The 72,089-nt window shown below is 38.2% G+C and overlaps 4 protein-coding genes and 1 non-coding gene across 7 annotated transcripts; 3 read left to right on the top strand and 2 right to left on the bottom strand.

Moving 5' to 3' along the window:
• The first annotated feature begins 13,734 nt into the window (after window positions 1-13,734).
• Window positions 13,735-13,851, top strand: LOC122028446. Its single transcript, XR_006124818.1, has one exon. It is a non-coding gene; the product is annotated as a U5 spliceosomal RNA (small nuclear RNA).
• Window positions 13,852-16,405: 2,554 nt separating this feature from the next.
• Window positions 16,406-17,876, bottom strand: LOC122027828 (expansin-A4-like). The gene is made up of 3 exons (XM_042586842.1): window positions 17,709-17,876; window positions 17,310-17,622; window positions 16,406-17,226 (listed from the first exon to the last, which is right to left on the bottom strand). Exons 1-3 carry the CDS (start codon window positions 17,833-17,835, stop codon window positions 16,923-16,925), a joined length of 744 nt encoding a protein of 247 aa, XP_042442776.1. The 5' UTR covers window positions 17,836-17,876; the 3' UTR covers window positions 16,406-16,922.
• Window positions 17,877-19,660: 1,784 nt separating this feature from the next.
• Window positions 19,661-20,458, top strand: LOC122027370. Its single transcript, XM_042586316.1, has 2 exons — window positions 19,661-19,903; window positions 19,981-20,458. Exons 1-2 carry the CDS (start codon window positions 19,815-19,817, stop codon window positions 20,405-20,407), a joined length of 516 nt encoding a protein of 171 aa, XP_042442250.1. The 5' UTR covers window positions 19,661-19,814; the 3' UTR covers window positions 20,408-20,458.
• A 1,094-nt stretch (window positions 20,459-21,552) lies between these two features.
• LOC122027514 (protein ACTIVITY OF BC1 COMPLEX KINASE 3, chloroplastic-like) lies at window positions 21,553-24,754 on the bottom strand. 3 transcript variants are annotated; one of them, XM_042586507.1, is made up of 7 exons: window positions 24,338-24,754; window positions 24,032-24,259; window positions 23,604-23,939; window positions 22,956-23,511; window positions 22,561-22,747; window positions 22,103-22,475; window positions 21,553-21,965 (listed from the first exon to the last, which is right to left on the bottom strand). In XM_042586507.1, the coding sequence occupies exons 1-7, from the start codon at window positions 24,680-24,682 to the stop codon at window positions 21,846-21,848; spliced, it is 2,145 nt and encodes a 714-aa protein (XP_042442441.1). In that variant the 5' UTR covers window positions 24,683-24,754; the 3' UTR covers window positions 21,553-21,845. The 3 variants fall into 3 exon arrangements, with proteins under 3 accessions (XP_042442441.1, XP_042442443.1, XP_042442442.1); XM_042586509.1 differs by having other exon boundaries at window positions 24,032-24,262; window positions 24,338-24,475; XM_042586508.1 differs by having other exon boundaries at window positions 24,032-24,278; window positions 24,338-24,474.
• Window positions 24,755-42,429: 17,675 nt separating this feature from the next.
• Window positions 42,430-70,649, top strand: LOC122026351 (probable inactive serine/threonine-protein kinase scy1). The gene is made up of 21 exons (XM_042585036.1): window positions 42,430-42,669; window positions 43,222-43,320; window positions 43,681-43,832; window positions 44,301-44,373; window positions 45,028-45,150; window positions 48,282-48,390; window positions 53,926-54,005; window positions 54,228-54,309; window positions 55,844-55,983; window positions 56,080-56,190; window positions 56,272-56,388; window positions 56,501-56,590; window positions 57,412-57,465; window positions 57,578-57,652; window positions 57,872-57,947; window positions 58,121-58,220; window positions 65,049-65,118; window positions 65,701-65,774; window positions 66,200-66,309; window positions 68,841-69,062; window positions 70,077-70,649. The coding sequence occupies exons 1-21, from the start codon at window positions 42,544-42,546 to the stop codon at window positions 70,439-70,441; spliced, it is 2,448 nt and encodes an 815-aa protein (XP_042440970.1). The 5' UTR covers window positions 42,430-42,543; the 3' UTR covers window positions 70,442-70,649.
• The last annotated feature ends 1,440 nt before the right edge of the window (window positions 70,650-72,089 follow it).

The raw sequence follows: 72,089 nt of genomic DNA, 5'->3' as shown, positions 1-72,089 counted from the left end.
AAAGTTATGGTGTTAGCACTAGCCGAGGAAGTGGAAGCAATGAATTACTTTGGGCCCGAGATTTAGAAGGAGTAGAAGTGCCTCATGATGATACCTTAGTGATAGAAACTTTTATCTCCTGCTCCAGCTTCCAAGTTCATATTTTGCAATTCTTCGTTGCAATTCTGCAATTTCTGACTCAATTTACCTACTAAACTTCCTTAAAGCCAAGCTGATCATATCAATTCCATAAGATTGCCACATCAAACTGCTTCAACTAAACTTGTCGACTCTCCGTCATCCTACAACGTCATTTTGGGACGACCGGCGCTCGGCGAATTTCGAGCGGTTGTCTCAACCTTCCACCAAAAGATAAAGTTCCCGGTGGAGGACCAAGTAGGAGAAGTGCCTGGAGATCAGCTAGCAGCTCGGCGGTGCTATATAGAGATGATTCGGGCAGAAGCTTGCTCCGCTCGGAAGGCGCCCCGAATCGAGGTACACGTCATAACCGAGAAACCTCCTGCTTTAATTTATGATGAAAAGGAGGAAGTTCAGATCCATCCAACCCGATCGGAGGCCACGACTTTTATCGCCTCGGATCTGGAGGAAGAACAGAAGGAGAAGCTGATCCAATGCCTCCAACGAAATCACGATGTCTTCGTCTGGTCGACACATGAATTGCCCGGAATTTCGCCAAGCATAGCGCAGCATGAGTTACATGTCCGACCGGACGCTCGGCCAACAAAGCAGAGAAAAAGAGATTTCAGTGCCGAGCAGAATGCCATCATCCGGGCGGAAGTAGAAAAACTTCTGAAGGCCGGCCACGTACGCGAGGTGCAGTTCCCGAGCTGGCTGGCCAACGTAGTATTGGTCTCCAAGCCGGGCGGCAAGTGGAGAGTTTGCATCGACTTTCGGGACTTGAACAAAGCATGTCCCAAGGATTTTTATCCTCTGCCCCGGATAGATCAGCTGGTGGACTCTACGGCCGGCTGCGAATTAATCTGCATGCTTGACGCCTACGGAAGATCAAGAAAAAGTAAGCTTCGTGACGGCCGACGGCACTTATTGCTACAACGTGATGCCGTTCGGATTGAAGAATGTCGGGGCCACCTATCAACGCTTGATGAACAAAGTATTCCGGGAGCAGATCGGGCGGAATCTGGAAGTTTATGTAGACGATATTCTTATTAAATCTGTCCGAGCGGTAGATCTCTGCAAGGACATGGAAGAAACCTTCCGAACGCTGCGCAGATATGGAGTCAAGCTGAATCCCCAGAAGTGCCTGTTCGGAGCAAAAGGAGGGCATTTCTTGGGATATATAGTGACCGAGCGGGGAATTGAAGCCAACCCCAGCAAGGTGAAAGCTCTGCAAAACATGCTTCCTCCTAGAAACACAAGGGAGGTACAACGGTTGACCGGTCGGATAACTGCATTGTCCAGATTCATCTCCAAAACCGCCGACCGGAGCCTGCCATTCTTCAAGATCCTGCGCAAGGCTACTAAGTTCCAGTGGGATGAAGAGTGTGACCGAGCATTTGAAGAGTTGAAAACATATCTAAATTCTCTGCCTGTGCTGGCCAAGCCGAGCGGGGGTGAGTCACTTTATATGTATCTATCGTCAACTGAGCATGCTGTAGGCTCAGCACTTGTGAACGGCGAAGAGCAGCCGGTGTATTTTCTGAGCCACATTTTAAAAGACGCTGAGTCTCGTTACACCGGGCTCGAGAAGTTGGCCTTTGCTTTGGTTCTAGCCGCTCGTCGCCTTCGACCGTATTTCTTGGCTCACACCATCATTGTCCGGACGAACAGTCCACTCGGAAGAGTGCTGTTGAATCCAGAAGCGTCCGGACGGCTCATCAAGTGGACGACAGAATTAAGTGAGTTTGACATCCAATATCAGACCCGCTCGGCGATTAAAGCCCAATCCTTGGCTGATTTTGTGACCGAAGTGCAAAGGCCTGAGCCGGAAGCTATGTGGAGAATATATGTGGATGGATCCTCCACTCGGCTCGGAAGTGGGATCGGAATAGTACTACTCTCACCTCAGGAAGAAAGGATGCACCTATCCGTCCGGCTGGATTACAAAGCTACTAACAATGAGGCAGAGTATGAGGCCCTTATAACCGGATTGCAGGCAGCACGGCATGTGGGAGCCGGTCGAGTGACACTTTATTTGGATTCACAATTGGCCGCTCAGCAGCTCTCCGGCACCTTTGAAATCAACTGTGTTCGGCTCAAACTCTACGCTGAGGCCTTTGAAAAACTCAAAGCTGCTTTCCGAGAGGTGCTTATTCAGAAGATTCCCCGAACGGAGAACCAGGCGGCCGATGAGTTAGGCAAGCTCGCGAGCTCGATAACGCCAGTCGCCCTTCAGCAACCAATTGAAAAAATACTGCTGGTAGCGCATGTCGACCGGATGCAAGGCCTCACGTTTCCAAGTGACTGGAGGACACCTATCATAGAATTCCTCCGTTCGGGCACCACACCATCTGAGGAATATGCAGCCCGGCTCCTCAGAAGAAGAGCCGGTCGGTTTACACTCATCGGAGATCAGCTTTACAAGAAAGCTTTTTCGCGTCCTTTGCTGAAATGTGTAAGCTCGGAAGACTCAGCTTACATCCTCCAGGAAGTACATCAAGGATCATGCGGGGGACATCCGGGCGGGCGCTCATTGGCCAAGAAGATCCTCTTGGCCGGATACTTTTGGCCAACCTTACAAACAGATGCCGCTCGGACAGTATCTACATGCCTTTCATGCCAGAAGTATCATAACTTCATCCACCGACCGGCAGAGGAGATGAAGGCATCAACCATCTCATGTCCGTTTGATCAATGGGGAATGGATATTGTGGGTCCATTTCCGATGGCGACCGGGCAGAGGAAATTCTTACTAGTGGCGGTAAACTACTTCTCCAAGTGGGTGGAGGCCGAGCCGCTCGCAAAGATTACTGAACAAATGGTTAAAAAATTCATCTGGCAACACATCATTTGTCGGTTCGGCATCCCCCGCCGACTAGTGTCCGACAACGGGCGGCAGTTCACAGGGAAAATGTTAGAAGAGTGGTGCAGGAGCTACGGCATTGAGCAACATTTCACATCTGTGGCCTATCCTCAGAGCAACGGTCAGGCTGAAGTCGCCAACAGGGAAATTCTCCGTATTCTGCGTGCTCGGCTCGACCATTTGGGGGGAAGCTGGCCAGATGAAGTGCCGAGCGTCTTGTGGGCCATCCGAACGACGCCAAAAGAAGGGACAGGAGTCACACCGTTCCATTTGGTATATGGCGGTGAGGCCGTCATTCCAGTCGAAGTCGGCGTTGATTCAATCCGGATCCAGAGCTACGATGATGACAACGCCGAACGAAGAAACATGGAGCTGGACTTGGTAGAAGAGGAGAGGGCGAAGGCAGCCGTTCGGCTGATGGCATACCGCCAGCGGATGAAGCAAACTTACAACCGGCGCGTCATTCCCAGATCATTCCAGGTCGGCGATCTTGTCTGGAAGAAAGTCAAGCCGGTCGGCGACGTCGGCAAGCTTGAAGCTCCATGGGCCGGTCCCTTCAGAGTCATCTCGGCAGCTAGATAGACCGTGGAGCGCGAACCACCTCCAGCCTTACCGGGCGGGATGAAAGGTGTATCACTGTAAATCACTCGGTGTACTTCATTTTTCGACTGAATGCTTGAAATGCAGAAAGGAAGAGTCAAAAGAGCGAAAATGAGACGTTATCGTGGGTCGAAGGCCCTGTACCGTTCGGACGGCGGTAAATTATCTCAGCAAAAATGCTCGACGAAGCAGACCCTGAGCCGTTCGGCCAGGAATACGTTCTTCACACTGGGTGAAAGGTGCGCTAAATGTAACTGTATATGCTCCTCGGTCGCCTATGCACTTGCGATGCAGGAAGTAGAAGGATGATAGCACAGGGTATCCTCTGCGAAACGGAAGGCCAAGGTCGCTCGACCTGGTAAGGAGTTAGCCCTAAAGCCGTCTAGCCCAGACGTTAAACCGGAGAGCTGCGCCGACCGGCTATAAATATCCGAGCCGACGAGCACCGTCGTTAAAAATCGAGAGCCGCGCCGACCGGCTATAAATATCCGCGCCGACGAGCACCGTCGTTAAAAATCGAGAGTCGCGCCGACCGGCTATAAATATCCACGCCGACGAGCACCGTCGTTAAAAATCGAGAGACGAGCCGACGTCTATAAATAATCCGAGCGGAAAGCCGACGAGCACCGTCGTTAAAAATCGAGAGCCGCGCCGACCGACTATAAATATCCGCGCCGACGAGCACCGTCGTTAAAAATCGAGAGCCGCGCCGACCGGCTATAAATATCCGCGCCGACGAGCACCGTCGTTAAAAATCGAGAGACGGGCCGGCGTCTATAAATAATCCGAGCGGAAAGCCGACGAGCACCGTCGTTAAAAATCGAGAACCGCGCCGACCGGCTATAAATATCCGCGCCGACGAGCACCGTCGTTAAAAATCGAGAGACGGGCCGGCGTCTATAAATAATCCGAGCGGAAAGCCGACGAGCACCGTCGTTAAAAATCGAGAGCCGCGCCGACCGGCTATAAATATCCGCGCCGACGAGCACCGTCGTTAAAAATCGAGACGGGCCGGCTAATCCGAGCGGAAAGCCGACGAGCACCGTCGTTAAAAATCGAGAGTCGCGCCGACCGGCTATAAATATCCGCGCCGACGAGCACCGCCGTTAAAAATCGAGAGCCGCGCCGACCGGCTATAAATATCCGCGCCGACGAGCACCGTCGTTAAAAATCGAAAGCCGCGCAGACCGGCTATAAATATCCGCGCCGACGAGCCCCGTCGTTAAAAATCGAGAGACGGGCCGGCGTCTATAAATAATCCGAGCGGAAAGCCAACGAGCACCGTCGTTAAAAATCGAGAGTCGCGCCGATCGGCTATAAATATACCAAGCGGAAGAACGAATATTGGAGTAAGAAACTGCGGAAACTATAAATATTAAAGCATTCAGGCCCGAAGGGGGGTTGGTCCTTCGACACTCGGCGTTTGTTGACTTCACGCAAGCGGGATACGTGCAGAGCGAGTAGGTCTGCTCACTCGCACTTTATGCAATGAGCCAAGCCGATCGGACGCGTGAGGGAGAAAGCTTAAGAGCACGACTGGCGAAAATTTTACAAGCATTAATGTTAAGCAAACAGAAGAATATTATGGACAATGAGTAGGAAGACAGGAAAAGGGGCATCGTTTCAGTAGAAAAAACATTATGCCGAACGGCACGTACAAAAATTTCACATCCGCCGAGCGGAGGAAGTACAAAAAGTGCTTGAAATAACCCACATCACTCCGGATCCTCAAAATTAAAAAAGGTGTCCGGGATGTCGTCGATCATGGCCGCCAGGTCGGGAGGGGGAATGCTCAGGTCAGCAGGAAGATGCCCCCCCTTCTTGAAGTACGCCGTGGTGACCTGGACCGCCTTGAGGAAGGTTGAGGAGACGTTGCCACCAAACTTTTCACCAAATCGCTCTGAGTGGATGTATTCTTGGCGCGCTACAGCTAGGCGACTCGGCTCTCCCTCCTTATATTTTTTGAGCAACGCCCGGGAAGCAGTTAAGGAATCTTGGAGGGCCTTCAAGTTTGCTTCAGCCTTTGTGCATTCAGCCGAACGGACCTCCCGTTCGGCGTTCAGCTGGGCCTCCAGATCCTTAGATCGCTGATTTAGCGCATGGACATCTACTTTCATTCTGTCCAGGTCAGCGATCGCCTGCCTCTTCCGGCTACCGGCGCGCTTCACATCTTTGTCACGCTTCTTCACCAAGTCCTCTAGCCGAGCTACCTCAGCAGCCAGGTCGGCAGCCTTCTTCTGTTCGGCCTCAAGAGCTTATTTCTCCCGCTCGGCCGTGGGACCTTCCGACACTTGGAGTTTTTCCAGAAGGCCCTCCAACTCGGCTAGCCGATGGCTAGTGGCAATTTGCTCAGCCCAGCGCTGTAAGGGAAATAATAATGTCAGGAATCAAACAATAGCATGACACGGGAATGACGATGGGTTTACCTGAGTGGCCTGCTGCATATTGTTATCGCCGAGCTGCTTGGGCGTCATAAGGGCCACCTGAATCTGGGCGTCCTCGAAGAGTTTGGCGAGCGAACCAGTCAGGGTTATTTCGTGAACGGGGCTCGATGGCCGATCGGCAGACAGTAAATATTCCTCCGATGGGAATCGGAGGGTAGTCTTGATGGTAGGGTGGCCGGACGGCGCTTCTTCAGTCGCGGCCGCCTGATGCGAGGACTCCCCTATGGTGGAAGTTTCGCCCAACCGACGTAAGCGACGGCGAGGTCGGGGAGGAGAGCCAGAAGACTGTGCGACAGGCGAAGCCATAGGGGTCCCGATCCGGGATGGCGTGCGGTCGGGCGAAGTTACGCCGATCGGTGCCTGTGGTTCCCCCTCTTGGGCTGGCGGAAGGCGGGGGTCTCTTCGACGTTTCCGCCGAACCTCCAAAGGTGGATCTCTAACCTGGGGAACGCCCAGCTCGGCGGGAGCCGAGGAAACAGGATCAATTTCCGCCTCAACCTCCGCTGAAGCGGATGAGGCAGCTTCTATTTCAGGAGCGGACTGTGCCCCTCCCTCTCCTGCATCTGCCGGGCGGCTAGGGATTAAACCCCGCTCGGCGAGCTCCTTTTTGGTGGCTGCTTCAATTTCTACAGACTTCAATTTCAAGTGAGCGGTAGCCTTGGAGCGCCACATGACATCAGCTGCAGTGAAAGAAATTAAAATCAGTTAGACAAAAAAAGACTAAGAGAGTAAAGAGTCCTTACTCATGCGGAAGGGGAGATTCGCCCGAACGGGAGATAATCCGAAAATATATAGCACCCCCTTCAGGAGCAACTGGTCGATCTTGTATCGCTGGCCGGACAACCAGTTCGCCGCATGAAGATAGGCTGGATTACTTCTGAACTGCTGGGTCGGCACGGCGGTCTGCCATTTGGTGCGGAAGGCTGGCCGATCGGGAAGTCGGATGAAGAAGAAAAACTCCTTCCAGTGTTTGTTGGAGGTCGGCATGTTATCAAAAAATTTAAAACCTATTCTACTTTGGAAGATAAAAGTGTCCGGCTCGGATTGTTTGGGGTAGAAGAAGAAATGGAATATCTTAGGGTCAAGAGGAATACTGTGCAACTTAAAGAGGACGACCATCCCGCTCAGCAACCTAAAGGAATTCGGCACAAGCTGGCCGAGCGGGATGCGGAAGTAATTACAAACCTCTAGAATAAATGGATGGGTAGGAAATCTAAGGCCGCCCTGGAATTGGTCTAAAAAGAAACAAATAGAGCCGATCGGCGGGTCATTTGGACGGTCGGTCGGGCCGGCTATAATTATTTCGTGGTCATCAGGAAGCCCGTATGTCCGAACAAGGCGCTGGGCATGCTCCTCATCGAATCGGCTCTCCATGGTCAGGTACCAGGGGCCCGAAATGTTAACAGCGGGTTCAGAGGAACTCGTCATCTCAGAAAGAAATCAAAGGAAGGGAAACAAAAGGAGCGAAATGAGCAGGGAAGACCTATTAAGTGAAGGCAGAAGACTCACTGGGAAGGAAACGGGGGGAAAAATCACCGAGGAGGTGATCGCCGCCTAAGAACAGACACTGGGTCGCCGAAGGCCGCAGCAACAGGACGAAGCAGAAGGCAGCGCGCAAGCAAGCATGCGGCGAAGGAAGGAGACGGGGGCCTTATACTGCCGAGGCTGGGTAGCCTCCGCCGACGGATGCAGGTCACGAAGGACGAGGCCGTCATCCGACCGTCTATTTCAAAGCAATCGCGTCCCATCGTATTAAGCATCGACGCCACGCGAGAAGAGCCACGTGGCGTCTTGCCACTAGGCACAATTAATGCGCGTCATACCGCGCATGCTGCGACTTAATGGGAGGGATTTGCGTGATTTTCGAGAAGATTTAGACAAGCCAACATCCACTTTGAGCGAGGCATCCGAAACGAAGAGCCGAGCGGCTAAATCCGGCATAAGGGCCGAACGGCTAAAGAAAGAATATAAGCTACGGAAAGGAGGCGACAGCCCGCTCGAATACATATAGTCCAGTCAGTCGAACTCACTGCCTCCTTCGACTAGACTTGAAGGGAAGGCAAGTGATCCGGTAGTAAGAAGGGGGGACCCACTTCCTGAAGGGTCTCAGCCTGAGGACCGATGAAAGGCTGTACGGTGGATGGCCGAGCCGAGCGGATGGGTAGGTCCGAACGGAGCTAGAGATAAACCCATCCATGGGCTCATGTTTCCGACGCCAAGGCAGGAAGACCGAAGGGCCGAGCGGGAGTCCGCTCGGCAGGGGCCAAGGGCCGAGGGGGTTGTCCGTTCGGCCAAAATAGGGGCGAGGGTATAAAGGGGGCCGAGCGGCCTATGCGCTCGGCTCAGGATATGAGATATCAGCAGAAGCATGTCTGATGATTAGGCCGTACACAAGATCGCACGATCTTGCCGTCACATCATGGAAAGGCTGATACAGTAACAGTATGGTCTCATGGACGTCTCCCTGACAGATCCATATTTAGACATGGCCCTTCTGACAGACCCATACCTGGGCATGGTCAAAGGCAGGTGGTTGCTTTGATTGGCACGCCCAGGCTTCTTTGAGAGATCTATATAAGGCTTCCATTTCTCCACTGGAGGTATGAAAAATCTTCATCTTGAAGCCACCTTTTTGTTATTCCTCGCCTGACTTGAGCGTCGGAGGGCCGTCGCCGGGACACCCCTCCCGGCTCGGTTTCGTTGCAGGTTCACCGGAGCATTCGAGGATCTAGCAGGAAGCGCCACGTGCCCAGCGTCCACTGATTCCCGGTTCGGACAGGATCATATACTAAAAGCCTAGCTTTTTATATAAACATTTATTTTAAAATAAGAATCACATTAGTCAAATGTCTACATTTATGTTAAATGCAATTGTCCGTTTAATTTATATTATAGATAACATGGTATTTGGTGTGACAAAGAAGATCATGTTATCAGTTCCTTATAAATTATAAATAGTAGCTCACAACCAAAATGGAATGGGACAAACCATTGGAGTGGTTGTAGTGTAATTTGGTATTAGTTTATCTTAACTATAAAAATACACTAGTACACTATGTGTGTATTGAGTAGGACCATTTGAGGTTGTTTCTTTTTATACTAACTACATAAAAAAACAAAACCTCTGTTATTATATATGTGTGTATTCTTAATCTCGATATAATAACAAACACATATACTTAGTATTTATTTCTTTGATTTATCAATGAGTGAGATTTAGTTCATTAAATTAATAGGCCCGATAAGTTGGGAAATAATATTATTTATATGGTGTGTTGTTGATTATAGGAGGAAACTGTGTCCTAGTAATCTAGGTTGATGATATCCCCTTGAGGAGCTCATAAGGATTGTCATGTAAACCCTGCAGGTGGACTTAGTCTGGTATGACAATGAAGTTGAGTGGTACTACTCTTGGAGCTAGATATTAATTAAGTGAGTTGTCAGTAACTCATTTAATTAGTGGGCATTCAATATCTTAAACACAGGGAGATTAATGCACTCATAATAAGAAGGAACTCATAATGTAATTTGGGATTAGTGCGGTAGTGCAATAATAACTCTTTAGTGGTATGAGTTATTATTGATGAACTTGAGTTGGGTGTTCCGGGCGAACACAGGAAGCTCAAGCTCACCGGGAGACCAAAACAAATTTCTCCTCTCGGTTCCTGTTGTAACCTCTATAAATCCTTGTATCCATAAAGTTCACTTCTTACCCAAGTAATGGGTCGGCCATATCCTTGCTAGGTGCAAGGGGGCCAGCCAAGCATGAGCTTGGAAGCCAAGAGGTGGCCGGCCAAGCTTGGTGCCCAAGCTAGGGGTCGACCACTAGAAAAGTAAAAGGAAGTTTTGTTTTTAAAATAAAATTTTGTTAAAATCTTTCCTTATTTGTAGTTATCTACAAAGAGAGATTTTATTTTGTTAAAATCTTTCCTTATTTGTAGTTATCTACAATGGTTAAAAGAGAGATTTTATTTTGTTAAAATCTTTCCTTTTTTATAGTTATCTACAATGGTTAAAAGAAAGATTTTAATTTCCTTTTATAGCCATCCTCATGGTTTTAAAAGAGAGTTTTACAATTTTAAAATCTTTCCTTTTATAACTTTCTACAAAAGATTAAAGAGAGATTTTAATTTTGTTAAAATCTTTCCTTATTTGTAGTTATCTATAATGTTTAAAAGAGAGATTTTAATTTTTGATAAAACTTTCCTTTTTTGTAACCATGATTTAAAAAGAAAAGTTTTAATTAATCTTTCCTTTTTGTAGTTGTCTACATGTTTTAAAAAAGAGAGATTAATTTTTAAAACTTTCCTTTATTGCCATGTACAATAGGAAATTTAAAAGAGAGAGAGAGAGAGATTTTAATTGTTTTAAATCTTTCCTTTTTGCTTTTGTGTGGTCGGCCATGTATTGTTTAAGAGGAAGTTTTAATTTTTTATGTTAAAACTTTCCTTTTAGTCATTAGTAAGGATTAAAAGGAAGTTTTAATTTTATTTTAAAACTTTCCTTTTTTGCCTTGAGCAAGGATTATAAAAGAGAGGGAGAGGGAGCCTTCATGATAACATAACCTTAGTCTCCTCTCTTGATCCTTGTGTGGTCGGCCCTTGCTTTTTCCCTTGCTCATTGTTTCTTTCTCTTAAGGCTGGCGGCACATCAAGAAGTTCCTTTTCTTTGGTGGCCGGATACTTGGAAGAGAAGAAGAGAAGAAAGGAAGTTTCCTATTTTGACATTCCTTGGTGGCACGAGAGTCTTGGAGGAGAAGAAAGCTTGGGTGGATTTCATCTTGGTAGATCGTCGCCTACACGACGTCCAAGAGAAGAAGAGGAATACAACAGAAGATCAAGAGGTCTTTAGCTACAAAGAAAGGTATAACTAATTAATTGTTTCCGATTCAAATTAATTAGTTAGTTTTCTTTGTATAGATTCTGAAATACCAACACAAGAGGCTAGCAATTTTATGTTTCGATTTTGTGCTATCGATTTTATTTTTTGATTTCATGTTTTGATATTATGCTTCTATTGAGGTCTTTGTAGTTAAACCTAGTTTACTGTAAAAAGTTAAATATCTGATTTCTTTGAAAGACTTTGTGTAGGAAGTGGTAGATGATCCTATACCCAAGAAGATCTAATGTCTCACCATATTTAACCTGAAAGTCGATCTTTGAAATAGATATTTAATTAACTTCTGTAATATGATTTAACTTATGAAGAACACATTGGTTAAACTTGGAATAAAAATGTTAAGTATCGTTTCCAATCCAAGTTTAACTTCTGAAGGACAATTTGGATTAATAATGTTAAGCATCATTTACAATCCAAATTTAACTTCAGTAGAGCACATGGGTAGCTAGAATAGTTCTATGTTTGTACAAATTTTTGTACAGAAGAACTAGAACGGTATTCCGAGTAGTAACCAACAGTATCGCCTTGTCTTTTTCAGGGGCCAAACTTTCTTGCACTTGGACATAATCGGGGTTGAGATCCTCCCAGTTGCAGTAGCAAACTCCCCTTCATACAAGGGAGCCAGTATCATATCTCCTTATCCTTTTTAAAGTTGAATCTCCCTCGGACTCAAACATAATCAGAGTTGAGATCCTACATGCGGCGGTAGTGGACCCCCTTTCGTACAAGGGACGAGCGAGTACCATATCACCTTGTCATTTTCAGGGCCCAAAATCTTCTGGACTCGGACGTAGTTGCGGTCAAGATTCTCCAGGTTGCTGTAGAGGACTCCCATTTGTACACTGGTCGAGTGAGTGCCGTATCGCCTTGCCCTTTTCATAGCCCAAACTCTTTCGGACTCAGACATAGTCGAGAGTGAGATCCTCCAGGTTGCGGTAGTGGACTCCCCTTTATACAAGGGTCGAGCGAGTATTGTATTGTCTTGTCCTTTTTAGGGTCCACTCTTTTTCCGACTCAAACATAGTCAAGATTGAACTCATATATGCATGTAAGCCTCCCCTAAGAAAGATGACGATAAACCTCTCCCCGAATCCATGGACACTTGAGAGTCACAGATCAAGCACAATGTTATATCTATACTAGTAAGCCTCCCCTGAGCATGATGCCGACAAGCTTCTCCCCAACTCCGTGGACACTTAGGAGCCACAAATCGAGCACAATGTTATCCATGCCAGTAAGCCTCCCCTAAGCACAATGTTGATAAGCCTCTCCCCGACTCTGTGGATACTTAGGAGTCATGGATCAAGCACGATGTTATACATGTCGGTAAGCCTCCCCTAAGCATGATGTCAGTAAGCCTCTCCCCGACTTCACGGACACATAGGAGTCACATATTGAGCATGATGCTATCTATGTCAGTATGCCTCCTATGACCACAATATCAGTAAGTCTCTCCCTGACTCCATGGACACTAGGAGTTGCGGATCGAGCATGATGTTATCTATGCCGATAAGTCTCTCCCTGACTTCGTGAACACTTGGGAGTTATGGATTGAGCACGATACTACTAATGTCGGTAAGCCTCTATCCCCGACTCCTTAGTCAGAGGACACAACCTTACAACAGGCTCACCAACTCTTTCATGACTCCTCAGTCGAAAGTATCAACCTTACGATAGCTCTAACTCTATCTCCGACTCCTCAGTCATAGGACAAAGCCTTACGACAAGCTTGTAGCCTTACAACAGGCTCGTAGCCTTACACAGTCTCACAACCTTACAACAGCTCGCCAACTCTATCGTCGATTCCTCAGTCAAAGGACACGACCTTTTGATAGGCTAGCAAACTCTTTCCCGACTCCTCGGTCGGAAGTCATCAGCCTTACGACAAGCTCGTTGACTCTTTCTCGACTTTTTAGCCGGAAGTCATTAGCCTTATGAAAGGCATGCCGACTTTTTTTTGACTCCTCAATCAAAAGTCAACCTTATGACAGGCTCGTCGACTCTTTCCCGACTTCTTAGTCAGAATTATCAGCCTTATGATAGTCTTGTCAACTCTTTATCGACTCCTCAGTCTAAGGACATAACTTTACGATAGGCTCGCAGCCTTACCAACTCTTTCCCAACAACTCAATTGGAGGACACAATCTTACAATAGGCTTGCAACAGTACGACAAGTTTGCCGACTCTTTCCTAACTCCTTAGTTAGGAGTGATTCATCCTTATAATAGGCTTGACAATTATTTCACTTATACTATCATAACACAATAGTCTAGTTAGTTTGACTCATGTCTCCTTCGTCTAGACTAAATGAGAGACTTGTGATGCGGAGGTATGAAATAGGCTCCACGTGGACGAGGATTTTTTTGATCTTTTCCTCCTTTTCTCCCCTTTTTAGGGTTAGAATTGAGGGAATGAGAGGGGATTCCAGAAAAAGGGTCAATTTATCTCTCTCTATCTCTCCCATGTCATCTCCTTGAGGATCTCTCTCCCTTTCATACTCTCTCTCTCTCTCCCTCTTAGGTCTCTCTCTCTCTCTCTCCCTCCCTCCCTCTAACATTTTACCATGTTGAGCCTCTCTCTGTCCCTGAGGACGGTCTAGTGACTAGCATATGAGGTGTTATCACCATGAGGCCTGAGGTTCGAATCTCGATAAAGTCGAGGTAAATGTCTCCCTTATGTGTTAGTCACTATTCCAAAGACTAGTAGCCGCCCGTGATTTACCTCCTCCGTGTTGGCCCTAGAACGGGATGGAAGGGGCGCTGAGAGCGAGCGTATTCACCTTTTTCCACTATGCTGAACCTCTCTCTAAGCAACTACATGGTGAACACAAAGTGAATTATGCTTTCGCCTTTTACTAAAGAATACCGTGTATTCGCCACTTTAAGTAACATGTGCTAATTTTTGTAAGGCTTTCTTGAAAAAGAGCCCACTTTATTCCCTCGGAATGGACAGTTGGCTAGTACAAGGTAATGTTGCCACCATGAGGTATAAGAGTCAAATCTCACAAATAGCCGGGTGGTTTAAGTTGCCACCATGAGGTACAAGGTAATGTTGCCACCATCGACACCTTTTGGTGGCCCCCCAAGGAGTAAGAGCGTCAACAGATTCGTTGACTAGTGGTTTAACCATCCATGGTATATTATCCGAAACACCATAGTTACTACATCAATTGCTACAACATAAATATTTTTGAATAGAACAAGTTTGAGTTGTAGCAGCTATGGTTTCGTAACCGTAGTTACTACAATAATTGTTATAATGTAAATGTTGTTGAATAGAACAAGTTTGAGGTATAATTATGGTTTCATAATTGTATTGTAGCAGCTATAAAATCGTAGCTAATTCAACATGAATGCTTTTGAACATGTTAAGTATGTGTTGTAGCATGTACAAAATCATAGTTGTTATAAATATTATTATAATAGCTATGATTTCGTAGTGGTTATAAATATTGTAACAGTTATAGTTTCGTAGCCGCTATAATGTGGACTTGTTATGTTCATACAATTGGCTAACAAGTATAAGATTTAATATAAATTTTTTTAATATTGATGGTAGTTGTGTAATTTTATAGGGACACATAGGGTGGGACACCTTTGATAAAAAGGGAAAAAATAAAAATAAAAATGTGCCCTGATAAATCATAATAAAAAAACGATCCTTTTTTTTAATTATTGCCTAAGAAATAATATCTAAATATATTAAAGATAGGAAAAGAAAAGAAAAGAAAAGCAAAAAAATTAAGTAAGGGTTAGGGATGAAGATGCAAATGAATCAGAATTTTACGAGGGATAAAGCCACTAGTGATAGTCCTCCCCCAAACCAAGCATCATTGGTTATTATCTTCATCATTTATAAAATAGTAGGTAGTAAACTAAAATATTCTTCAATAATTAAATGTCTTAAGTCATATTACTTATTTTGTTTAACGATCAAAGCAAGTTTGTCTCAAGTTTCCATTTTGATTCTAGAACTTCTACAAATAGTGTAACTATTTCCAAAAAAAAACGAAGGAAAAAACAACTATTTTTATTTGTGGCTCAATGAAGAAATCTTTTGACGCTAACAATGGCTCTAACACCTTGCAAATTTGTTCGATTCATACTCGACCAATATGATATGATAGAAGAAAAGAATAAACTTATCCTTTACTAATGAGTTTTTTATCGCCTTTTAATTTGCCCTTCTTAATTACTATATAAAGCAATCTTTATCCGAGAATTTTTAAGACTATACCATGTGATTTGAGAGAGAAGATCTACTCGTCTATAAAAAAGTGGATTAAGAAATTATCCACTTTTAATTAAGGTTAAATTGTAATTATAATTCGATCGTAATTGGTTATAATTTCTTCATAAGTTCATCGTCCCCATTAGATTATAGTTTGGGTCAAAGCGGTCGACCGGAGGCTGCCCGAAGGTCACTGGAAGTGGACAAGTGTCTACATTGTCGGGCGCTGAACAAGGGACGCCCTCCGGCCACTCATTCCGACCCAAACTATAACATGTTGGGGACGATGAACCCATGAAGAGAATTACGATCGGATCGTAATTATGATATTCCGACCATAACTAAGAATGGATCATCCCTTGATTCACTTTTTTATGGACCATAAAATCTAGTATCATGATTTAAAAAGAATATAAATTACGGGGACTTGTCTTTTACATTTGCATCATATAAAAAGGGAGGTCCTCTTCTTCATGCAGGTACGCTCTCTCGCATATTTACACTTGTCTTTTACTTTCCTTCTTCTTCGTACACTATTTTTCTGAGAAAAAAATACTTGACTTGACTATCGGAGGGTCTGTTCTGGGGACTTTTCCCCTGGTTTCTGGCCTCTAACGTCCATGTGCTTGTCTGAGTGTGTGCAGAGCTCAGGTACCACTGGCTCAATCATCGTCTTTCGTCAGCACCACGTGGGTGTCCATTTTTGGAAGCGTATACGAGAAAGGCGTCTCAGTCACCCCTCCGTCAGCATTCGCTAGAGCTCACCTGTCCTTCATCTGACTCAGACTCCGGACAGGATTATATACCATGTGATTTGAGAGAGAAGATCTACTAGTCTATCAAAAAGTGAATCAGGGATGGTCCACTTTCAATTATAGCCAGATTATAATTGCAATCCGGTCATAATTGGTTGTGATCCTTTTATGAGTTCACCGCCCCCACTAAATTATAGTTTGGGTCAAAGCGAGCGGTCAGAGCGAGCGGCCGAAAGCTACCCGAAGGTCGTCGGATGTGGACAAGTGTCCAGATTGCTGGGCGCTGAGTAAAGGGCAGCCTCCGACCCCCCATTAAGACTCAAACTATAACCTGTTAGACGGTGAACCCATTAAAGGATCACAATCAATTACAATCGAATCACAATTATAATTTAACCACAATTAAAAATGAACCATCTCCTTATCAATTTTTGTATGGACCAAAAGATCTGGTATCGTCATTTGAAAAGGATATAAATTACGGAGACTTTGTCTAATAATTTGAAAGGGATATAACCCATGTGATTTTAAAAGATATAAATGATGAAACCCACCAAAATGACCCTTTACATAGGACTTCCTCCACCATTGCCTGATGGGTAAACATAAAGATTAAAGGAATTAATATGTCAAGAAGTGTTTCACAATTAATATAAATTTTTCCTTTTTAGATTATTATTAGAAGTCTGTTCACCAATTCTGCAGCACGTTCAACTGAACTGAGCTTGTCCTTTGTCCTCTGTTTTGGTCCTTTCCCCTGGCGTTATATTCCGGCCACCAAAGTATATTCCGGCCATCAAAGCTCAAATTCTTTTTCACACGCGGATGAGTATATATATATATATATATATATATATATATATAATAACACACTCGATGGATCGATCGATCGATAATACAGGCCTTGAAAGCCATGCTCAATTACTATGTAATTTAGGAGGCTCCTGCGGGTGCTACCCAATAAGCTACCTCAGCGTCCGACGAGCCTTCCTCTTCGCCTCTGACTTGGGAGGCCTAGAATTGGCCTCCCTCGAAGGTCTGGCCGAACTGCCAGCCGGCTGGGGCGACGTCGAAGCTGGTGACGGTCCGGCCGTCGCTGGTCGTCACCTGGAAGGAGAGGGACTGGCCGTCAAGGAACGAGTTGCTCTGCCAGTTCTGGCCCCAGTTGCGGGACATCACCTGCCAGCCGCCCTTGGAGCCTTTGATCGACACCGAGTGCACGTCGCCGGCTCCGGCCACGTTCGTGATCAGGACCAAGTTGAAGTAGGAGTGTCCGTTGACGGTGAACCGTATTCCTCCCTTCTTCACGCAGGGCACTCTGTGGGAAAATGCAAAGAAAAACAGAGGATGAGCAGGGGAGCGATGAGGCAATCGGCGGTTGATTGCGGGCGGAGGCTTCACCTGCGGAAGGAGACGGGGACGATGCCGGCGCGGTACTGCGCGATCTGTAGAAATGCGGGCTGGGCGAGGTCGAAGTGCGGGCGCGGGGGGTTGCACCAGCCGCCGTCGTCGTTGGGAAGGGCGGAGTTGGGCGGGCAGAAGTTGGTGGCGGTGACGACGATGGAGCCGGGGAGGCACCACCGGGGGTCGTCGGCACACTGCAGCTGGTAGCAGGAGCCGCAGCTGAGCCCGTCGTTGAATAGCGCCGTGCTGAGCGCCGCCGTGTTGGTGCCGTAGCCCTGGCTGTAGAGGTTCCCGTACCCGCAAGCCCCTCCTGCAACCCCGCAACAACAATCCAATTAAAGTCGAGCATTGTCGATCGATCGATGACTAAACCTGGAGAAAGTTAACAGAACCCACCCATGGTGCCGGAGGCGTCGCCGCCGCCGTAGAAGGTGGCGTGGGCGGTTTCCCAGCCGTAGGAGTCGGCGAAGGCGCAGCCCGACAAGAGAAAGAAGAAATGGAGAAAAAGAAGCGTGTCGGCCATTGAAGACGCTCGTTGGTTGTCTGGCTTTCTACTTGCCGTAAAGGAGGAGGCGGGGGCGGTGGGCTATTTATAGCACCGGCGCCGTGTCGCTGCAGAGGCAAACGGACAAACGAGCTTTTGCTGCTGGCTGGAGAGAGAAGGCGAGCACATGGCCTGGTGGCAGTTGAAGTACCAACCGCTGCTGCGCGCGCGGACCCCTCCACATGCGCTGCGAGGGCCAGGCATCGAACACGAACAACATGCCACAGTTTCCTAAAAACGACAGGCAAATGGACAGCAGCAGCAGAGACGCGCCACCGTCCATCGCTAGATTTGGTATATTTTTCCTTGGAGCAAGCGCCATCAAGATCAGGCCGCCCGCCCGCCGGATTCTTCGACCGTCTCCTTTTTCTTTTTTTTTTTTTCCCGATGGAAACAAAATCAACGCACTTTCTTTCAGTTCATCCAATTAAAAACTACTCTAGTCTCTCGGGTCGATCATATGTGAGCTATTCAAATTTATTTGATAAAAGTCATCCAGTCCAGTGAATTGTTCTGGGTGAAATTAATTTTAAATGAATCAAAATGTTCTGTCTTATACCGTCGGCGGCAAATGAGTTTACTGATGAGCTGTCATCTTAGTTAATAAAGTAACGGGAAAGGGAGCTCAATCAGTATCACTAGGGAAGTCTTTGAAGGCTGCAAGAAAGACAGTGAAGGAGAAGAGGAGGATTAAGATAGAGATGCGAAGATGAACAAAAAAATAAAAAATAAATATGTATGTGTATGTACGTATGGATATCTTTATCCAAGGGAGCAAACTCCTTTTACACTTTTGTTGAAGAAGAAAATGTTACATTATTTTCATTATATCAGATAATCACTTCGTTCATACTCCGTATTTATATAATTATAGTATTCCACATGTTTTGATATCCCATAGGACATCCCACATGTTGCGTCAAATCAAGTAATGGCATAAATCCATAAGATATAAAATTGGTTGGATCAAATAGTCTGACTTACTAAGTAAAGAAGGATCGAGTCGAGTCAGCGGAGATGATCTGAAAGGCGTGAGTTCATCAGATCGGCAAAGTTGAATAGGGCATCAAGTAGACCCATTAAAGGAGTCAGGCAAGATGATATGACTGAGCAGGATAATGAATCTAGGGAGTTGAGTCCTAAGAGTATATGCATCTTTGAAAGTCATTCTTAATGTTTGTTAATATGGGATGAGGTGAGGGAACTTGGCTGACTTAGTGAAATAGTATGTTGAGGAAATTGAGCTCCGAGAGTCGTATGTATCTTTGAAGGCCTTTCTTGTTTGTTCATCTAGGATGAATCGGGGGAGCTTAGTTGACTTTACGAAGTAGTGAATCGGGAGAGCTAAACATTTGGGGTTTATCTGTGCTAAGTGATTACCCTTCTCATCTCGGATAATCCAACTCGAAGTGATTGGTTCACTTATCCTTAGTAAAATTATTGACTTTTTTGATACATATAGAGACATCCGATACTCCGCGTATTACAAGCTATGATTATTGAAGTTTAATTTATTTTTGTTATCCATTTAAATTTGATTTGTTTAAATTCAAATTTATTTGATTATTTAAAATTTTTATTTATTTAATTATGTATTTATTTAAAAATTATTATGTTTATTTAGATATTAATACAAATTTTAATAAACAACATTCTCGAATATTATATATATAATTTATTTAATTTAATAAGTTATTTAAATTTATTTATTTAATTAAATTTATATGTATTAAATAAATATAATTTATTTACGAACATGGATTCATTTACAATCCCACAGGCGCTTCTCAAACCGGGCAAAGCATTCCACGCTGATGCAGAAGAGAACATTAAATTGGGAGTCCCACAACATTCACGTCAGCAGCACATGCTTCCCCTGTTTTTCCGCCCTACTCCACATGGATGGAATCAGAGCAAAAGTGTGATATGTCTCCTAGTCAATCCAGACGAAGAGCCACATGTGTGCTCCATCCCTTCTCCCTCAACTTGTTCCGCCATATCTGTACTTTGTCTTCCTGAATCAGCGCAGGAATTGGCTGCAGAGACGGTCCCCCTTTTTTTCTTTTTCTTCTTTTTTTATACCCTCTTCTTCCTTCTCAACTCTGCGTCTGTGCAACTGTGCAGCCGTGCAGGTCTCAGTCAAGCTCGGCGCGACAAGCAACAACATTTACAGTGTTCATGTGCCTCTCAGGCTCGACGCGGGGCCAGCCATCAAGGCCGTGCAGTGCCGGTGCGAGGAGATTTGCATGCATGTGAGTTTTATACTGCAAATCTTGTCTTGATGGGAGGGGGAAAGGGAAAGGACGGGGGATCAGATTTGGATGGACCAGGAATTGAAATCCAAGATTGCTTTTCCGATGGGGGGAGGCCTTTGGGACAGAGTCATGTGCAGCTCTTCTTCGACGGAGGTCTTGGAAGCTACTGGGGAGCTAACCAACCATGTGGAGGGTGGCCCAGGGGTGGATCCTCTCGCTGCTGCTTGGAGGCTCGCAGCGGTGGGAGGGAGGTCGCCGACTTTGTTTGGGGGTTCGGTTGGACCCTCGAACATTGAATAGCTTCTCCCCGAAGACCATGAGCATGATGATCATGTAACGAGATACAATGAGAATTCAAAACTATATTCAAATCGCTCATGTTGTTAGAACATCCGCTAAAATTCATCATGCTTTCCTAATTAATCTGACACATGAAGGTTTGAAGAATTTAATATCTAGATTATATATAAAAAAAAATTATGAACGTTGTGATTTGATTGCTGTTGGTTGAATGTCTAATGAGTAGGTCAGTTGTTGCTAGCATGCTTTAGAACTGTTGGAAAAAATAAATGCTAATGCAATGTAAACTTATTTTTTAAATTTTTTGAAAACATTTTATTTTTCTAATACTTTTATAAAATTATAATTTGTTTAAACTTGGACAAAAATTAAAAGGAGATTCATTTTGTTTATTCATTAATCAAAAGGTATTTTATTTTTTTTATAACAATGTTAAGAACACTATGTTAGAATAGTTATGAATTAGTTCTATAATATAAATAATTCAGCTCAACTATAATCCATAAATACTACAATAAATCTGTAACTATTACAACTATGTTTTAATTATTTTTGCTATGTTGTAACAACTATGGCTTACCTACACCAAACTGAAACAATTGAGAAGGAAAAAACAAAGAGATGAAGCACCCTTTTAACAATAAATAAAAGATATATATTCTTTTAACAATTTCAATAAAAAGAGTGCATGATTTTTGCCCTAAGCCTGTTTGAAATGATATGGAATTCAATTCCTTTTAGAATTGGAATTGAATTCCATGCTTTGGAATGATTTTTTAGCTAAGAATTGATATGGAATTCAATTCCAATTCCATCAAACAAGGCAAAAGTAAATCACACCTCTTTATGTGTGATTTAAATAGGGAATTCAATTCTCCATATTATGTCCATTGTGCCCTCATTCTCTCTTCTTTGTAAAAAAAGAAAAGAAAAAAGAGAGAAGGATAAAATGGTAAAACATAAGAATTCCATAACTTAAGTTGCAATTCATTCCAAACATGAGAACTGAATTCAATTACTTATGGAATTCAATTCATAATGGAATTCAATTCAATTCCATGACTTAAGTTATTTCCAAACAGGGTGTAAAAATGAATTTTACTACATGGAGAGGTCAAAAAATTGTGAAAAATATTTTTCCTTTTAATTTTTTAGATATAGCAAATACACTATTATTCTCTGGAATCTCAAGAGTTCAACAGAGGATCATTGTTCTTTCATGATCAAAACAATAGTGGCATTTTCTGGATGAAGCAACGTCAGGTAGCAGTGGAGATTAAGAACACAGCTCCTGCATGATTATGATACTAAAAACTACCCTTGAAATAACAAATACATTAATGAAGATTAAGCAGGATATAGTTGAATCAGAATTGCTATTTAAGTGCATGCAGGAGAAAACTGAGAGTAAAGCAGTGTTTGAGGTGATGGCATCTACCCAGAAGCAGTAGCTGGAGATCTGAGAAACTGGAGGAGAAATCGAGCAGCAAAGCGTTGAGTAATTCCACCAACAACACGACTACTGAGGTTGCGAACTTCTTGTTCTTCCAGAACCTGTAGAACAAAACACTTAGAATCATAGCATACCACTGTCAGGAGTAGAACTTCCTTTTGAATCAAAGGCATGCATGTCAAACCTTGGGTATGTACAAACTAAATAAAAAATTAGGAATTTGTGTACATGGCAGTACCTGCAAAATTGGCCAAAGAAGGCTTGGATCAAAGTTCCCTGAGGATCTCAACAGATTCCATATTCTAAAAACTCTATCGCGAAGTTCTACCATTTGTGCTTGTTCATGTTCACTAAGATTAAAATTAAATGGTCCGCTTGCATTTCCATTGCTGATGAATGCCTTCATGAAGTCAGGCATGGATCGATATGCATCGATCATAGTACCAAAGGCAATAGCTTCAGTGACACAGACAGCCTCTTTCACAACCAGATCACGCAGTTCTTCCCCATGAGGATCCAATAGCAGCATTAGAATTGGTTGCAAAGCATCTTTAGTTGAAAATTCTCTGTCCTTACTTCCTTGAACAAGAAGATTCTCAAGCCTATTCCACCTGCACACTAAAGATAGGGAGCTCGTTAATCCTAATTGGTGCTGAATCAAAATAATTGGACTCAAGGAAACAATAAGAAAATTGCCTGAATCTCCCGTCTTTGAACAACAACTCTATGAGAGCATCTCGGAGATATGGATTTGGATCAGTTAGAAGCCTTTTAGCAAAATATGGGTATGAGGCAGCAAGCACCTTAAAATTTGGGTCAGCATAAAGAGCTAGACCTTCTAACACTGTGAGTGACCTCAAGATAAGAGCATAATACGCAGGGACTGTAACAAAAGCATAGTGTAGTTTTAGCCAACTTTCTAAATATTTAACTGAGAAAAGGATGTTTCTGTAGAATATTTGCAATAAGAGTATTATAGAACATGTTGCAATCAAGAACCAGCAATAATACCTGTTTATTTCTCAAATATTTTTGAAACGCATGAAAAGTAATGAGTTTTAAGGTTGATTTTACACCACAATGAAACTCACCACTAAAAGGGTACTGATACATTACATTTCCTAAACCATCAACGATGGTCTTGAAGTTGAGCTCTCTTACTGTTGAATTGAGTGCATCATCAAAGAAGTTCCTAAGAAGAGGAACGATCGGAGAAACATCCACATCGGGTGTGAGAAAATGCAGTGCGTAGTAATCACGAGCCATGGCATCATAATCCCGATTAACCATGTGAACTACATGACAAATGATAGCATATCTTGCTTCCTCTGGTGTTTCACTCATCATTCCAAAGTCAATAAAAGCAAGTTTCCCCTCTGGTGTTGCTAAAATATTACCAGGATGAGGATCAGCGTGAAAAAAGCCATGTTCAAGCAACTGCCTCAAGTTACACTGAATAGCTATATCAACCAAATTCAACAGCTTTAAACCTTGCTTCTCGATAGCTTCCTGCTCATTCAACTTGATACCATCCACCCAATCCATTGTCAGGACTTTTGTGCCCGTGTACTCCCAGTATATTTCTGGCACAAGCACTTCATGCTTGTCAGCATACAATTTTTTAAATCTACGTGCATTTTGTCCTTCCTGCAAAAAGTAACAAAACAGGCACATCTTAGAAGTTTATATCACTAAAATTTCTATGAGAATAACAGATAGGAGTTGTAAGAGGTGCATGCCTGAACATAATTAAGTTCCTGATAGACTCTTCTTCCATATTCATCAACTAGAGCTACAATGTCAGAAGTGACTATGTCCACATACTTGTTTATCAGGAACCCTAGACCTCTCAGGAGGTAAAAATCTAATCCAATAGAATCTTCAATCTCTGGCCGCTGCACCTTAACTGCGACAGACTTCCCTGAGTGCTTAAGTTGGGCTTTGTAAACCTGGCCGAGACTTGCAGCGGCCACTGGTTCTGTCGATATGACTGAGAAACAGCAGTCGAGGGGCATCCCCAGCTCCCTCTCAATGCAGGCAAATGCGTCCTCGTTTGGAAATGTGGGAAGTCCATCCTGTTCTACCCCCAAAATACCAACCAATCGAGAAAATTGAACAGTTGTTGGGCATCAAGAACAAGAGAAATGTCTAAGGTTCAACATGAGACCTGTAATTCGGAGAGTTCCTCCAGATATTCCGGCGGGCAGATATCAGGCCGCGTGGACAAGCCCTGCCCGATCTTGACAAACGTCGGGCCCAACCGAGCGAGGGTTCTGGTCAGCTCCGCTGCTCTTTTCCGCTTCCTCCTGTCAACCTTCCCTTGCCTCTGGTCCATGACTAGTTTCAGAGCAAAAATGCCCAACGCCATGAATATCTCCAGCGTCCTCGAGAACACCTACTACCCAAAACCAAGCCTAACACCAAAATTGAGAAGAAGTGCACGGCAAGGAGAAACCTTCGAGTTAGGGCTTACCTTGAGCGGCCGAGAGGAATATTTCGTGGCGAGGAACTGCGGGTTGTATACGGTCGCATTGGCCGCGCGAGCCACGGCCCGCGCCTCCGACTGTATATTTTCGGCGAGATCTTTGGAGACGACAGAGAGAGCCGCCTGGGAATTGGAGTCAACGCTTCGCATCGGCACCCTCGCAGGGATCTGTATGGCATTCAGGCCGTTGCTGCCACCCCCGTCGGGCATGGAGCCGGAGCCGGAGCCGGAGCCGGGGAAGGCCTCAACGATAGCAGCGCGTGGGAACCGGATCCATGGCATCCGGCTACGGCACGGAGACGGGGATGAGGGGAGGGAGAGGACGATGGCCATTGCGGCCTAATCGCCGTGGTCCTCACCAACGTGATTGCAGGACAAATGAGTACCAAACTTGCTCAACCTTCCGATTTGCAGTCTGGTTTAGTTAAACACATAATTTTTCAATTTTAATAATACCAAATCCCAATCTTTTCAATTTTCAAAGGTAAATTTTTTAAAAGACACACATAATTTTTTATTTTAAAAAACAATGCATCATAATTTTTTTCTGTCATTAAGAATGATTACGTTCTTCCAAATATTTCTCGTATGTCTAAGTTATATAAAGAAAAATAAATTATGATATTAATTTATAGCCGAACATAGAATGATTAAAAAATGAATAATTATTTTCTCAATAGAAGGAAAGGATTAAAAAATTACATAAGACAGGCAGCCGATATTAAACGGCGACACTCTGGAGATCCAACACAAATTGTTTGGACCATTTTTTTTTGTGATATAGAGGATGTATCATTTTTATTTATGGTTAGATTATGATCGCGATCCGATTGTAAATTGTTGTGATCTTTTCTATGATTCATCGTCCCCACCAAATTATAGTTTTTATTCGGAGTAGGTGGCCGGAGGCCGTCCGAAGGCCTCCGGTGGTGATAGATAAGTGGTCACATTACTGGACGCCGAGCGAGGATGTTCTTCGGGCGATCTCCGGCCGCTCGCTCCAAATAAAAACTATAACCTGATAGGGACGATGAACCCAAGAAAGGATTACAACCATTTACGATCGGATCATGATCATAATCCAATCGTAAATAAGAATGACATATCCCCTGAACATAAAAAGTAATCCAAAAAATTCTGCCTCGAAGATTCACATTATACGAGCATAGGTAAGATTTAAAATTACATAAGACGACAGCCTATATTACAAATTAATTAATTAAAAAATATAAATAAAATAAAAAAAAAACTATGTCAATATTAAAGTGAATAAATGTAAAGATTATCTAAACTAATCTAAAAATTTCCTAAGAATTTTTTTTTCAAATTTCACAACTATTTAACTTTTGATTATTTCTAACTTAAAACTCATAATGCAGGTCGATAATAATTGTACCATTAATAATTCTCAAATATAGCAACTAATAATTTATTTTCTCAAAGTTTACCACAATAATTTTTTAAGGCTAAAAGTCTAAATTTGATAATGAATAAATATTATCGTCCAATATTATTGTAACTCAATTAATCACAACTAAATATCTGACATAATTTTAAAATTATTGAATTATAGTTCAAAATCACATAATTTCAGAACCTACAATAATAAATCAACCAATAAACAATATTAACATGGTATAAGGGTGTAAATGAATCAAGTCGCTCGCGAGCGACTCAGTCAAAGCTCAACTCGAGTTCGAGCTGGTTCGTTTAATATTCGAGCCGATCTCGAGCCCATTTAATACTGGCTCGAAGGCTCGTCGAGCTTATTCGAGCTCGGCTAATTTAATATTTTAATATTTAAAAGAATTATTACTTTAATTTAAGTAATAAGTTGAGGAGGTGTTTGTGGCTAAAGTGTTAAATAAAATTGTCAGAGGTTGAAGGTTTAAATCCCAACTTGTGTACACTTATTTTTACATTTAAATTCACTGTTTTCGAGCCGAGCTCAAACCCATGATTAAATAATGGCCGAGCCGACCTCGAGCTCAAATTTAGAAACTCGCTCGAGCTCGAGCCGAGCCTCTTTAATTTTCTTGAGCTTGAGCTTGGAGCTCAAGCTCGACTCGGCTCATTTGCAGCCCTAGCATGGGATATGAGTTAAAAATCAAACTAAATCAAATGAGTAAAATTTTTACTCTATAGCTCGCAAATCAATCAATACAAGCTTGAATCGAGGTTCAAAACTATTAAAAATACAATCAAAGTCATACATTGGAAATACATGGAAAAGATCATGGATTTATAAAATGAAGATATATACCTTTTGGGTAGAGCCCAAAAACAAATCCATAAGCGCTTAGGCGTCCAAAGTGGATAACATTACAAAAATTTCCAGGATTACCGACGGATATTTCCGTCGATAATCCGTCGCTAAAGAGCCTTACCGATCGATTTCGACGGAAAGCAATCTGTTGCGAGAATATGCGTCGGGACCTATTTTCCCGACGGAAGTTATTTTTCCGTCGGTAATCTACCGACGAAATTATAATTCCGTCGGTAAATCCGTTGGACAGTTGGCGCTCATTTTTTCGACGGAAGTTATATTTCCGTCGGAGCAAGGGACTCTGATAAAAAATGTTTCTGTCGGTATTTACCGATGAAAATACTAATTCGATATGATAATATCATATTATTATGGAGATATTTGAAATTTTTTGATCCTAACAATTGGAACCTCCAACGAAATAGATTCTCCATTGGTATGTTTAGGTAAAGGGTGGGTCCTAACAATTATTAGTAAAATGACAACAACTCGCATATGACTTCCAATTTCTTTTCCACCATTTCTTACTCAAATATTCCGATCCAAGCTACAAATCGATGCAATAGGACCTGGGTATAAATCGTCATCTAATGATAGAAAAAACGTTAAATGAAGTCCTATGTTACTAATATCGTAGCAACCATAAAGAAAAGTAAGTATATAAATAAAAGTAACTGGATTAATTAATAAAAATTTACCAAATGATCAATAAATATGAATAAATAAATTTAATAATAATCTATCTTACATCCAATCATTAATTCATCATGTTTTGATTTTGGCACAGATTGACAAGGACATTAGGCAAGTATAATCATTTTTACCACCATTTTATCAATTCACCAATTAAATTAATTATTACAAGTCAATTAAACTATTAGCATTTAATCATCTAATTAAACTGATCTAGGATAAGAATAAATTAATTTAATAATCTAATCTATCTTACATCAAATCATTTTTATCAATTAATGAATTAAATTAATGATTACAATTTAAGTCAATTAAATTGATTAGCATTAATCATTTAATTAAATTGCTTTCATGTTATCACTCTTGATGGGAGAGTGGTGTTGATCTTGGGACGGATTGACGGAAATGTTGGGGGCGAGCGTATTCATCTTTTGCTACCTTGATGGGAGAGTGGTGATCCAGGCAGGGGCAGAGCCAGGAATTGACTAGAGGAATGGCTAAAATTTTTAATTGCTACTACTACAACAATAAGTTTTATCCCAATAGGTAGGGTCGACTTTATGGATCCTTCTATCTCATTGGACTATATCTCCTACTATATCATCATTCATACTTAAATAAATTTATCTTATTTTATTATTATTTTTTTATTTTTCTCTTCCTCATTTGATGTGTATTTGTCATAGTTTTACATCGTTTAACTGAAACATTTATTAGTCGTCTAAGTACATATTTATATAATCTCAAACGTGTTTCTCGGATTTTCCCGCAATAGATGTAACTCCCTAAATATAAAATATATTAATTAAAATAAAAAATTTAATGTAAATTTTTTTAAAAATATATATATAATAAATAATAATTTTTAATATATATATAATGGGATAATTTTATTAGGATTTAATTAAACATCTTTAAATTATCTCAATCATTGATAGGAGTTGATTAAATTTATTAACCTAAGTATTTAATTAAACCATAAGTTCTCATTCACGTTCTATTGGCACACAGGCCCACGCGATGCCTCCTGACGCATCACGATGGCACCTTGTGCCGATGCCGAAACAAGATGTTTTATCCATATCAAGTGAAATGGTTCGAGATTTTAATCCATAGTTTTACAAAGGAGTTCCAACTTGCACTGTGGTGGTGTATATAAGAACATTAATAGTAGATGTTGTGTATAGCCGGTGTATCTCCTCGTCCTCGACTTCGCCTGTGTGAAACCCAGCGTCGCGTGCCAGCATGGGTGGATCACATATGCAAGGGGTGGCAAGTAGGTTAACGAATCATGCTTGGACATAAATTTTTTTTTTACTATGCTATTTAGTAGATAATGAGCCAAATCAAACCTGGGCTACAGCCCAGGCCTGCCACCCCTTGCATCCGCCCATGGATCCAGGCACTCGCGGTTCGAGCCCCAGCTATAACGAATTTATAAAAAAAATTCCTCTAAATGGTGCACGTATTAAAGGATGCTGAGCTCCTGGACTGCCCGTTGCGAGCGCTTCTCGATTTACCTTGATGATTGATGGAAAACTTTCGTAGAACCGGACTGATCATCCCAGATTTGATGTTACCCAACTTAATTAGATGGGGAGAGCGGTGAATACAATGCAATGATAATCAGAGAGGAAGACAGTGAAAGGGGTTGGGGAAGTGGTTGCGGTAATGTTCGTGCAGATATCATGTGTTGCTAGAGAAGTGGTTGTGCTCGTTAAGTCACAATCGGGTCCTTGGACGCCTATGTGGAGGGACAATGAAGGCGGAGTCGGCTGCTTGCGCGACAAATCAGTGAAGTAGCTGTGCATTAAGTACGGTAATCGGAAAACTTAGGTCTAATTAAAAACTTAGTTTAATGGTTCAATAACTTAAATAGGATAGGCTAAAGGTTCATATAGACCACGGCTTTAATCGGATTGAATTATATATAATAATAATAATAATGATAATCCAATCCGATTAAAATTTTCTTTGAATTTTAAATATAAATTTTATTCTAAAAAACATTGCTAGACCATGTCTTTTTCGTATATCCTTAAAAAATATTCGAAAATCCTTTTTTCCATATTTCCTTTCTAAATTAAATTTTTTAAAATAATTTTAGATTAACATCCAAAAACTATAAAATGAAAATTAGATTAATGCTGAGGTACATAACAAATTAATACAGAAAAAATAAATTGACACAAATTAAATTTTTTAAATAAGTAAAATGCATATAAAATTTAAATTGATGATATTAAATGAAATGCAATATATAATTCAACCTAAATGACAATTAACTTAAACAGATTAATTAATTGTTGTTAAGTCGAAATCTCATCATCATACACTTGATCGACATGTCAACAATTTGTAGGAAAGCCATCTTGTTTATTATTATATAGAAAATTATAATAATTAACATACTATTTTTTAGATATTTAAAAAATGTCGTGATTTAATTTGGATTTTACCAATTTGTATATGATCAGATGATTCAGATTGAAACTAAATAGCAAAATAAAATTGTTAATTTAATTTTAATTTATTTGTTTGATTTGTTTTACTAACAGTAAAATAGGGAAAGGAAAAAAAAATATATTTTTCATATTTAATTATCAATTCATTATTTGAGATATATGCATTTTTATTTGGCAAATTAAGATGCCAATGATTTTAGGTGGATTAATATTTTTTGGATATTTTAAAATTTTATAAAAGAAATAAATTTCAAAGATGTTGGATGGAACTTTTATTTCATTAATAATTAAATTAAATTAGATCAAAATGTATTTTGATTTGGAATCAAATCAATTTATTATTATTTTTTAAAAATGATAAAAACAAAAACGATAAAAAATCAATTCCCGTAAAAGTCAAATGCCCGAATCCTCATAAATTGCCTAGAGTATTTGGAGGATTCAGGCATTCGACTTAAGGGTGTGACCTATCTTCCATATTAAAACAATGCACCTGGTTCATGATCTCTACCTAGCTTCAACATAAGCAAATGCTTAGTTACATGAGTCTAACCCATTGATTCCCATGTAATTAGACACAATTCAACAATTGGATCACTTTGAGTCTAACTCAATGAGTCTAATTCGGATTACACTTAATCCAATGAGTGAGTTCATTCGAATCTAACTCAATGATTAATTTAAAAAGTCTAATCATCTCATGATTGGCTCTTAGGGCTAATTACTAACCATCTCCCACTAGCACTAGTGCCAATTGTTGGATCGAAAAGAATTTAGATATCTCCACAATGGCATGATATTGTCCACTTTGGGCCTAGGCCCTCATGGCTTTGCTCTTGGGCTCTCCCCAAAAGGCCTCATACCAATGGAGATATTTTTTTTCTTATAAACCCATGATCTTTCCCATGTGTTTCCAATATGGGACTATGTTTGCAACCTTGCAACCCCAACAATCCCCCCCTCAAACAAAGGACCATAGGCTTCTCACGTCCGATCCTCGACCCACCAGGTCTTCCTGCCCCTCGGTCCACCCGACCTACTAGGACTTCCTGCCTAGTGTCTGGTCCTCTTGATCCGAACATAGGAGTCCACCCTTTCTTTGTTCGAGGTCAATATTGTACTCACATGGCTTAATCAGACCATAGCTCTTGTGCACAGTCGGCGGTTAAACCTTCTGGCAGTCCGGGCTCTGATACCAATTGTTCGATCGAAAAGAATTTAGATATCTCCACAATGGCATGATATTGTCCACTTTGGGCCTAGGCCCTCATGGCTTTGCTCTTGGGCTCTCCCCAAAAGGCCTCATAACAATGGAGATATTTTTTCTCTTATAAACCCATGATCTTTCTCATGTGTTTCCAATATGGGACTATGTTTGCAACCCCAACACCAATCACCACTAAGATGACACCAACACTTTGAATCTATCCACTATTCTTAATATCCTTTGTATTTTAGTCAAACTAAAATACCCATCTCCATATCTACTTATTCTTTGTGTGTGACCCCGTAGGCTCTCGTAACGTTGGCAATGTATCCAAATCAATATTTGTGATACATAAGCAATGAGTGGCATCTAGTAAGGCATCATTGCTACCCAAGTGACGAGAAAGTCGTGACCCGACCTAACCTTTCCGTGACTATCATGTTGTATGACTTGGTCCCTCTATCCTTGATATCTAGATTGATCAATGAGGCATAGACCATATCATCCTCTTATCAATCTTTGTGTTTCTTGATCTCCAAGTAGACACACTCAATCAAATAAACTCAATATCTCATATTGACTCATTTGCGCATGACCATGCTTTCTTGTGTCCTACTAATCAAGAGACCCACAGATATCGCTTCCGTCATATAGAAGAGATAGATCTCATCTACATCACTCACATCCCTCCGCATAATTCATTACATACACAGTGATCGACTTTATAGTCCACCCTATTACGGGTGACGTTTGACGATACCAAAGTATACAACTCCTTATGTAGGGAACTATAGTGACTTCAGGTCTAAGGACTATTCATACCAATAGTCACATGAGAATGTTTATGGCACTCATATGATAATCCATGGAACATTCTCATGGCGAGTCATTCAGTATATATTCTCTAATATATACTCATGTGTCAACCTGATATCTCATATCCATGACTTGTGAGATCAAGTCATCCGTTGACCTACATGCTAGTCTTAACGCATTAATATTGTCCTTGTATATAATGTTCGACTAGGAATAGTTAAGAGTAGTGTTCTCTACAATATCTCACTATTAATTCAACCAATTGATTATTGTATATAAGAACCTACTACCCAAGGACATTATTATATTTATTCAATTGATACTGAACTGCAATAAATATAATAACAATAACCTTTGCCTCTTAATTAATAGTGATATATGATACAAAATGAGCCATTTACAATCATCTCATAATTGATAATAGAGCTAATACTAACAATCCACTAGCACTAGTGTCAGTCACTGAGGTATCGAATACCCATTGACCTAGTGTGACCATCATGCTTTCCCTGTGCTAAAGCTTTGGTCAAAGGATCCATAATGTTAGCATCGGTTGGGACTCTGTATATCCTTACATCGCCTCTATCGATTATCTCTCGAATGAGATGGAATCGCTTGAGTATGTGTTTGGATCTCTGATAAGAGCGAGGTTCTTTAGCCTATGCAATAGCCCCATTGTTATCACAATAGAGGTTTACTGGGTTTGCTACACTAGGAACAACACTAAGCTCTGTAATGAACTTCCTAATCCAAACAGTCTTCTTTGCTGCAGCTGATGCAGCAATGTACTCGACTTCTATTGTAGAATCAGCGATTGTGTTCTGCTTCGAACTCTTCCAGCTCACAGCACCACCATTTAAGCAAAATACATACCCTGATTGTGATAATCATCCTTATCAGTTTGGAAGCTAGCATCGGTGTAACCCTTTACAACAAGCTCTTCATCGCCTCCAAATATCAAGAAATAATCTTGAGTCATTCTCAATTACTTAAGAATATTCTTGACTGCTGTCCAGTGACCTTCACCTGGATCTGACTAGTATCTGCTCGTTATGCTTAATGCATACAAGACATCTGGGCGAGTACAAAGCATGGCGTACATGATTGACCCCTATAGCAGATGCATAAGGGATCTGATCCATACAGTCCCTTTCTACCTTAGAAGAGGGATATTGAGTCTTTGAAAGACTCACACCATATGACATAGGCAGGAATCCCTTCTTGGAATTTTCCATGGCAAAACGTTTAAGCACCTTGTCAATGTACGTACTCTGGCTTAGGCTAAGCAATCTCTTAGATCTATCTCTATAGATCTTAAGACCTAAAATATAAGCTACCTCACCTAAGTCTTTCATTGAAAAATAATTCTCAAGTCAAGTCTTCACTAACTGAAGAGTAGGGACATCATTTCCAATGAGAAGTATGTCATCTACATATAATATGAGAAAGATAACTGTACTCCTACTAACCTTCTTGTAGACACAAGGTTTATCTTCATTCTTAATGAAACCAAACGTTTTGATCGCATCATCGAATTGAAGATTCCAGCTTCTAGAAGCTTGCTTCAATCCATAAATGGATCTTTGCAACTTACAAACCTTTCCAGCATGCTCTGGATCTACAAACCCCTTAGGTTGTGTCATGTACACATCCTCGAGTAGATTTCCGTTAAGAAATGTAATTTTGACATCCATCTGCCAGATCTCATAATCATAGTAAGCATTATCCGAATGGACTTGAGCATCGCAACTGGTGAAAAGGTTTCATCATAATCTATATCATGAATCTGCTTGAATCCTTTAGCCACAAATCTACCTTTATAGGTATGCATACGTCCATCCATGTCAGTCTTCACCTTGAAGACTCACTTACACCCAATGAGTTTGATCCCTTCAGGTGGATCAACCAAAGTCCATACTTGGTTAGTGTACATGGATTCCATTTCAGATCTCATGACCTTCAGCCATTTCTCAAAATCTGGGCTCTGTACAGCTTCTTGATAAGATGTAGGCTCATTAAGACCAATAAGCTCTACATCACCGTGGTCAGACAAGAGAAAAGAATATCTCTCAGGTTGACGACGAATCCTATCAGATCTGCGTAGAGCATGTGCTACTTGAACAAGTTGTTGTTCCATAACCTCTTGTGTTGCAACAAAATCCTGATCCATAACATCTTATGGTACCTATTCAATTTCCATCACATTGTCAGTGCTAGTATCTTGAACTTCTTCAAGATCGACTTCACTCCCACTAGTTTTTCTAGAAATCAATTCCCTTTCTAGAAATACATCAGTTCTGGCAACAAACACCTTGCCATGTGTGGGATTATAGAAGTAATATCCCTTTGTTTCCTTGAGATATCCAACAAAGTAGCACTTATCGGATTTGGGTTCTAGTTTATCTGAGACTTGTCGTCGAACGTAAGCCTCACAACCCCAAATCTTCATAAACGACATATTGGGACTCTTCCCTGTCCATATCGTATATGGTGTCTTTATGACAGCCTTGGATGAAACTCGGTTAAGTGTGAAAGCGACTGTCTCTAGAGCATGTCCCCAGAAGGAAGTAGGAAGATCTGTATGACTCATCATCAATCGTACCATATCTAATAAAGTACGGTTCCTCCTTTCTGATACACCATTCAATTATGATGTTCTAGGTGGAGTGAGTTGAGATATTATCCCACACTCAACGAGATGATCATGAAACTCTTGGCTAAGGTATTCCCCACCTCGATCTGATCGAAGCATCTTAATACTCTTACCAAGTTGGTTTTGTATTTTATTCTTGAATTTTTTGAACTTTTCAAAGGATTCTGACTTGTGTCTCATCAGATACACATAGTCGTATCTACTGAAATCACCAGTGAAGGTAATGAAGTGATGATAGCCTCCTCTAGCTGCTATTCTGAAAGAGCCACATACATCAGTATGCATGAGTTCTAATAGACCATTAGCCCTTTCACCATGTCCACTAAATGGAGTCGTTGTCATCTTGCCTCGAAGACAAGATTCACATACCTCATATGATTCAAAATCAAATTAGTCCAAAAGTCCATCCTTATGGAGTTGGGATATGCGACTCTCATTTATGTGACCTAAGCGACAATGCCAGAGATATGTTTGGTTCAAATCATTAGATTTGAACTGCTTGGTATTAATGTTATAGATTGAGTTTTCAAAGTCTAGAACATAGAGTCCATTTATCAGAGGTGTACTACAATAAAACATGTCATTTAAATAAATAGAACAACATTTGTCCTTTATTATAAATGAGAACCCCTTCTTGTCTAAACAAGAAACAAAGATTATGTTTTTGGTTAAAGCAGACACATAACAACACTCTTCAAGTTCTAAAACAAGCCCAGTGGGTAAACATAAGGAGTAGGTTCCTACAGCAACAGCAACAACTCTTGCACCATTGCTTACTCGTAGGTCCACTTCGCCCTTTGTCAATAATCTACTATTTCTCAGCGCCTGCACATTAGTACAAATGTGAGATGTACATTCGGTATCTAATACCTATGAAGAAGAAATAGATAGATTGTCTTCTATAACATATATATCTGAGACAGAAGTCTCACTTCTCTTTCGTTTCATTTCCTCTAGGTACCCTTTGCAGTTCCTCTTCCAATGTCCGGTCTCACCGCAGTGGAAGCAGGTTCCTTCCTTAGCAACCCCACCTTTGGGTTTCAGTGCATGAGCCTTGCCCTTACCTTTGGCTTGGGTCTTACCCTTACCTTTAGGCTTCCACTTGCCTTTCCCTTTAAACACCATCAAAATGGAACCAGGTTTTGCTTTCTTAAGGTTGAGTTTAGCAGTTCTCAACATGCTCAACATTTCAACTAGTGGTTTCTCAATTTCATTCATGTTGTAGTTCATGATGAATTGACTATAACTATCGGGCAACGACTGCAAGATAAGATCAGTGGCCAATTATTGGCCTAGTGGAAATCCCAACCTTTGTAGATTCTCTACATACCTGATCATTTTGAGCACATATGGGCCAACGAGACTTCCTTCTTGCATTCTGCTTTGAAACAGTGCTTTGGATATCTCAAATCTCTCATGCTTTGCTTGTCCTTGATACAGTTGTCTAAGATGTTCAACCATATCATAAGCATCCATGTTCTCATGTTGCTTCTGAAGCTCAGACTTCATAGTCGCGAGCATGAGACATGGCACATCTACTGCGTCATCTTGATGCTTCTTGTAAGCATCCCTATCAGCTCTAGTGGCATTAGTAGGGGGTGCTTCAGGAATAGGCTGCTTTAGGACATACAGTTTTCGTTTTTGTTTGAGGACTATTCTCAGGTTTCTATACCAGTCCAGGAAATTAGCTCCATTGAGCTTCTTCTTATCAAGGACAGATCGCAAAGAGAGGGTATTTGTTGTACTTGACGACATGGTAATATACAATAGTAAAATGCAGGTCTTAGTATCATATATCTATCATTTAATTAGATATTTAATTAAATGATTCTCCCACTAAATTCTAAATCTTGATAGAAGCAAGTCACTACTAGTTCTATACCCATAAGCAAAGACATTCTAGTGTGGCAAGATCCACATTATACCTCATTTTGAGTTAGCTTTGGCTAATCGTCCAAGACTTGTATAAATAGGTAGGCAACGTGTACCAATTGGACAAAATCTATATTATACTTTTCTTGAGTTAGCTTTGGCTAATCGCCCAATATTTATATAACTTAGGTAGACAACGCTCACCAATTACATCCTATGTAACTCTTGTATCCTTAGATGAACAACACTCTTTGTTCATCTTCCCATCTTATGAAATCTATATTATAATTAATCTTGAGTTAGCATTGGCTAATCGTCCAATACTAGTATAATATGATTTACATCTTATGGGATATGCCTTTAAGTTCTCAATCCAATTGAGATAACTTAATTAAGTCGTACCCAATGGTTGGTAGTCGGACATCACAATTATCCTATCGCACTCTACCAAGATAAAACGAGCCACTTTGCTTTGGCAAACCTGAGTACAGATGATCGAGGTAATAATGAGTACCAAACTCTGGTAGGCATATGTAAATGACCTAATTACGATAGCTACACATGCATCACATACATCATGACATATCAACATATACACAAGTTGAAACGTGACATGGTTATGTCCCCCATAAACTACGATCTTCTCAAGCCAATGAGAAGAGTGATAAGTCAACCTAGGTCTAAGTCGCTTCTCCAAGCGCTTCCTTGGTTATCGTGTGTTGTTGTCCTTCCTTCCTTTTCATCCGTCTTCCAGAAGACTAACTCTTTCTAATTTTGTACATTACAAAATCTAAAGAAACTCAAGTTACATTCGAGTGTAATTTAATTATAACAAGAATAAAAGGGGATGAAGGAACGACACGCAGGCCGTATTATGAATTACAACATTACACACATCCAATCACATTGAGGTCAAAGGGTCATAACCATGCACCATGCCATTTATATTCACGATATACTCATGACATAAAATTTCACAATGATTGGAGCAACTAATTATGAGCCGCAACGCCACGGCGGTCCCGAAGCAAAATTAATTTTGCATACTCGTTTAGGAGTTACTACATTCCCGAGACACTACCCACAATACTAACTATGTTTCATTCTAAACAAAACATCTCTAGCCGAGAACTTGTTGGTCATACACCAACTTCGTTTTGTTCCAAACAAAACAACTCTATCCGAGACCTTGTTGGTCACACACCAACTTTCGGTCATGACTCAAGATTTGGCCGAAACTCCGAATCTAGCCAATACTCATAGTATGGCCGAGACCCATAATCTGGCTGAGAGTCGAGTGTGGCCGAAACTCACAATTTTTCCAATCATAGAAAACTCTATCATGCAATTTCTATATCATATATAAAAATTCTAATAACTTAGCATATCCCTTCGCAAGTGGCTCTGATACCACTGTAAGGGAATAGGTTGCTAAACACGCAAACGTGCAGCGGAAAAACTTATTTCCTCCAGAAGATCCATGCGAAGGGAAACATAATCTTATACTAAGTTAGATCTAAAGACATGATAGAGTTATACCTTTGAAGCGTGCTCACGATCTCCCGACAGCTCAGATCACAGCACGATCAAGCGTTCGTGCCTCTACGGTATCCACACGAACAAGCCTTGCATTTGTTTGTCTCACAAACTCAACAAGATGGAGAAGGAAACACACAAGGTTGTGCTAGCAACCTCAAATATATGTTTCGGCCAAGCAAGGGAAGGAGGAAGAAGAAGATGCAAAGAGATTCTTCACCTTCTTAAGTGATAAAAATCTCTAATGAAAATATCATCCAAATGATATTTATAATCATCCAATGGAATACTAAGAGTTTCCACCCTTTCATCTTCTAATCCAATGGCTCAAAATCAACCATTCAATCCAATGGTTGAATTTTGACCATTCAACTTCCTTGTTGAACTCAAGTTCACCCAATGAGTCTAACCCATTGATTTCCATGTAATTGGACTCAATCCAACAATTGGATCTATTTGAGTCTAACTGAATGAGTCTAATTCGGATTACACTTAATCCAATGAGTGGGTTCATTCGAGTCTAACTCAATGATTAATCCAAAAAACCTAATCATCTCATGATTGGCTCTTAGGGCTAATTACTAACAGGATAATCTACTAAAATGCCTTTTCCGGTACCTCCGGAAGAGGGAATCAAGTACAAGGAAAGTTAGAATAAGTGCAACACCCTGCACTTGTTCTTTTGCAATAATTAATTACAAAGAAATAATTCCGTTACCAAAACACTTTGATGTGAGAGAGCTCGTGTGTTGGTATGCCGGCCGTGATCGGAAATCCTCGGAGCAATAGTTGGGCGTAGCAGCTTCGGAACAGAGTCGCGGCAGGAGCCCGGAGCAATCGGAAGGTCGTTTAGATGCGTAGAAGCTCGTATGAGTGTTGTATATGAAGCTTTAGGCGAGCATCTTTATAAAGGGCTTGGAGGGAGCCTTCCATAGCCATCGAAGGCGCCTCTAACCTGAGAAATCTGATTCTAATCGTCCCGACTCTTATCCGCGATGAAGTTCAAATTTTATCCTGCGGAAGGCGCCTTCCATGAACAATGCGAAAGCGACTTCCATCAGTATTTAAGGCACTTTCAGGTCCTGTTCATCCGAAAGTTTTTTTGCTCTTTTGTCCTGAAAAAAGATGTTAATCCAAATCTAAAACATCTACCCTATAAAAAAAAGTTAGCACAATTATAATAATGAGTGGTAATTAGTTCATGTCCTTCCAGGACCAGGAAGTAGTCAAGGTCTCAGATTAGGGATCTGAAATGAACCTAACCTAGACCGACACCTACTATCCCCTCAACCGGGACGCGCCCTTACTTAGTCACTCTCCTCTAGTGACTTACCTTTACTTACAAGTTTGCTAGTTGCCTGATTCACAGACCCAACTGTACTTCCTGCCAGATATCCGGTCAGTCCGTCGACCTATCTGGACTTCTTGTCAAATATCCGGTCGACCCGTCGACCTATCTAGACTTCTTGCCAAATATTTGGTCGACCCGTTGACCTATCTAGACTTCAAATCAGATATCCGATAGGCCCGTTGACCTATCTGATTAACTCCTACACATTTGGTAAAATGGTTAGATCACAACAATACCTAACTTAACTTACTTTGTCATTCATTAAAACCTTAGTAAGACCGTTAATGCAAACTGCACTTACACTTTCCTGACAGACCCTTTCGCGGGATATATTGGAGAGTGTGCCAATGCCTCGAGAAGCGCGTATGTTATCCACCAGAGCTCTATATAAAGGGGGTCCATCATCGGCGGAGGTACGCGTTGCCTACTGTTTGCGCATAGTTCTACAGTTGCTCAACTTTTCTCCACATTCAGTAGCTGACTTGAGCGTCGGAGAGCCAACGCCGGGGACCCCTTCTCTGACTCGGCACTGACGTTGCTTGTTTTGTAGAGCGGAGCGAAGTCCACAACCGGTCGGCGAAGCCATCATGTCCTAACTTTCCAACTTTTCTGTATGGATCAATGGGCAAACTAGGAACTCCAAAAATGTAACAATGCTAGTAATGCCTATTTAACACAAATATGAAGCTTTTAAAGCTATCAATTACTTTTGATTAAAAATATTTGAGGGTCATTTAGGGCTCAAGATATGAAAAAAATAATATAAAACAAGTTTCGGAGGACCTTAAGAGTACAATAATGTTAATTTAACCTGAATCTAAGTATATGATATAAAATATATTTGATGACATGTTGATTGAAATCACATCTAACTCATTAGAGCAACTTTTAGTTCATTGACCAATCGACCGGCTAATGGTCGTCAACATCTTTAGCTAGGATTGTGAATGAATGCAATGTTCATGAATAAATTTGATGCTTAACTTGATAAAAGTTTGTTTATATTTATTCAATATACACAAGATAAATTAAATGAATAAATTTAATTAACTCGTTAAACTATACGAATAACTTGAACATATATGTGTCAAACTTATTAATATTCATAAATAATATTCATGAATAACTTTCGTAAACAATGTTCAATATCTGTTTATCAGTAAAACTATTATCAATATTTTAAATAAATAAAGAAATTTTTAAAATGATCAAACAAGTCCAAAGATAATCAAACAAATTTAAAATATAAAAAGTTTCAAACAAACTTAAATTGAAATCTTAATAATATCTAAATGAATCAAACTCAAGCCAAATTTAAATTAAGCTCAAGATCATTAAAAAGAAACCAAGTGAGTTTAAATACTTATTTTAACGGTTTAGTTCATTTTAATAAAAATGGTTAACAGATGATCAACTCGATTTCACAGAAGTTTACCACCGACCACCTAGATAAATTAGGAAAATACTCATGGAAGTCCATTCTGACAGCCAACATTCTCAGGTCAACTACCTATTAAGGAGAAAAAATTCTAATAATACATCATAGTTGAGTTTCAAACTCTATATTCCTGATCTATTACTGGAGGACTTAACCATAAACATCCTACCTCTAGAGGCAAGATTTGATTCATTCTAAATTCAACTTGACTTGATTTGATTCGATTTGCTATTAAATAAATTTGAACACCATAAAATTTGATTTTACTTGACTAATTTACCATTCTACCTTTGGTAAACAAAAATTTAATGGCAAGAAGGACTCAAAATCTGAAACCTAGATGACTCAAAATTCTAGGAAAGCAACTATTTCCATTTAACATATATTCAAAGCTTAGAATATGCAGTTATTATTATTATTATTATTTATCAAAAGCATCTGGTATTCATGAAAACTCAAAATTGAAAAAAAAAACTGAGTATGATCTTAAAGAAATTTGACGATAGCCTATCCACAAGAATCACATCTGTACATTTTTAAATATGTAATTCAGATATCTAAGTTTTCGATTCAATTAATTTTAGAGGTGAATAACTCAATCTCACAAACTAGCCACTAAATAATACAGATGAATATCTAACATCGTTCCAATTTCATCGCCATTCCAAAATATTCCCCATGAGATTTAAATTCTTGTTATATAAGAATCATTCTGACCTCTTTCCACCGTATTTATATTTAATTGATTGATGAGTCAAATAATTAAAATGATAACTAATCTTAGAGGCAAATGACTCGATTTCACGGACCGACTATCAAGTAAAATAAAAAGTATAGATAAATTTGACCTAACATCCAACATCACTAGTGATTCAAAATACATGGACATTCTAAAATATCCCACGTAAGATTGAAATCAGCGTTACTTAAGAATCATTCTGCCTCTTACTTCACATCTAATCGATTGATTAGTCAAATGATCAAAATGGTAACACATCTAATAAAGTAGGTTGGATGAATAAGGGTGTAATCGAGTCGAGTCGAGCCGAACTCTTGGATGTTTAAGTTTGACTCGTTTATAATCGAGCCGAGCTCGAGCTTTATTTAACGAATATATTCATGGCTCACGAGCTTATTCGAACTTTTATCGAGCCTAAACGAGCTTAATAAATATAAATTATAAATTTAAATATTCATTAAAAACTAAATTATATATTTTTAAAAAATTATAATATTCTGATTAAAATTTATAATTTTATTCTAATAAATAAATTTAATATAGTTGTCTATGTTTTTCATAAGTAGAGTGTAAAATTTATAAATTCAATATCAAAATTATTATTTTTTTATTTAAAAGTTGATTTATGAGCTTAACGAACATGTTCACGAGCTAACGAGCCGAATATTGTGAAGTTTGAGTTTGGTTTGTTTATCTTAATGAGCCTCATTAAACGAGCTCAAATGAACTTTTATCGAATCGAGCTTCGAAAAGCTCACGAGCGGCTTGACTCATTTACACACCTATGGATGAAGACTATTTTGGAAAATTTGTATGCCTTTTGGTGAATTTAAAAGTAAGACACTTTTTTTGATTATTTTTCAACATTGGATGCATCATTTATATTTAGTACAATATTATAATATTTGAATAACCCTTATTTTATTCTTTTTAACGAGTAATAAAATAAATATTTATACGGTAGAAGTAATTTTCAAAAATGATAGGCGCAAATGTTAAAAACCGAATACTAAGGACCAACATGCAATTTTGTCGGAAGAGGGAAATAAGGAAATTCTGTCGATTTCGTTGCGCGATCTCCTTCTCCTCCCACAGTCAGATCTCCCGATTCGCTGCCCTTCTTCGATTTTCCCGTCCGAGTCTCAATCGAGGAGGAGGATGTTCAAGTTTTTGAAGGGAGTAGTGGGAGGATCTGGGACAGGCATCAAGGATCTCCCCTACAACATCGGCGAGCCCTACCACTCCTCCTGGGGCTCCTGGACTCACTCCCGCGGCACTTCCAAGGTTCCACTTTTTTGTTCTCGGGCATAGCTATTATGATATTTGATCTTGTTGATCTCTACTCGTTAAATTTCTATCTCGAGTGCCATTTACCTGTTCCTGCTGTTTATTTGCCTTCGTCGTCGAATTGGGATCAGTTTGGCTATGATCTGATAGTGGTAGGAATGGTAAAATCGATCGATCAATTATTTTCTGGAATAACACGTTATATTATTTCTTTTTTCCGTTAGGCTTAGCGCTTTGGGTGAATTTAACTAGCTGAAGTTGCACAAGTTTGCAAGGCTTTTTAGGCTAGTAATACTTTGCATTTTGAGTACCTCAATGCTGTCATTTTAACTATTTTCAGAGATCACAAATCAAATTGGGCAAGCAGTATTGATTCTTACCCTCATGGATCCTGTTTAATTAGCATAGGCCATAGAAAACCTTCAAGACATTCTCTGTAAACTGTTTGTTTTCAGTTGTTGTTGTTGTAGTATTTATGTTTCATCCTACAATTTGTCAGTTTTTCCTTCTAGTTTTATTGACTCGTAGCTTTGTTGATCGTGCTTCCAGGAAGATGGATCGGCTGTATCGATATTTATTCTTTCAGGAAGCAGCAGTCAAGATGGTCACTTGATAGCAGGCCGTAATGGTGTTAAGCGCTTGCGGACGGTATGCACTTATATTGAGCTTCCACTTGTCGGTTTCAGTTGTGAGTCCTTTTCTTTTGATCAGAATGATACAATATATTTCACTTTTCTTATGTATAAAGGACAGGAATTCTTATTTCCTATTCTAAAACTTGTTGGATTAATTTTCCCTATTTGCATAATCTTGTTTTGGTGAAAATTACTCTGCTTCAATTCATCACATCATGTTTGAAATTTTAATTTCATTGGATTATATTTGTCACATTCCTGGCATGCCCATATGAATGTATCAGTATCATGTTCTCCATATTCATCTCTCATGTGCTATGTTGCACGCGTTCGAGATTTAGTTGGCAAAGTAAGTTGATGCGTTTATTTCCAGGTTAGGCATCCAAATATCCTGTCTTTCCTACACAGCACTGAGGCTGAGGTTTCAGATGGATCTGCTATGAAATGTACTATTTACATTGTGACAGAACCGGTCATGCCTCTCTCAGAAAAGATCAAGGAATTAAATTTAAGTGGCACACAAAGGTAAGTGAATTTTCTCATGGATTACATGAAAACGTTGTTGTGGTACTGAAATATTTATGGAAATTTACCCATTTAGGTTCTGCCACCATACTCATTTTGCTGGCGAGTAACTCCGTTTTTGTGACAATATTTTCTTCTGATAACCTGATAAGGTCCATAACCAACTTAAAGCAACTTTATTCTTTTTGACAATGACCTGATAATGCATTTTCAATAAGGTCCACATTATTTTACCACTTACCTGAAATGGATTCACCTGTTTGAGTTTTGATCCATTATAAGGCATGAGATTTATAAAAATGAGTTTAAGAGACTATGATTTTCTTACCTTTTTAAGTGAGTTTGGCCATCTGAATTTTTGTTTTCTGAATCTTAAACTTCGTATTTGATGTCATTGAATTTTGTCTTTTTTTCCCCCCAAATTATGTTGATTTTCTTCCCATTTCACCTGAAAGTCTTTTCATTCAGGGATGAATATTTTGCGTGGGGTCTACATCAGATATCTAAAGCTGTGAGCTTTCTAAATAATGATTGTAAGCTTGTAAGTAATCTCTTACCTCTTAGACCCAAAAAAATTCAATCCAACTTTTATCTTGATGCTCAAGACATATAGTTCTATTATTTCCTGACCTAAAAACTGCTATATTTGATCATGCCGCTACTTTCTTAATGTAACTTTCACCATGTTTATAGTTTAGAGGCTTACTTCATATAATATTTTACAAGATATTTCACTCCTGTCTTTGTTACCATGGAAAAATGTAGCTGTTAGTTATTTGTATTTGTCATGTTTATCTTCTTGCTATCGATTATGAGCTATTGTTCATAAATATTGAATGTTTCTCAAAACTTAAAGACACCATTGTGTGTGGTAAAGAATAAAAAGTTTTTTATACCATTTATTTTTATGCTTGGCTGTCAATTGTTTCCCTAGAAAATGAAGTTTTTATTCAGTATTCCATTGACTTTGCAGACAGATTCTTCATTATGAACCAATCTAGGATGAGTAGGACAATTACTCTTCAAATTTCTGGTGCACTAATCCTTGTGTCATGTATAATTACTAAAATATATTCACTTGAATCTGGAATCCTCTGGCATTATATCTTTCTATTGGACAATGCTGTTTCCATTATGGAACTTTGACATTGAAGTAGCATGATGCTAATGATTTTTTGTACTTATTTAATTCCAGGTTCATGGTAATGTGTGCTTGGACAGTGTTGTGGTGACTCCAACGTTAGACTGGAAGCTACACGCCTTTGATGTGCTATCAGAATTTGATGGGAACAGTGAAGTTTCTAACAGTGCAATGCTGGTATTCTAATTCTAGCTTTTCACTAGATTCTATTTCAATTTCAGATGACATTCTTTAGTGAATAAATTATTAGTTGATATTGTGACATGCTAAATTCGTACAAAATTGAAAAGACATGTCTGCAACATGCTTTTAGCATATTTCTTCTTATTATAATCAACTAAACCATTTTCACAAGAAAAGTAATTTTAGATGGATAATTTTGTAGTTATACAAATCGAAGTATTTGCAAAGTTTATTCACAAAAAGGATCCATCTGATGCAAAATGGATTTAGGTCTGTTTTTTTGCTTTTGATGTGTGAGGTTTTACACCAATTGATCTATAATGGCATATATTTCCTGTAGATTACAGAAAGTGCTCCTTGTCTGGGAATTGGTAAAGGTCACACTCGCCAATTTCTAGGAAATATCAAAGTTAAATCCTGCTAAACTAATCCAAACTACAACAAATCCCAGACCATAAATTACATTTACTATTGAAAGAATCTCTTCATCTGTACATACTACATAGTTAGTTTGAGATGGAGAAGTTCAAGAGCGATGTTAGATCAGTAATCCAGGAGATAAAAGTCGACACCTATGGTTCTCAGCTGATGCCATTTACTGAGATCAAGGAACTTTTGATGTTATTCAGAACTTGACTCCAGAAGAACTGTTAAGGGTCTTTCTATTTCATGAATCACTAAACATCTGATTCATCTTATTCTGAGTTCCTAATTATCAGATCTAAACTACCATATGAACATAAGTATGTCATTAGTGTAGGATCGAATGACTTGCCTGTGTGTGTGTGTGGGGGGGGGGGGGGGGGGCATACACCTTTCTTTTGATTGTTCTAGGAAAACACAACTATGTAATGTTAAATACAAAGTGTGTCATTGTGATCAATATTAAAATGTGATATAAGCAACAGTAACAAAAAAAGTAAATAAGTAAACACTAATATGATAATGCAATGTAGTTCGGAATTTCCTTATTCCACGATCTATGACTATTCCATGACCTATGATGTGCCCTTTGCATCACCTTTTATAGTTAGTTAAACCAACCCTTTAAACGAGATAATAAGGCAAAGCTCTACAAGTATATGATATATTTCTAGTGCCCCTTCACAATGACTAGCTACTAATAAGCACTTGGTGAAAATGACCCAAACTAGAGCCCTGTATTTTACTCTAGTCAATCCTTTGATCTAGAGTTCATCCTAGATAAAAAGCCTCAAGCTAACTTTCAGTGACCTGCCTAGGTCATTTTGGTTAAGTTCTTGTCATTTCTAGAGATCTTCTAATATTCTAATATATGGTACAATCTAAATCCATTGTTTCTAGATACCCTCTAGAAGAAAATACATTCTCAAGAAGATATAATAAGAAAAATTCTCTGTTTCACCCCATACCCCATAGATAAAGATTTAATCCTAAGTTAAAAGAATATTATCGAGAGAACTTTCAAAAATAAGAATGATACAGTAACTTTTACTTTTCAAGTTCCTTGGTGTTACTTTTGGTACTTGTGTAAAATTGAGGAAATTAGTGATGTGTTCTTTGAAGCATTAGTGCTAAAAGATCCGCCAAGCAAGCTTTCAAATGAAGCTCCAATGGCTCTATTTAGGCATCTAGGCCAACCGAACAAATACCCTTGGTCAAAGTTGCGATTCTTGGAGACTCCAACCTAAAACATTATTTTTTGTTTAAAAAAAATTAATTAAGCGTAAACAAATTGCGACTACTCTTGAACTTGATCCTTATACCACTTGACGCAGCACAAGTGAATATCATGTGCTTCAATCAACTATCTCAGAGCAGAGAAAATTGTAGAAATTTAACTTTATTGATGTTTCAAAGGTATAATTCACTAGGTTTGCTAGAATTGCTAGAATGTGTTTGTCAAAAACGAAGATGATTAGGCTATTATGATTAAGATAATGCATCTGTTGAAAATGGGTAGGGCAGCGGTTTAAATTATCTTTCCCATTGACATAAAAAGTGAACAATGCAGGTTATGAAGCAAATTCACCTTCCTCATTCTGCCCTATCTTACTTGTTCAAAGCAGGTTCAAGTACTGAAACATAATCCACATACAATAGAACAACTCATTCTGCCCTATTATATTCATTAGATTTCATGCATCCAAGTGGGGTAAATGCAGTAGGGCAAGGTGGGGCATAAAATTCTTGTCCCATCCTTCTCCAATCTACTTAGGAGTTGGCAAAAATGAGAATGGTGAGCTTATATGGGTGTTCACCAGCGTGGATCAAATTGCCATCCTTACCTATGTTGGTGATCTCTGAGAGAGGATTATATTTTGAGAAAAAGAAATTCATTGAATTATGATACCGATGAAAGGGAATCTCCTTTGTAGGTTTGACAATAACTTGGCATTGGTTCTCATAAGATTCATACACAGTTTACTAGGTTTGATAGTAGATAGAAATAACAAAAGTTAAAAATATTAATTTTACAAGTAGAAATATATTTTAATAGGAATATATTTATTGCATCATTGTCACCCTTCGAGAGGAATATTCACCCTTCAAGAAGAACTTGATCAAACAGATGAGACCTAGGAATCACGGTCAGATCTTTAGATGATGAATGTAATACCTAAGTGGTCAGAGTGAAGCCTTGGGGGAGTTAATTTTAGCTCTTGCTGTTGGAGCCCAAAGAATTTGTTTGGTGTCACAAGCACACTTTCCTATATGCATTTTTTTGTATGGAAGCATGTGACCTATCTTGATAATTTGTGCTTCCTTTTGAAAAGATCTTTCAAGTATTATGTGTCATCTGCTTTCCCAGGCCACAATTATGAGGGAAATTGAGGTATTGCATCAGATAATAAATGGTCATCACGTGATATATTATACTTTCCATGTTTTTCTGATAAGAAATGATGTTTGGGTAAAGCATATTGACTTAATTTTTCTAATTTTTCACTACACAAATACTACAGTATTTCTTCATTATGTGTCAGTCATCATATGGTATCACGGATTTCTCATGTATATGTCTATTCAAAAATAATGCATCTACAATCATATTTTTCTGCATTATTTTCCTTAATGGTATTTCTTTGCTCCGGTATAATTATAGTTAAGTGTGGTATTTCATACTTCTCATCCTTGCAATGCAGCAATATGAGTGGCTGGTTGGATCACAGTACAAGTCAATGGAGTTGGCAAAATCAGATTGGCAAAATATTAGGAAGTCACCTCCTTGGTCTATTGACTCATGGGGTTTGGGTGAGTAAAGTCTTCAATTAAAAAGCATATCAATTCCTTTTTCCCTTTTTTCCCCTTGGGCTAAAAAAAGTATCAATTCTTCTTCCTGTGCATACTAAATGATGTTTATTGATGCACATATATAAATTATGGGTTTTTCCTTGAAAGAAATATTTTTTTTTGAGAACTTTCTCCACAAATCTGTTTTTATCTACTACCATTCATGAACTATGGGCTCATTAGCATAATGCATGAGAATGCAACAGATTCAGAGTTTTACCCTTTGACATCTAGCCATGAGCAGACATCATTCATTTTATTGATGCAAACTAGTTTGCATCTGTTCTTAATTGATGGCAATTATTCCACATACTAAATCATATACCTAAAGTTATACCTAAGCCTTAGGGGGCGTTTGGTTCTTTCCTAGGAATAGGAATTGGAATGAGAATCATTGTATTGTGGAATGTGAAAGGGTATGAGTATGGATATCACTCTTAAAAGTAATGTTTGGTTAGTTGCATATTTTCTATCGGAATCAATCAAAATTTCCTTTTTTACCCTTAAAGGAAAATAAAAGAAAAAAATTAGATGTGAGAGAAAAATATGATGAAAGAGAATGATGAGAGAGAAAGTATGATGAGAGAGAAAATGTGATGAGAAAGAATGAAAAGAGAGAAAGTGTGATGAGAGAAAATGAGAAAAGAGAGTGTGATAGGAGAGAGCATGATGAGAGAAGATGAGAGAGAAAATATGATGTGAGAGAAAGTATAATGGGAGAGGATGAAGAGAGAGAGAATGTAATGAGAAAAAGTGAGGAGAGAGAGTGTGATGAGAGAGATTGAGGAGAGAGCAACTATGATGAGAGAGAAAGTATGATGAGAAAAAAAGAGAACAGTGAGTGTGATGAGAGAGATTGAGGAGAGAGAAAGTACGATGAGGGAGAAAGTACGATGAGAGAGAAAGTGTGTTGAGGAACAAAAAGGAGGGAGTGTGACAAGAGAGATTGAGGAGAGAGAAAGTGTGATGAGAAAAAAAAGAAGGAAGAGAATGCGATGGAAGAGATCGAGGAGAGAGAAAGTATGATGAGAGAGAAAGTGTAATGAGAAAAAAAGAGGAAAGAAAGTGTGATGGAAGAGATTGAGGAGAGAGAAAGTATGATGAGAGAAAAAGTGTAATGAGAAAAAAAAGAAGGAAGAGAGTGCGATGGAAGAGATTGAGGAGAGAGAAAGTATGATGAGAGAGAAAGTGTAATGAGAAAAAAAAGGAAGAGAGTGTGATGGAAGAGATTGAGGAGAGAGAAAGTATGATGAGAGAGAAAGTGTAATGAGAAAAAAAGAGGAAAGAGAGTGTGATGGAAGATATTGAGAAAATGAGGAGAGAGAAAGTATGTGATAAAATAATGAGAGAGAAAATATGATGAGAGAGAACAAGGAGAGAGAAGTGATATGAAAGAAAAAAATAAATAAATATATTTTGATATTTGATATTAAGGGAGAAAATTTTAGTTTTAGGTCAAGGGTATTTTTGAAATAAGGAAATATTTTGATTGATGAAAATAGGGTAATGACTCATTGAAGGGGAGACACATGGGAATGAGTTATTACCCAATTTCAAAGATTCATTCACTTATTTGTATTCTTATTCCTATAATCCAAACATTAACAATGACAATCAATGATTCCCATTCCCATTCCCCACTCCTATTCCCCTAAACCAAACACCCCCTTAATTTAGTTACCACTGGCAAACGTGAGGATGTCCGATCTTAAGATCTCAAGTCATGGAACCTAAAAGGATCTACCCACTTTGATTTAGTTTAAAGTAGAATCATGATAGAAGGCTAGATAAATGAAGCCGATAGTTGATGAATCACATGCATCTAAGTATACCTATTGCATCTTCCTATGGTTACTACAACAACAACAACAACAGCTAAGTTTTTTTCCACTAGGTGAGGTCGGCTGTATGAATCATTTTACGCCATTAAGCTCTATCTCCTACTATATCATCATTTATATTTAAATAAATTTTATCTTATTTTATTGTTACTAACCAAGGCTTTTTTGGTCTTCCTCTTCCTTGTTTGATATACATGTTTATCATAGTTTCACATCACCTAACTGAAGCATTTATTGGTCGTTTAAGTACATGTCCGTACCATCTTAAACGTATCTCTCGGAGTTTTTCCTCAATAGATGCAACTCCGACTTTCTCTCTAATGCTCTCATTTCTTATTTTGCCCATCCTCGTATGTCCACACATCCATCTTAATATCCTCATCTCTGCAACTCTCATCTTCTGCTTATGTGCTCGAGTCATAGCCCAACATTCAGCTCCATATAACATAACAGGTCTAATTGCGATTTTATAGAACTTACCTTTAAGTTTAAGAGGTACTTTACGGTTACATAAAACACTCAACGCTCCCCTCCATTTCAACCATCCTGCTTGTATTCTATATAAGACATCTCTCTCAATCCCTCCATCGTTTTGCAAAACTGATCTTAAATATTTAAATCTCTCGGTTCCGGGCAACTCGTCCTCTCCTATCTTAACAATTATCTCATTACTTCTAATATTGCTAAACTTAAATTTCATGTATTCTGTCTTTAATCTACTAAGCTTAAAATCTTTCCCTTTTACTGTTCTTCGCCAAGATTCTAGTTTAGCATTTACTCCTTCACGTGTTTCATCTACCAAAATAATATTATCTGCAAATAACATGCACCATGGTACGGTGTCTTGAATCAAAATAATATCATCTACAAACAACATGCACCACGGTACTGTATCTTGAATGTGCGCTGTTCATCCATAATTAGTGTAAAAAGATAGGGACTTAGAGCTAATCCTTGATGTAACCCTATCTTTATTGGAAATGCTTCAGTTACTCTGCCTGAAGTTTTTACTCTGGTCGTTACATCCTCGTCCATATCCTTAATTAGTTTAATATATGTTACGCTAACACCTCTCTTTTCTAGAATTTTCCATATAATTTCTCTTGGGACTCTATCATAAGTTTTTTCTAAGTCAATGAATACCATGTGTAGATCTTGTTTTTGCTCTCGATATTTTTCAATTAATTGTCTAAGAAGATGTATAACTTCTATTGTCGACCTTCTAGGCATGAATCCAAATTGATTTTCGGTCACTGTTGTCTCCTTCCTTAATTTTTTTTCTATTACTTTTTCCTAAAGTTTCATAGTATGACTCATTAGTTTAATACCCCTATAGTTGCACAATTGCGTCTGTCTCCCTTGTTCTTATATAAGGGAACTAGAGTGCTTATCTTCCATTGATTAGATATTTTTTCGTTTTCAATATCATGTTAAATAATTTTGTAAGCTATTCAATACTTTGTTTCCCTAGGCACTTCTATACCTCTATCGAAATATCATTTGGTCCAACGGATTTTCCATTGTGCATCTCATTTAAAGTTTGTTTACTTCTGAAATTTGAATTCTACGATAAAAATTAAAATTTCTATGTTCATTTGACCTACTTAAATTACCTAAGTTAAGTTGGTCACCTAAACTTTCATTAAAAAGTTAATGAAAATGTCTCTTCCACCACTCTTTTATTTCTTCATCGTTTACTAATACCCTATTACATTCATTTTTAATACATTTTATTTGGCTAAGATCTTTTGTTTTCCTTTCTCTCACTTTAGCTATTCTATAAATATCTCTTTCCCCTTTTTTTTATCCAATTTTTAATATAATCATTCAAAAGTTTCATTTTTTGCTTCACTCACTACTATCTTAGCTTCTTTCTTGGCTATTGTATATTTTTTTAAGTTTTTCTCGTTCTTATAAATATATAATTCCTTATAAGCTATTCGTTTTTCCTTCACTTTCTCTTGTATTTTCTCATTCCACCACCAAGATTCCTTAGTGGTGCATGCCCCTTTGACTCACCGAGTACACTCTTAGTTACTATTTTCAACTTTGATACATCTTATCCCATGTTGTATTAGAGTCATCGTATATTTCACCTAATGCTTGTACTTCTACCTTCTCCTTAAATATATTTTGCTTCCCATCCTTTAACTTCCACTACTTAATTTTAGGAATCGTATATATTTTCTTTCTATTGATACTATGTTTGAGGCGTATATACAACATTACTAGCCTATGTTGGGTAGTTAAGCTTTCTCCAGGGATGACTTTGCAATCTTTACAAATCTTTCTATCCTTTTTCCTAACCATAAGAAAGTCAATTTGCGATTTATTATTTCCACTTTTGAATGTGACTAAGTGTTCTTTTTTCTTAAAAAACGTATTAGCTAATATAAGGTCATATGCTATCGCGAAATCTAATATAGTTTTCCCTTCTTCATTTCTCGTTCCAAATCGATAACTCCCATGTACCCTCTCATATTCCTCATTTTTCACTCTGACATGCCCATTTAGATCACCTCCTATTAAAATCATTTCATTTGGTGGAATATTTTTTAATATTTCATCTAAGTTCTCCCAAAACCTTAATTTGGTAGCTTCATCTAATTCTACTTGTTGTGCATATACGCTAATTATGTTCATAGTTTTTTTCGCCACTGTTATCTTAAGGGCTATAATTCTATCCCCTTTTCTAACTACTCCTACAACTTCATTCTTTAACAAACTATCTACAATAATACCCACTTCCATTTCTTGCTTTACTCTTTCCAGTGTACCATAACTTAAAACCCGAGTTCTCTATCATCTTTGTCTTCTCGCCTACCCATTTTATCTCTTGTACACACAAAATACTAATTCTTCTCATAATCATCATATCTACTACCTCCATTGATTTACCAGTGAGAGTTCCTATGTTCCATGCTCCAAATCTTAGATTATTAGTGACGACCGGTCATGGCCGGTCCCAAGCCTGGATAAAGGAGGAGGGTTGCGTTAGGTTGCCGGCCAACGTTAAAACTTATGACAAATATTCAATGAATGGATTCATTAAACTATCTTCCTATGGTTACTGTAGACTCAAAATACTTTCACATCTCTATAAGTGCTACATTATTGAAATTCAAAAAATGAAGAAGTCTGGATAATAATCTTCCATGTTCTAGGATTGCCTGTTCGAGTTAATTGTGAAATTTAAAAGGTTTAGTTTAGCATGTGAATGAATTGGTTGCACACATGCAATGCCAATAGTTAATGTAAATTGAAGACAAGGCTTGATTACTACTCAATTGATTTGATTGTGTTGACATCCCTGTAGGTTGCATTCTTGCATGATGCTTATTATCCATGAGTGAGACTGCAATATTTGTTGTATCCTGACTGTCTACTACTCCTCACCCTATCACCAGCAAACGATGTTCATTACATTGGTTAAAGTGGCCTAAGTTGAAACACCATCAAGTTGATGGTTATATTATCAATGCATGTTTTCACTTGGGTAATACTGATATGGTTTTGTTAATGCTTGTCAGATATTTAAGTGTGTGAAGTTCCAGTTGCAATGGCCTATGTTAGTGCATATTCTGTGGATCTGCATTTGATTTAAGTTTGCTTAGCTCTGAAATTTTGGTATGATAACTTATCATCCCCTTTCCAGGGTGTTTGATTTATGAGATTTTTTCTGGCACAAAATTATCCAAAACAGAGGAACTTCGAAACACCTCTTTCATTCCAAAGGTTAGCATTGATAAGTTTCATTCTCTTTATGCTTGTTCCTTCAACAAACTAATTGCTGCATTGTCATTTTGAAAATGCTTACTTACAATCTATTATATTTTTGTATGGATGGAGGCTTAGTAAACAACTAGAAAAGGTTATTTGTTGTTCTTTATATTTAAATGTTAAGCTACTATTGAAAGAGTACTATAACATGTGTAATTTGTCTTTTTCGTCGTGAAGTCTCTCCTTCCAGATTACCAGAGGCTTTTGAGTTCCACACCATCTCGCAGATTGAATCCATCAAAGCTTATTGACAACAGTGGTGAGTTCCTTTTCTAGTTTTTATTACCTGTCTTTTAGGATTAACATCTACTATAATCTCAAATTCAGTGCTTAAATAGAAGTTTCCATTTTAGAGAGATTCAGTTTTACTACTCCTGGAAGAACATAGAATCACCAAAATATAGTTTTTGTATTTGCTAGATACGAACAGCTAGATGTTAGGCCTCTTTCTTATTAATCTGTCATTCTTCCCTCGCTGACACACCTGTGCTGTAATTTATTCAAGTCTGCCTAGAATTTTTGACATTTTTGATAGTGTAACATGTACTTTATGTAACATTCCTACAGTGTTTAACTGTTAATTTTCATGTTACTTGAAATATTCTTTGTCATGTTCTGTTTAACTTCTTTTTCTTGCAATGTTTTTCCAAAAAAATTTCCTGCCAACCAAAATTTTCATTTACTATCTAACCATATTAGTTTAAAAATAGATAACATTGTACAATAATGGACTAGGTTATATTGTTTTATACTCTCTAAAATCTCATATCAGTGTCTCTGTATGAAGAATTTTAGCAATTAAATGCTAACCTTATTCAAATAAAAATGAATAGTTTGAAAATAGGTGCCAAGAAATTGTTTTTTTTTGGGGAAAACAATTTGCAGGAAAGAAAAACATGATGAAAAGTGAAAAGTTACTAATAGTTTGGCCAATAAAAATGAAATATGGTAATTTTTGACAGACTCTTATTTCATTTTTCATTATATTTGATAAACATGTTTGACTTTCTAGTATGAAATAAGGTAATTTTTGAAAATTCTTGGACCTATTATAGGACATAGATTTACTAGCCATGTGAATGTGTATTACTCAATTAGACTTTTGGACATTATAGATTTACTAGTGACTGTGTATATATTTTTATTTAGTTTTAAAACTCATTATATATAATAAATTATGAAATATAAATTAATAAAACATGACTGGCAAGAAAATGTTCTTGGGTAAACCACTTTGTGTCAGCAAGAGCTTGAAAAATATATATAAAATATAGATAGTTGGCTAAAAAAATTTAGATACTACTTATTCTTTCATATTATTTGTGTACTTTTTAATAGTAAATGAATATATTTTGTAGATGCTCATTCTAGTATCATGTACGTGCATATCAATTAAATGAGATTGTTTCCCTAAATTTGGCATGCTAACAAAGCCTTCTAAAAAAATGTTTTGATTTAGAAGGTTGTTATGTAAGCCATATGCAAGGACTTGGATTGTATACTTATCTGTTTCAGGGGGCTAAGTTGCAGAAGTTGCAATCATCAGCCCCAATAATGAGGTAATAGCATTTTGGAAAACTGTACAACTTTCATGGGATCTGTAGGGAAAAACTAACTATTGTCATCCACAGGAATACACCTTTATATTGTTATTATTCCTAACGACAATCTTCACTTGTACAATCTGTTACATTTATTTATTGTATTATGAGCTTTGTTAGATGTTATTTAAGGCCTTTCTCTTTAAAAGGGAAAAGGAAACAAAGTCTGACCCAATAATTATTACTTGTTAGAATATTTTCATAATAAGTTGGTGGAGACTATTCAATTCATGGAGATTCTAAACTTAAAAGACAGTGTTGAGAAAGATTCTTTTTTCCGTAAGCTTCCAAACCTAGCTGAACAGCTTCCTCGCCAAATTGTGTTGAAGAAGGTTCCTGAATTCTGCACCCTCATTTGTTCATTTTATATTAACTAACCTTATGATGCCTGCAAAAGGTTAACCTTGCCTTTTGATTGTATACTCTAGTTGCTTCCGTTGTTGTCTTCTGCCTTGGAATTTGGTTCAGCTGCTGCTCCTGCCTTAACTGCATTGCTGAAAATGGGTTCGTGGCTTTCAGCTGAAGAGTTCAATATGAAGGTCAATATACCAATTTCATCTCTTTGATTTCACCATCATTCTCTAATTAAAATAGATTGTTAAATTTCTACTATTATGCAGGTATTACCAACCATTGTGAAGCTGTTCTCCTCAAATGATAGAGCCATTCGAGTTGCACTTCTGCAACACGTAGATCAATTTGGAGAGTCATTGTCCTCACAGATTGTTGATGAGCAAGTGCGTTTCCAATATCAATGTTACATATCACAGAAAGTTTTGAATTCTTCTAATGGAAAGCAATGTTCTAAACTGTCAGTATATGCTAATTAATTGTGGTTGTACTTTACAGGTTTTTCCTCATGTTGCAAATGGTTTTGCTGATACTTCTGCATTCCTACGTGAATTGACATTGAAGTCCATGCTAGTTTTAGCACCAAAGGTGGATGGAAGTTATCCTTCAACCCTTAAAATTTGTTTTTGTAGTCTCTGAAAGTTGGATCTCCTAAGTTATTGCATACGATATCATATTCTTGCATGCTATAGTTTCATATGTTGTTTTTCCTTGTAGTGCTTATTATTGTTACTTCATATTCTTTTTCTTTCATAACTAATATTTTGACTCAGATATGAAAACTCTCCCCTAATAAGGCATACTGTTATTCAGGATAATCATATTTTTCATGGTCAGCAGATTGGTGAATGTCTTTTGTGGGCACAGTCTGGCATGCTACTGACGTTGATTGACACCTTTCCTAAGTTTAATCTACTCACATGTAGATATCATCTAGATCTGCATAATCTTAGCGAGGAGGGCTCTGTTTAGGTTGGTATCTTACTGATGTATGGCTAAAGATTGGAGATGATCAGACTAAGAGACAAATGAAAAAGTGAAAGTGATAGTAATATTTCCCAAGTTAGTCGTCCATCTATTGTGTGAGTGCCTTGTCAAGCACCAGAAATTGAATCAAGTTAATCTTCTAATGCATGCACATATGCTTCTGGCTTGATCTTTCTACTACATGTGCGTGGTTGCTAATTTATCCTCTCCAAAGAAATTAATTTGACACACTTGCTCCCTGTGTCATATAAAATGTCTATCAGAAATTGGACCTTTTTTTTATCACTGTTCACGTTATAATATGATGTTTTCATTTTTCTATTGACAAAATTTGCTGCATAAAATACAGACAGTTTCATGTTTGTCCTATCTGTTTGAGAGTTTGATTGTTCCTAACCTATAAATCATTAATCTCATTGCAGTTGTCTCAGCGTACTATGTCAGGATCTTTGTTGAAGTATCTGTCCAAATTACAGGTATCTTTGAATTTGTTTTTAGGATGTAGAGACATATCATGGCAAATCATGTTCAGTTGGAGATTTTTTTGCTTGATAATCTGGATTAACTACATGACAATCTTGTTGGCAGGTGGATGAAGAACCTGCTATTCGAACGAATACTACAATCCTGCTGGGAAATATTGCTAGCTACCTAAATGATGCGGTTTATCCTGACCCTTTTTCTTTGCTTTTAACCAGTTCTGTTTGGTTGTCACTTAATATTTTGACAAAATGCATCACATGCTATTTAAATGACAATTACTTAAGAGTTTTAGAATCACTTTTATGCTAATAAGTTTATATTGCAGCAGCTATTTGCGATTTCATGTGCTTATAGGTTCATTAACAATGGGCACTAAAAAAAATGTCATGCTTAATGCAGACAAGAAAGAGAGTGCTAATTAATGCATTTACTGTTCGTGCTTTGAGGGATACTTTTTCTCCAGCTCGAGCTGCAGGCATGTGAATTTTTACAGAGGTTTATGTCTTTGTATCTGTCTTAGTATCATTTTGTCTTTAGTTATTCTAGAATTCATTGGCTGTTTTACCAGATTAATAAGATGGATGCATTTGCAAGTTACAGAGCCATAATTTGTTCATATACAATCTTATACTTGGTTATGTGTGACAGGAATTATGGCTTTGAATGCGACTGTTCAATACTATGAAATGACAGAGATTGCCACACGTATCCTTCCTAATCTGGTTGTTCTGACAATTGATCCTGATGGGTGAGCTCATTAACACTTTTTCTAGTTGATTTCCATGTTCTGCAATGCACATGGACTCCATTTGTTTGTTCACTTGTTCGTTGGTCACTTTGGTACTCCCTCCAATGATGATAATCATATATAATTGTATATTCTTGTTGTTCAAGTTTCTCAAAGAACAAAATCATCAGATTGATAGAATGCAAATTGCATGAAAATAGGACGATATGTGCTAGTGTATTGATCTGAGACTAAGTTTAAAGTTATATTAGCCATACCTGAAACATGAAGCGTATAACTGACTCATCCTCTTTCAACTACAGATCCTTAACCACTAATATGATCCCTCATGATACTCATTGTACATCTTTTATATTTAGCTAAATCATTATGGGTGTAATCAAGGAAAAGAATGTCGTTCTGTGCCGGGCGGCATGGACGATTTTTACCGTTCCGTCGCCTTGGCAAAACCGGCACTCGGTGCGCGATGATTTCGGTGTGCATCACGCACGCATCGCGAAAGCACGCTGTCGTGATCGATTAATCGAGCGATAGAAGGAATCGAATCGATTCCTTCTATCGCGATCGATTAATCCCGCACGGTAGAAGGTAAAAAAAACCTATAAAGAGGCACCAGAGAGCGTTCGATCAGCAGTGGCGAGGTGGCAGCGGCAAGGCGAGCAGTGACGTGGCAGCGGCGATGCGAGTAGCGAGAGGCGACCCCTTCGGAGGTATGATTTCCCCTATTCACCGACGTCCCTGTCTCGAATGCGTCGCAAGCCGCGTTGGAGGAGTCGCTGGATGCCACCGATGGCACCGGAGGTGCCGGAAGCATCCCACGACGCCTTCAGTGCTGGAATTGCCGCCAGACTCCTCCGACAGTCCCGGAATCATTGTCGGACGCCTCCGACAGCGCTGGAGACGTCCCGTAACACTTTTGGCGCTGGAGGCGTCCCGAACCCCCAGCTGCTCGTGGTTGTTGCCATAAGAAAATTATATTTAGATTTAATTAATTTATACAATTCCCATGTATGTGTGATATTCCAAATAGACTTTTATAAACCCTAATTAAATTATCCCAATAAAATATATAAAAAATATATTTAAAATTAAAATTTTAATTAATATTCTGAAAAATAATTTTTTAATATTTTAAATTGTATTTAATTTTTTTTAAAAAATTATAATAAATCTGATTTATATTCTAATATTTTTTTATTATTTTAAATTTCGTTTAAATTTTTTTAAAAAATTATAAAAATTCAGATTTATATTCTAATATTTTTTATTTTAATTTTTTTTTAAAAATTCTAAAAAAAATCATAATAATTCAGATTTATATTCTAATATTCTAAAAAATTTACAAAATTCTATAAAAATTTAATTTATATTCTGATATTTTTATTATTTTATGTTTTTTACTATTTTACTATTTATTTGATATTTTTTTAGTATTTAAAATTTATATTATTTAAATTAATAATTAATTAAATGAATAAATAATTAATTTGTATAATTATTATATGTAAAGTAACATCTTTGTGTTAATTTATATATTTAATATAGATAATATTTTTTTATCTTAGAATTAATTTGAAATTTGGATTCATAAATATTAACATATTTAACTTTTTTACTTTTAAGATTTTTGTTTCCTGGAACTATGAAATATATATTTTTGTCTTAGAATGTTTGATCTGTCACATATATTTTTGTCTTAGAATGTCTTTAGTTGATCTTTCTAGGAAATATGACATGTCCTTTATTTTAGAAGTTTTGATAAAAGTATGCTTTTAAGTTTATGATTCTTAATAAAACATTTATAATCTTGTGCAATGCTAATCATTCTAAATTTAGAAAGTTGAAATAATATTCTTAGAAGATTGTCACAGATGTTGCTCTTTATAGTTTATATACTTAATTTATAAGTTTACAATGATAAATACATTCTTGATGTTATAAAATGATGACCATTACTTGGAAATGTGTATTATTCTTAATTTTTTTTATAATGCATAGGTATGACACCAAAACAATAATCTCATGATCCAGCTTGGAGACATGTACATCGATTAGAAAATTTATTCCATTGGCAATGTTTGCATTGCGATATGATTGGACGTGGCGATGTGGTAACACGCCTAAAGCATCTTGCTGGTGGATATCCGGATGTTTCTAATTGTCCAAAAGTTTCTCAAGAAGTTCGTCGTGCAATGAAAGAGGAACTTGATGACAAAAAAGCATTAAAGTATAACCAACGACGCCAATGTGAACTTGTTGATAGCCGGAGTTCTAAAGAACTAATGTATGATGAATTTGAAGGTCATGGTGAAGTTCCAAATGATGAAGACTTTTTAGCAGCTCTCAGTGCTTCTCGAACTCAATATGACTATGAGCAAAATATGCGACATAGAAGTAGCTCTGATGCTAGTGGAAGTGGCTCAACTACTGCAACAACATTAGAAAGAAGTGCAAGTGTTTGTATTACTTTAACACAAGGTGGTATTGATCGTTTTTTTCTTCTATGGGACGAAGACGTGTAGTTGATATTGCTGCTAGCATTCCTAGACCAAGCTAACTAATAGGATAGGATTGATGACACATATTCAAAAGAGAAGAAGAAATCAATTGATAAAAGTATCGCTAAATTTTTTCATTTTAATCATATTCCCCTAATGCAACAAACAACACATACTACCGTAACATGGTGTCCAATATCCAAAAATCTAGTCCTAGTATTCAACCTCTGATTGCATATGAAATTGCCGGTCCATATTTAGATGAACAAGTGGAGGAGATCAAGACTTAGATCTTATCATGCAAGAAGCAATGAAGCTTATATGGGGTTACGTTGATGTGTGATGGCTGGAGAGGACCTACACGGATGAGCATTATCAACTTTCTACTATATTGCGATAGAAAGGTGATATTTCATAAATCTATTGATGCAACTACAGACTATCATGATGTATCCTACATATATCGTTTGATGGATAGTGTAGTTCAAGAGATAGGTGCATGACATATAATATAGGTGGTTACTGATAATGGTGCTAACTTTAAAAGGGATGGAGAGTTATTGGGGCAAAAGTATCAAACATTATTTTGGACACATGCGCAACACACTGTATCTATTTAATGATGGCAGATATCGGTAAACTCGATATAGTGAAGAAGATAGTGAAAAAAGGTCAATCATTAACAAAATTCCTCTATAATTATCATTGAGTTCATGGATTAATGAGCAAATTTATTAATGGGGAGATTCTGCGATCAGGAGTGACTAGGTTTGCGACTTACTTTCTCTTGTTAAAATCGTTGAATAAAAAAAAAGTTAGATTGGAGGCCATGTTCTCTTTTGAGGATTGAGAAGCATCTCGATATTCTTATATGACAGAAGCTAAGGAGGTGCAAAAATTATTATATTTTTCAGATTTTGGGACTATATTATATTCTTATAGCAGTAGAACTATTGTACGTTGTTCTACGTAAAGTTGATACAAACAAGAAGCCACAAATGAGCAACGTTTTCCGCCTAATTCATGAAGCAAAGAGGAAATTAAGAGGCATTTACAATCGCCAATCAAGTATCAACATTACATTGATATAATCACTACAAGATGGGATAATCAAATGGAAAAATATATTCATTTGGTTGGTACGCATTTTTTAATGATAAAGAATTTTTAATATTGTTATTAATAATTATATATGTTTAATTATTGTAGGTTATTATCTCAATCCGGCATATCAATACCGTTATAATCTTGGAACAAATGATGATTTATTAGTGACTCTCAGACATGTAATATTAAGACTACATACAAATGGATAATTAATTGCTGAGACTATTAATGAAAGTTGATTATTTCGAGAGGCATATGATTCTTTTTAGCGATCCTATTGCAGCGTTACGCAGATATAAAATGGATGTAGGTAAATATAGTAAAAATTATTACTAATGATTGTCAACAAATATAAGTACTATTTTAATTTTGTTCTTATTTATCTTACAACTGAGTGACGGTTACAATATGGAGAATCAACTCTAAATTTGAAAAAAATGCAGTACAAATTCTCTACAATGTCTTCAAGTGGTTGTGAAAGAAATTGGTCAACTTTCTCCCTCATTCATACAAAAGTACGAAATCGTCTTTTTTATCGTCGCTTGGAGAAAATGGTCTACGTTCATTATAATATGCGTCTTCAACTAAGTACAATAACAGAAGGGAATGAAGAATTAGAGTATGGTGATGTAGACCCATTTGATATTGGATTTGTTTAAACTGAGAATGATCCAATGATGGATTGATGGAGCGTTGTTGAGGCTGAGAATCCATTACTTGATGAAGCAGGAGACCCACCAAGACCATCTCAATTTCTTACTCAACAGATTGGAAAAATACAAGCTAGAGGAGATATTTGTGAGGAACAAGATGATGATGAAGCTTTTGATCAAGAATTTTTATTTTCTGGATCTCGGTCTAGACATTCTCAAACATTCCAACCCCAAATCCAACTAAAATCCATAGATAAATGCAAAAGCAAAGGCAAAGCTCCTGCAATTTTTACTAAAAAGAAAGAAAAAAGTAAACCTCCTACTTTTACGGGAAGGGGTCAATTGAGAATTAGAGAAAATCCACTTGATGCAATTGATGAGCAAGAATATGATGACAGTGATGAAATATCATCACCTTCTGACACTGTAATTCAACGAGAAGTTTGAAATGAGGATAGTGATGTTGATAGCAGTGCAAGTACTTATGGAAGTGATGATAGTGGTGATACATCTAGTGGTAAAAATTATGTTCCCCCTACTCTAGCACCGGAGCCATGGACATGTGAGATAGATTACACACATGCAACTCAAGATTATGATCATGGAGCTAGAAGTAGCGCTATTCAATTTCAACATCGATACAAGGGTGACAAACAAAAGAAAGCTCATAATTATCAAAATATGCGAGGGAGTTTAGCTGAGATTGATTCTGGTCGAAGTTCATCTGGCTCACTACCTTCTTATTATAACTTTGATGCATCATATAATAATCCATCATACTAGAACTTGTGGACATATACTTATCCTTATCCTTATCCCATGCTTGCACCTGTACCCGTTCCGATTTCAGTAGTGCCAGGTCAAATCCAACATTTAGTAATGAATTGAGACACGCTGATGGACATGTGGAGAAATCAATATCAATATTACATGTCATGGGATGATTATTTAATCTGGGCATTGGAGAACTATGGAGTTGACCTAAGCAGAATATTGCAAGAACCAATGTTTCCATCTGATTCACGCCACTCCTTTTGGTATTAGTAAAGTAACATATTATGATCTATCAATTTTAATTAAAGTTATTGATAGATCAATTTTTTTTTAAAGAATTATATTTAATTATTTTTTCTAACAATATTAAATTGTTCAATAATTGAGAATTTATATAAAATTAATATACAACTTATTTTTCAATTATATACAGTAAACATATATATCTAATAATTACTATATATAAATTAAAAAAATACTGAAACAGTATCGACACGGTACGATACGATATTGAAACTGTATCGTTTCGGTCTGGATCGAAACTTCGGCACGGGTCGAAATTTTAAACCTTTGGTGTAATATTCATAAATGCTACTTTGTATTGTTTAGAATGTATAAATTTGATTAAGTTCCTAATAACTCAGGATTTTGGATGAGTTGTCACCTAGTCAATTATAGTTCTATATCTGAGCAAGAGGTTCTGTATGTGAATCCTAATATGTGGAATTGAGTTGATTTATTACTTGTAGAGCTTGATCCATTCAAGTCTACTTTTCCCTCCCACATCAGGGAGATTGAGGTTACAGAATTTATTCCTCTTCCTCTTCCTCCTTCCTGTTGCTGCTGCCATTCCAACTACTTCAACTCCTGCCTGCTCTTGGGTTCCCTCTACGTCTCAAAATCCTCTGTTGGTAGCAAAGAGACTGATGATGGTTCGAAGAACATTATTGATGATAAGAGTGGCAGGAGCAAGGAGGAAGAAGAGGATTGGTACGAGCAGGAAGGAATAGGAAAGGAGGAAGAAGTTGAAGGTATTTTCATCCATTAAGTGGGGGAGGGTGCCTTTTTTGGGGAAAACTCAACTTGGGTATCCTCTTTAGGAATTGTTGATTAATAGGGCCCCTCCTAGGGTAGCTGCTCTTGAGGCTATAAATATGTAGATTGATATTTTTTTTTTTTTGGCCAAAAGTTCTAGTTTATGGGATAAGTGGTCATTAGGTCAACCTCAACAAATATATTCTAGTCATGATTTAAAAGTTGAGGATAGTTGTTTGAAAAAAAATTCCTTTCATTTGATCTTGAAGCTTTCTCTGTTGCTATTGACACTGGTTGATTCTTTTAAGATTCAGCGAAAAGATATGCCTCAGTCTGCTCCAATTATTGATATGCTTATTGTTTAGTGTCATTTTTACATGCAACAAAAATCCTTTAATGCAACATGTTCACGAACTGCTGAATATTCATGCAAGCTTAACTACTATTTATAACAAAAACTAAAACAATTAAACAGCTTGTTCTACATTTTTGACCTGCAAGATTTTGAATTTGTATTTTACACTGATTTCTTTTTAATTCAACTATGCTCGCTTGTTCCTCTTTGTATATTTCTTGTTTCAAATAGGCTTGACAAACATGAATTACTAGATGAAATTGTTTTGTACAGTATGTTCAATAGAGCTGATTTTTAACAGGAAAATACACAGAAAGAAGACCCTTTCTTCATAATTGTAATTCTATGAATGAAATCTGATTACCTTAAAAAATTAATTTCACTTTAATTGTTTGGTTTGCTTCAGTGAGGTGAGGACAAAAGCATTTGAAGCTATTGATCAGTTTATGCTTATTGCAAAACAACATCATGAAAAGGTGTGTGCTGGTGGACAAAATGCTCTTAAAATTTGCTTCTTTTGGTTTTCATGAATCTGTTGCATATGTTAGGAGGCCTTATCTTTAAAATAAATGTTTCAAACATACAGTCACAACATGCCTAGTTGGTCCAGTTGATTCTTGATGGGGTTGATCAAGTTTTACAGTCAAAATATGATAAGCAGCGAGCATAAAATGATTGATAAATTGCTAAACTATCTCACTTGCATGATCATCCTTTTGTCTTAATTCTTCTACACGATATGTACAAATAAAATCTGGCGTAGGGTTGTACTTGGTAATGAGTTATGTATCTGTCACAGGCACATTCTTGGTACATGGATCTGTTTTCCATGTGCATTGGGTGTTTATTACACGAGGATCATGGCATGGATCACTTTTCACTCTTTGCATCCTACTATTTATTTCCAAAGTTACATATTTTTGCTGCATGTTATTTGCTATTGTAGGACTTTTTTATGCATCAGCAAGCATGATGAGTTAATGTTTAGTGATAACCTGGTGCTTTGTATTAATGTTAAACTTCAGCTTCAGCTTTAAGATGTCTTTTCTTTTCTGTAGCTTGTCACAGGGGATACAAATGAGAGTGGACTTTCTGGAATACCTTCAGTGAGCGGCAATTCTAGTTTACTGGGGTGAGTTATTGGCCCTAGATTTTCTCTAAGATCATGACTGTTTTCTTGTCTATTTATTAAATTAATAACTGATTGCTTGAACAAGATTTGCTATAAGGTTACATATTTTTCATTGATTTGAGGTATTTGGAAGTTGCCTTCTGATTGAAATACATTTTTCTCATTTTGTTATACTGCCATACAACATAATTGGAGAAGCATCATAGTATTCTGTAATCTGCCTGATGATCATGCAGAGCAATCTTACCACCATCCTTATCCTGATTCTCATTATTGCTTGTACAATGATCAATTTCTATTATCAGGAGGCATGCATAAAGTAACATGTGCATCTGCATGTGATGTTTATTAGATCGATCATATATTTCTTGCTGGTATTCAAGTATTCTTCTACCGAGACAATAATTTTGAACAAACTTATGCAGATGGGCTATGAGTTCCTTAACATCAAAGGGGAAAGCATCTGAACATGGTTCCCTTACATCAGCAAATGCTAGTACGGTGCCAGTTCTGGCAACTTCAACTAGTAGCTCTGGTACTTTTCTCTTATCTATTTTACCTTGGTTATATGATTGCTTAACCCTTGTGTTAATATCTTTGTAATTTGTTGGAAATAATCAGCATATCATCAACACACATTTCTGAAACATCAGAAGTATTTGTAGGGATATATGTTAGGCCGTTCAAACTGAAAAACTGATCAGAACCAAATAGAGAATTTGGTTTGGTTTTGTTCTTTACCAAATCATTTACTTTTCTGTTGTATTAATTGAAGCATATTAAAATTTGTTTTGGTGTTAGTTATGCTATTTGAAAACCCAAATTTTGTTTTCCAAATAATAAAAGAATATTTATCATGGAGTCTTATTTCAAATAACTCAAGGTTTTTTAAACTTTTTTCTGAAAAAGACACGGTATGACAACTTAATTTAATATATTATTGTTTAGAATAAAAATTTTGTCTCATAAAAAGTTATAATTCAATATTTAAATAAAAAACATGCTATTTAATTGCAAATTCGGTTCAACTGAACAAAACCAATAATTTTGTTTCAATTGCAATTCAGTTTACATGTTGGTTTAGTTTGGTTCTTTAATGTTAAAAAAAAATAAAAAAAGAAAATCTTGATTTGATTCAATTGGTTTGGTTTGAACCAAATGGAAATCCAAGTACTTGTGCTAAACCAATTGCCATTATTTTGGGATTTTTTTAATAACTTGCGGAACATATACAATACCAATCATAGTTGACTAAGAATTTTGTCAGTCAATTATTATTTACAATCTTAAGAGGTGGTCACTCATACCCTATTGTCGGGAGCAAATCTCCTAGTCCACAAAAAAGTGGACCACTCCCAATTGCGGGCGGATCATAAATGGGATATGGCCGCAATTGGTTGCGATCCTGCTCTGGGTTCACCATCCCCACTAGGTTATAGTTTGGGTCGGAGCGGGCGGTCGGAGGCCGCCTCCTACTTATCGCCCGACAACCTGGACACTTGCCCACTTCCGGCGGCCTTCGGCCGCCCGCTCCGACCCAAACTATAACCTGATGGGGATGGGTAAGGGATCACAACCAATTGCGGCTAGATAGTGGCCAAGATCCGGCCGTAATTGGTAGTGGACCATCTCTTGGTTCACTTTTTTGTGGACTAGGAGATCTGGTCTCCCTATTGTCAACTGTAGAATTCTCAGTAATTGGCAAAATTTTCTTGCAACCTGAATTTGCCATGCCCTTTAGAAGGATGAAATACATATTCGTAGCTAGTCACAACATAATCACTACACAAGTAGTCAACTAAAATTATGTCATTGTAGCCTTTTGACTATACAACAACAATAACAACCAAGCCTTTTCCCATTAGGTGGGGTCGGCTGTATGAATTCTTTTACGCCATTGAGCTCTATCTCCTATTATATCATCATCTATATTTAAATAAATTTTATCTTGTTTTATTGTTACTAACCAAGTCTTTTTTGGTCTTCATCTTCTTCGTTGATATGCATGTTTATCATAGTTTCACATCGCTTAACTGAAGCATTTATTAGCCTTTTGACCATGCTAAAATAAAAAAAAAGTGCCTGCCACATTCTAGAAGCTGCTTTACCCTATATGAGAGGCCATCTCACTTAGGACAGTTCCACAACACACAACACATACACAGAACAACAGGTTTCTTCTTAGGTCAATGGAAACAAGTGAAATAACGAACTCAACAATAAATAACAAATAACTCCATACTTAGATATAATTGTATAAAAGTGATGGATGCATGCAGTCTGAGAATAGTGACACGATGCATGAATATTGATAAAATATATCCGAATAACACAATGCATTTGCATACCCCTAAATAGACAACACTCTGATCATGAAGTCAACCAAACTATGATGGTTCAAAATTATCTTCCTCAGGACTCAAGAGAGATCCAACACAATCACGTAATAAAGTACTTGAGAAAATTGAATAAACACCAAAAGCAGAGAAATTTGTTGCACATTACAGTAAGGACGACTCTTGTGATGGATTTTGTTTTATCACCATCAGTAGTAACAGTGACCGTCGTGATTGCTTTCTATCACCACCACTGTGCTATTTAGTATAAGTGGTGTGTGTAATTTTAGGAAACCGAGGATCACAGTCCAAGATGTAGACTTCATGTCTTGTTGTTTTTGTGCTTTTTAAAATGGGGGCTCCTATTATAGAACAAACAAAATTTGGTGGACTAATAATCCACTAGTTAACTTTTTTTTTATGTTTGATACTGTACTCTCTCTGATCATATCCAAATGACTTGTTCAAAGAAAAGTTGTTCTTCATATCTGTTTATCAGTCATTCTATTTCATATTTCAGTATACCTCTGGGAAAGCTTGTGCTGATTGAAACAGGAATTAGTTGAGGAAATATGATGATAAAAGTTATTCTACTGCAGAAAGATTCTTTTATCACTCGTACCTATCTGAATAATGGGAGGCTAGGCCTATTTATAGCTAAAACAGAAGTAGTGTCATCTTGATTTTAAATTATTACCTGAAATATGTCCCCTATGTTTTGCATTTGCAGATGTGAGCTCTTTTGCAAATGTCTCTGATCAACCTAGACCCTCATCTCCAACATCAACAGATGGTGGTTGGGGAGAAGTTGATAGTGGGCTTCTCCATGAGGACCATGATAATGACAAAGAAGGATGGGATGACATTGAACCGCTTGAGGAAAAGAAACTTCCTTCACTAGCAAGCATACAAGCTGCTCAACAACGGCCAGTGGTGCATCAAAAGGCACAGAGTAAGTATTGTCTACAGATTTTTCTTGGTTAAATCGAGTGGAAAAAAATCCCATCTGGCTTTCAGCTGATAAACTACGATAAAATTTATTTAAATATAAAGGATATAGTAGCTGATTGAGCTCAATGACGTAGGAGGATCTATATAGTCAACTCTCACTTAGTGGGATAAAAGTTTGGTTATTGGAGTGGATAAATCTCTCAAGTTGATTTTGTAGAATTTCAAAGTGACCATGATTTGCATGACTTGCAGATGATTCAGCACTGGCCACAGATTCTTCTTGCAATGCTGATGCCTTGATTAGATTGTTTTACTTTCATACCTGTCTGTTGTGGTCAATAGATCAAATTGCTTAGTGATTTTTCAAAGCAGTCATGAATCAGTTAAGTAAATATCAAAAGGTTGCATTTTTTTTTCACCTTCTCTTCTTTGGGTTCATGATGAATTTAAGGGAAGAATTTCCATTCTCCTTTTTCTTTCCTTCTAACTATAACACAGAATAGCATCTGTTCAATTTTTTTTTCTCAATTTTTTTTTCCTTTTCTCACTTTTCTCTCAAAGTAAAAGGATCATTTGCTTATTGATTTTGGCAACCAGTCATAATTCAGTCAGCAAATGTCAAAAGGTTGCATACTTTTCTTCTTTTCATTAGGTTAAGACTAATACAAGGGAAGAATTTCATTCTTTCTATTCTTCCTTTTCTCCCCCCTTGCAACTACAGCTAAAAAAATCCATTTTTTTCTTTTTTCCACTTTTCTCTCAAAGTACAAGGATCCTTAATCTCCTGTACCATTTAATGATAGTGACTGGAATGTAGTGGGTGCAAGTCATCTGACTTGGTGACCCGACTGGCAGAGAAATGATTGCTGAAATATGATGGCTAAATCTGTATATCTATTAAAATCCTGTGATTATTGTATTACTTTTTTCCATGTCTTTTGACCACACTTTCAATTTTTTGCAATTGTTTCAGATGACATATGGGAGAGATTTGTTTATTTTATTTTGTTTTCAGGTACTAGTTCCTTGCCACCCAAAGTTGCAAGTAAATCATCAAAAGAAGCAGATGATGATCTATGGGGCGCTGATGCAGTTCCAGAATCAAGAACTGCATCAAATTCTCTAAATACGAAATCAGCTGCACAACAAGATGACAATTTGTGGGGTTCCATTGCAGTGGCACCACCAAAATCAACTTCAAAACCCCTAAATAAGAAGACGACAGCTTCTTTAGATGACAATGATCCATGGGCAGCTATTGCTGCTCCACCTCCAACTACCAGAGCGAAACCTTTGTCTCTGGGCAGAGGTAGAGGCACCAAACCAGCTACAGCAAAATTAGGTGCTCAAAGAATTGATCGGAGCTCCTCAGGGTCATAGAATTTTGACAGTTTAGATTATTGGCTTATATTTTTTACCAGCTGTCTGGCTCCATTTAAGGGCTTGCGTTCCTGTAAGGTTGTAACATTCTTTGCTGACAGTAGAAGTATATGGTTTTTGGCTGTATTCATATTCATCCTCTCTCAGACAACTGACACTATTACATTTTTTTTTTTAAATTGAGATAATGTGAAGTTGAATTGTCTAATTAGGGATGCTCTGCATTTGTTCTAATCCTATCATTCACTTGCTAATTCCAGTGTCATACAAGAATGCTAATCATGCCGACTTTATCATAATATCTAATATCAATTTGAGACCATATTTCAAGGGTGCTTGTCTGTTAATCATTTGATGTATTTGATTTTATACAATATGTTGCAACTCTAGATTCTAGAACACATCTTGCAATCTTCAGTTTACTGTGTTTAAAGCACCTTCATCATGCTGTGTGAAACGGGGCGTGCAATCAAAGGATACTGGATTTCTTGATTGTCTGTGGTGAGTACTTCCCGATTCAATCTGGTGGTTGGTGAAATAATTTTATAGGACTGGATCAGTCACTCCAGGATTAGTCAATAAGATTAATTGAGTCAATCCAGGGTTAGTCAATAAGGTTAATTGAGTCTATCATTTGTGACACGTGATTTGGCCTAGATGCAGTGACTTTGCTTACATTTGATATCTGCTTCTATATTACCATGGTGCAGAAGTCTTCATGGGGTGTTTTTCTCAGCACCTCGTGTAATCTGGTGCTTAGATGCATGGTTACCAAGCACTGAGTTTGCATCTCGTTTCATACAGAACGAATTGGAAAGCTGCAGCAGGTCAGTGTTCCAGTGGTGTTATCTCACTTATGCAGAAGTTCTCCTGAGCAACGTTTTTGTTCGATAAGAAGCTGAAACGTGGAAGTGACAATTGGGTCTGGCTGTGCTTGGACTGAGTCATAATAGGGCTTAGGCCGGGTGCGGCTTTGGCAAAATTTGGTGTGTAACGCCCGCCCTTCTTACCCAACCAAAGGCGGCGCTACGTTCTTATACTACTTACGTACATGCTTCAGTTATACTATGGCAGCGGAAGAATAAAAAATTTAAAGAATTTAATTTATTAAGCATAATATCACATATTCTGATTTGTTCAAATGTGCATATATTGAACTTATAACTAATCATATTAATTTGTCCGGATCGTTCTTTGCCGAGCCACCATCACACACATCACTATCTGCTCCTCCTGTTGCTCCTCTAGCTCATCCAGCTTCTTTATCTGCGGTACAAGGAAAGTAAGCTGTGAGCACTCATGGCTCAGTAAGTTCCTTTCCTACTCACTAAAACCGAAAATCATCGTATATTAATATCATGCGTAGTATCATAAGCATACGACATACAAGGGTATCATATTCATATCATGACATTATATCTAATCATCAGATAATTCAAGCACATATATAGGCAATGCATCATGAATTTGAAAGCTTATACTTATAAGTACTTGAAATTCATATCATCATTAGAGGGGATCCCGGTTTGTACCACATACATAATGCGTAGGTCCAAGGTAGCAAGTCTTGAGCCCTACCATTTATACATACTAGGCCCGAGTCTTACTCCATCGACCTAGGGCACTCAAAGGCCCATTACTGACGAGG

This window comes from Zingiber officinale, chromosome 10A (genome assembly GCF_018446385.1).
Source record: "Zingiber officinale cultivar Zhangliang chromosome 10A, Zo_v1.1, whole genome shotgun sequence".
Classification (NCBI taxonomy): Eukaryota; Viridiplantae; Streptophyta; class Magnoliopsida; order Zingiberales; family Zingiberaceae; genus Zingiber; species Zingiber officinale.
The sequence above is the reverse complement of the archived record's forward strand: the minus strand, read 5'-3'. Positions and strand labels throughout refer to the sequence as shown.

Coding starts and splice junctions, on each gene's coding strand:
- LOC122027828 (XM_042586842.1), bottom strand. CDS start 17,835: ATGGCCGACACGCTTCTTTTTCTCCATTTCTTCTTTCTCTTGTCGGGC. Junction 17,623..17,708: donor CGACGCCTCCGGCACCATGG/GTGGGTTCTGTT, acceptor GCGGGGTTGCAG/GAGGGGCTTGCGGGTACGGG. Junction 17,227..17,309: donor GTCCCCGTCTCCTTCCGCAG/GTGAAGCCTCCG, acceptor ATTTTCCCACAG/AGTGCCCTGCGTGAAGAAGG.
- LOC122027370 (XM_042586316.1), top strand. CDS start 19,815: ATGTGTGCTCCATCCCTTCTCCCTCAACTTGTTCCGCCATATCTGTAC. Junction 19,904..19,980: donor AGGAATTGGCTGCAGAGACG/GTCCCCCTTTTT, acceptor GCAACTGTGCAG/CCGTGCAGGTCTCAGTCAAG.
- LOC122027514 (XM_042586507.1), bottom strand. CDS start 24,682: ATGGCCATCGTCCTCTCCCTCCCCTCATCCCCGTCTCCGTGCCGTAGC. Junction 24,260..24,337: donor ATTCCTCTCGGCCGCTCAAG/GTAAGCCCTAAC, acceptor TTTGGGTAGTAG/GTGTTCTCGAGGACGCTGGA. Junction 22,476..22,560: donor TTCAAAGACGGGAGATTCAG/GCAATTTTCTTA, acceptor TTTAGTGTGCAG/GTGGAATAGGCTTGAGAATC.
- LOC122026351 (XM_042585036.1), top strand. CDS start 42,544: ATGTTCAAGTTTTTGAAGGGAGTAGTGGGAGGATCTGGGACAGGCATC. Junction 45,151..48,281: donor TTTCTAACAGTGCAATGCTG/GTATTCTAATTC, acceptor CTTGCAATGCAG/CAATATGAGTGGCTGGTTGG. Junction 56,191..56,271: donor CTGAAGAGTTCAATATGAAG/GTCAATATACCA, acceptor ACTATTATGCAG/GTATTACCAACCATTGTGAA.